At 39.1% G+C, this 72,089-nt stretch overlaps 1 protein-coding gene across 1 annotated transcript; it reads left to right on the plus strand.

Annotated features, from left to right (window-relative positions):
* Positions 1 to 14,440: 14,440 nt before the first annotated feature.
* ajap1 (adherens junctions associated protein 1) lies at positions 14,441 to 26,121 on the plus strand. Its single transcript, XM_085919812.1, has 5 exons — positions 14,441 to 15,218; positions 22,230 to 22,317; positions 22,459 to 22,701; positions 24,385 to 24,517; positions 26,057 to 26,121. Exons 1-4 carry the CDS (start codon positions 14,441 to 14,443, stop codon positions 24,455 to 24,457), a joined length of 1,182 nt encoding a protein of 393 aa, XP_085775938.1. The 3' UTR covers positions 24,458 to 24,517; positions 26,057 to 26,121.
* Positions 26,122 to 72,089: the final 45,968 nt, after the last annotated feature.

Below are 72,089 nucleotides of genomic sequence, written 5' to 3' on the forward strand. Positions count from 1 at the left end.
CGCCGAACATGCAACTGTAGCGCGTCACCGGACCGCTCAACTGCACCGCGCTGGTCGCATTAATGTGAGAAAGCCGTTGCTGAAATTCAGAAAATATCTTAAAAGTCGATGTACTTTCCAAACTTTAAGTGGACCTCAGGAAGTTAAATTATGTCAGATCGCACAACTGCAGTGCACCGCCGAACGTGCAACCGTAGCGCGTCAGCGACTGCGCAACTGCACCGCGCTGGCCGCATTATTGGGACAGAGCCGTCGCTGAAATTTAGAAAATATTTTTAAAGTCCTGATGTACTTTCGAAAATTTAGGTGGAACTCAGTGCGCAGGGAGCTTAATTTGGGCCAATTGCGCAACTGCAGCGCACCGCCGAACACGCAACCGTTGCGCGCCGCCGACCGCACAACTGCACCGCGCTGTTCACATTATTGCGGTCGCTAAATTTTAGAAAATATTTTTAAAGTCCTAATGGACTTTCCAAAATTTAAGTGGACCTCAGTGCACAGGGAGCTTAATTTGATCACTGTCACATTGCTTTAGGAGCATCTTTGTGTTTTAGGATGGCTTTACTGCTCCCTCTTGCTTCGTTTGGAGGCATGATTAGAGTTGATGCAATCCTCAAAGTAACGAGAATGTAATAACGAACGGAGTCAGTTGGCATGCGGGTCCTCTCGGATAATCTCGCGAAGTTCGACAACCGAATTTCGTCCGACATCCGAAGCAAATACCTCGAATTTTTTGTTAGAATACCGAATTGTTCGAGAACCGGAACGTTTGAAAACCGAGGCTACACTGTATTTCTAAAAGTCAATTTAACTTTAAAATGTTTACAAAAGTGTTCAAAAATATAAAAAACGTGAACCTTTCTAAAAGTGTTTCGAAATGAAATAAAAGTTAATAAAATCCTTGTGAGGTATATTCGCTTTTTTTCGGATTTTCACCTATCGCGGGTGGGCGTGGAACCAATTAACCGCGATGAACTGTTCAATGAATGTCTAAAACGAAATGGAAAAAAGTTCAATCAATCAACAAATCAATCAATCAATCAATCAATCAATCAATCAATCAATACAAGCTATAAATTTGAATTCTTCCTTCTCTGGAATCTCCCTCTAAACTGCATGATTGATATCCTGGGGTTGTTTGAAAGATTTATTATATTATTATTATTATATTTATTTATATATTTATTTATTTATTCAATAGTTTGGCGCTACCTTTCTTAGTCAGAATGGAATCAAAGGGCCTTGCCAATATGGAATTTTTTTAAGCCAATGTGGAAAATTACCAATTAATTGGGTGGTTAATTTGAAAAATATAAGGTAAAAACAGTGGGAAAACAGACATATGATTACTTTTCAAAGACAAAGAGACAGCTCTTCCAGCCAGCACTCTGGTCTGCCGCTATGCCCAGCATTGACTTGGTTTTGGGTTTCAACACACTTGATTTCATTATATACCTATGCGTTTACATGCCAAATGAAAGTCTACTTCAACTGCACACAGAAATATTGCGTGCATCGAGCTATTTTCTGCAGGGGCACCGAGAGATGGGAGACATTGGCCAATATCAAAGACAAAAAAAAGACACTACTTTGGACACTGCAATTATAACCTTAATAATGGTGCAGGCTTGTTTACTTAGCAGGCATTTATGACAATTGTTCAATTTGCTTATCCATCTTGCAGGTTCTTTCTTTTTTAGGAGGGGGGTTCATTGTCCTGCTTAATTGGGACCCCCAGGGTTTCAGGAAACGTCCCTCATGTGCCATGTTGACGTGACAGGCTCAGGCACACGACATATTCGGCTTTAAAATGACGTCAGGAAAGCGCGAGCCTCAGCAGGCAGCTCGTTTGTCAGCGGCAGAGAAGACGAGCGGCGGGAGGAGACGGAGCTGCCTTTCTCTCTCTCTCTCTCTCTCTCTCTCTCTCTCTCTCTCTCTCTCTCTCTCTCTCTCTCTCTCTCTCTCTCTCTCTCTCTCTCTCTCTCTCTCTCTCTCTCTCTCTCTCTCTCTCTCTCTCTCTCTCTCTCTCTCTCTCTCTCACTCTCTCTCTCTCTCTCTCTCTCACCCTCTCCCTCCCTCTCTGTCTGTCTCTCTTTCTCTCTCACCCTCCCTCCTACCTCGCTCCATTTCGCCACTGATCGACACGCTCGCATCCTCTTTCTCGCTCCAACTTCACCCAAACTACCGCAACCATCTTCTTCGTCATCCCTCCACAATCTTTCTTTCTTATCTTCTTTTTTTTCTAGTCTTTTTTTCTTTCCATACCTCTCAACCAGTGATATTATCCCAAGCAGAGATGTTACCTCCTCGTTAGAGATGCTGGATCCTCTAACTCGACACGACTTCTCTCCAGCTGTATGTCAACATTTCTGGACGCTGATCAGCCTGACAACGATGTAGGAGAGAGAGCAGAAGAAGATGCCTTCTACAGCTTCTGTTTTTTCTCTCTTAGTCTTGTTCGCCTTGAGAAGAAATGAAAGCAAAGTTTGAGGGTTCCTTTTTTGGCTTCCGGTTCACCTGCCCACCTACACGCGCCCATTAACCCCCTCACATTTTTTTTCATCCCGTCTACTCTGAAGATTATTATTACCAAGTAGAATAAGTTAGAGGTTTTTTTTCCTGGCATCGCAGAAGGAATTATACGTGCGCCACCTCAGTGGATATGGCTTAAATGATGTTGGCGTCACCGTTAGATGGAGAAAAGTCGGTCACTTGAGTGGCATTAAGCACTGTCGACTTTGATTGAACGCGTTCAATCTAAATGGGAGGATACCCGGTGGACTGATTTGGCATTTGAGAAGGAGAACATGTGGATAAAACGAAGTGTCGCACGCAGGTAAGACCAAAAATAGATAGATACTTAAATAAACAAAGTGGACATGTCCGTACTGAATGTTTGGGTTAATGTGGAATATGTGCGCCGTGTTTCACTCCTCTCCTCATTAGGCTTTGTAAACTACGTCACTTCAGAGGAGAGACTGATAACAATTCATTCTTGTTAGCCACAGCTTTTTAAAGATATATCCCGTAACTATTTTCAAATCAAATGTGGCTGTCATTGTCTTAATATTATTATTTTCATCATCATCATCATCATCATCATCATCATCATCATCATCATCATCATCATCATCATCATCATCATCATCATAATCATTATTACTATTTTAATAACATTTTATATTATTATTATTATTATTATTATTATGACACTACTATTTTAACGAGTCTCGTTGAGTGAACAATTGATAACCTGAACGCTGGGGGGCGCCAATGTAACGGCGCAAGCAGCCCTTGATACTCAAGGCTGGGTCTACTCCCCACCTGTGAGAGCACACGCACCCACACCCACACACGCGCAATTATCTGGCTTATTATTGGGTGAAAGCAACAAAACCAATAATGGATGATTTTTGTTGTTGTCTAGAAAAAAAAACATAAGGGAAGCAAATGAAGACCAGACTAGATATTTCCACTTCATGGAGTGTTATGTTCTTTTGGGTAATACAGGTTTAAATGCGATACATGCAACCTAGCAGCGGTTGAGATACTTGCTCTCAGATCAAATAGCTGGTCATTTGCATGCATGACACATACTGAACATCTCAAGGTTGACCTCACGGAGAAATGGTGTTCGCTGGAGATGTAAAAGGGAACGTGCAAATAGGCATACCATAGTTTTGTATGAGCTAGTTAAAGGTGCAGATCTGCCAGTTTTCAGTTCATGAAAATGCTTCGATTATTTTCCTACTTCACAGGATGTACACCTTTCAAACTGAAGCCAGTCATACTAACCCATTTTGTCTTTATCAACATTGGATCCAACTATTTCTTTATTACTTGTCAGACAGTTTTCAACAACATGATGTCCAATAATGAACATATTCAATGAAGCAAGCAAACTACTAGTTCCTTGTTCAGACAGACAAAAAAAAGGTTGTAGCTGTTAGGGTAGTACACCTATTAGCACCCATGGAGATGAAGAAAAGATTACTTCTAAAATATTGTCAATGATGCATTCTATGCCGGATCACCTTCTACCAAACTTTTATTTAGCAATTGGAATTAGATCAAACTCAACTCTATTTAAAGAACACTTTAAACAACCATCGCTGCATAAATAATGCTGTACATGGAGCAATAAGTGACATGACAAAAAGCAGAGGTAAACAATAAAGAAAAATACAATAGCAAAAATAACAAAAGCATGTCTCATACTGATTGAGTCAAAATCAAAAGATTAAGAATCGGCAGCGAGGTTCCTTCCCTAACATTTAGTGGTCATTCCAGATGCATGACCTCCTCTGAGCATTCCCTGACCCCTTGGTACCTCTAATAGCGTCTGGTACACTGACCTAAGGCAGGAATTCAGAGAGGTAAGGTAGGGTGAGGCCATTTCAAGATTGGAAAACAAATAACAGACTCTTAAAAGAATTCTAAAATGAAGGGGCCAATAAAGAATAGGATAGGAGTTAGGTGCTCCCTCTTACGAGTACGAGTCAGGTGGCGAGCAGCAGCCAAAGACAGATCATGTATTTAAAAGGTATCCCGTGAGGTAGGAAGGGAGTCATTCAGGAATCACTATGTGCTGATAGTAAGAAAATCTTCCTCCTTATTGAAAACATGCAAAACAAAAAGACTGGTTGACAAAGAGAGCTCTCAACATGTCAAGTATAGACGTGATGGGGGGGAACCTGTGATCTCGCTTGAATTTTTTACCAGCAAAGCTCATTCCTTAGCATTCATGTTTATTCTGTGGTTAATAATCCCTGCACCAAGCTCTCCTCCCACCAAGCCACTGGAAAGAATATCCAGCATGGTACAATGGCAAAAATATCCCTGGCAGAGACATGAGTTGCCTTTCAAGTGGGCGCTGCTCTTCACATCAAAAGCATAGTTAAATATAGGAAATGGTTTAGGTGTACATAAGAACAAAAGAAAGTTGGTAACCACAAATGAATGATTTGGGTGCTGCTTTAAATGGATGCTCAGCCTCAGGTTTGACAAAAACATGATGGATTTCCAAGCACAATTATGAGGATCGGTCAACACTTTTGCCTCGAAAAGAAAGTGCAGTTTGACTTCTGTTCAGCTATCCAAAAACATGTTTGGCTCAACAGCTTTGAAATTGTTGAAATGATTCACCGGTTTCATTGTTCAATGTGTTTTTAATTCCAACACAAAAAATCAAATACAATAGAATTGATCTAATAGACTACCTCCGATCTAAAGATGTCGTTTCTCAGCAAAACTGTTTCTGCAGTTACTGGTCAGACATGAATTATTTTTGATACGGCTAGTTAAAGTTTTCACAGGCGTGAATGTGGCATATTACTGACATTCCCGTATTCATGTAATTTAGGTGCCACCCTAATAGCTTCTATGAGGGTTATTAGCAAGGCCTCTCTGGAGTATGATTACCCTAATTTGCAGTGAAATAGGCTGTTGCTTTGCTCAGATTCTATCCTCCGGAGAGGTCTGTGTGCCTGTAAGCTCCAGCGTCATAAATACCCGGTGCAGAAAGACCAGGACTGGTCGTCCCTCTGAAAAAAGCATCAACGCAAAACATGCATGCAATTTCCTGCTGGAAACCGCACTGTTGCCAGGCAGTGGAGTGGAGGATGAACAACCTGTACAGAAATGACAAAGCCACTCATCGGTGTTGGATCATTACGTTTTGTACATAAATCCATTTTTCAACAAGCTCATGAATAAATTATAGCCATCTGAAAGGCAGAATTATATTATTGATATAATACAGATTTTTAGTATTGGTGCGAGATTTATTCATTTTGCCTTTGAGACAAAATTCGGCAAAGCAAGACATCGCCATCTGTGTATATGCTTGTTTACAGAGCCATTGTGGCTTCGCACATGAACATAATTAGGTAAACGCGGACTACACTTTGAACCGGCCACTGCTCAGTCTCAGTCTATAGTGACAGACAATCATTCAGATTCAGATTCACACCGTCACTGAGTGGGAAGTGAACCAATAATGCCTGACCCAAAGTCAGGCCAAAGTACCACTGACAGCTTTTCCAGTTATTTCAACTTTATTTTGCCGTTACTTATTGAAACCACAACTTAGTCCTCTAGATAATATAAATAACAGTCTCTCTGAATTTCGCATTGGATGAGCCTTGCAACCTCCACAGCATTTCCATTAAAGAGCAGCTGCGTGAGTGATGCGAGTGAGCAGGACATCAGAGACGGATCATTTCTACTCAGCAAGCACATATGCAGTGCCTCGGGCTCGGGGCTGTGACAACCTGGCATTCATGTTCCGTCATACCCTCACATTCAAATCTCAGCGTCCAGGTTCTCACCAAGTTGCTAGCAGGAGCGAATGAGTATCATTTCACTTTGTTGACTATACATATTGTGTGCGTCTCTCCTACTAAAGCACTTCCATACCACAGAGGAGAGAACCTAACAACACAGAGCCCACCACCCTCAGTTTATATACTGCACTTTCACTGGATCAATACGGACTCTGCAACAGATCAGATTTATTTGTCATGGACCTTGACACTAACTGGGCTTCTCTGGGCATCTCTCAATGCGCCACTTTTCACAGAAACACTTTGTAAATGATAAAAGCATCTTTGAGCCACCACACTGGAATTGAGGTGAATTGAGATTCGGGCTGCAATAAAAATAGATATGACTGTGATGGTCTTAACGTATTGTATCGGTATTCTTTTTCACCCTGTTCCCATGCACTTTGCAGCCTTGCGTAACTTTTTGAGCATGAGGGTCATTCACACTGTAGCGAGGACCTTGCGCACAGAGAGTAATTACAGCGATGCAAAATCCATCGCACCTTAAGCTCTATAATACCGCACATACGCCCAATATGATTGCTTTTGTTTGGCTTCACTCTGAATCATGGTTTAACTTCACAAGTGTAACAAGTATCTTGTTGCGCTGCTAGACCTGCAGCTGCTCAGCCTTATTTATTTATTTTATATGTATTTATTTATTTATTTATTTGTATTTTTGCATATTTTTATTTTTGCCTATATTTTACTTTATACTTTTGACACTTTTATATTTCCTATACAGAGGCCATTCAACTGATAATTATATCCTAAATGCAGGGTATATACTGAGGGTGGAGAAAAGATCAAATATTTTGGAGTTAAATACATTTTGATAGTCATAAAACTCACTGAAAATAGAAGCAGTCACCTGGCACATTATTTCACACCTACATTGAGGCTAACATTCAGGCCAATGTGACCCCCCTCTGTTGTCGGAAGTAGGAAGCAATTTTGGTCATTTGCGATTTGACATTCAAGCTCACCACTGCAAAGACATTTGTGTGCCTGTGTGCGTTTATACATGCTGGGTGCTGTTTTCCCAGGTTGCACAGTCAGAGTTTCCACATAATCAACAGGCTACAAATGTATTGCAGTTCCACATTTAGCAATGATGGTGAAATGAAGCATTGAAGCTTTTCATCCAATTGCTTCACTCATAGACAGAAATGTCACGATGCTTCATTTGCTCTACTGCACCAGCAAGTGGACGATAAATGTACGATGGGGAGTGAATAACGACACAACAGCTTTGCTCATTAACGATTTGACATTCAAGCTCACAACTGCAGAGACATTTGTGTGCCTGAATGTGCGTGTGCATTTATACACACTGGTTTCCCCTATTGCACAGTCAAAGTGATATCTTCAATTTCAACAGCCATTAAGCGTACTAAACGGGGCGGGCGTTGTATCCAAGCTCAACTCTTTAGTGCTGTGTTTCCAAACATTTCTTGAACCAAGTCACACATTGTATTATAGCTCACGACACACCACAGAGCACACATATCTCAACTAGTAGTTACAATATTTTTATTTATTCATCTTAAGTGAAAAGCATGCAAACTGCTTCCATTATTTTAACGTGACTGGTGAAAATTTTTTTTTATAATTCATACATCATCATCCTTTCTGGAGGCGATCCCTCACTCCCTTATTCCACATCCTTTTCCATTTAAAAGGAGGACATAAAGTGAAAAGCCATTTTACAGCAAACTCTGTAAAAATGCTTTCAAATTGCTTAATGGGCTCCTGGTCCCCACAAAAACAACCAGATCGTAAATTCCAAGTGACTTTAGCCGTCAATTAGGTGATGATTATGGATGCCATCGTTAAGTGCACAGTTAGTTCATAGCAATGACTCAAAGTAAAAAACAAAATCAAGCAGCACCCTCAAATACCTTTCACCCTACTGATGTCAAAAAGCTTTTCCACATCTCCCCACTCCTGTGTGTGGTGTGGGGCCCTTTATGAGGATTACGTATGGGGGCCCAGACTCTGGTGCTATGCCCCTGATTGCATCTAAGAATTGATTATTTCCCCCAACCCATGAGAAAGATCAAATTAGTATTTTAATATAATGAAATTCCATCAGTTATATACTTTGTGGCTTTCTTCGAGAACGAGACCATTAATCAAGCCTGAGTATAAGCCAGCGTACACCTCTTGACAAAAGTGATTATTCTGGGTCACGTTCCCTTAGAGCTGCTTTCCCAAACTAATAGCGTTGGCAAGGGCAAAGATTTGCCCTCATTTTGTGAACAGACTGGCTTTCGGCGTGAAAACAAATTCCCACGGCGATTTTATAAAGGTCAGAATAATTTCCACTTGATATCAGTGTATGTTTTCTATACTTAACAGGACAATTAGGGATGTTTTAAGGCCGCAATTAGAGTGATTTTAGAAGTATACATTATTAATCATTACTTATTGTTTGTTATTGTCAATTGTTTGTGGAGTATATACTTTTTGGGATTTTTGAGGCACCAATTAGAGTGATTTTGTAATAATACATTCTTAATCATTACTCATTGTTTGTTATTGTCAATTGTTTGAGGATTATGTACTTTTAGTGAGAGCGATTTACCTCCTATATGCTGGTAATTTGACTATTGACATTATAGCATAAATGAATAAATAGCAATATCCACATGTGTTGTCAGTGGTCTGACAGTTTTCCATTGCCCTGGCAGTGATATCTGGAGTAGAAGGTGTATACATTTCCTGGACAATACAAGTCCAGATATGTGCTTACTTTAGTCACGAAATGTCATTTATTGTCAATGCTCAGCAGTAAATGTCAGGTTGTCAGCATGTCTGCACTGTTTGATGGACCAAACAATAGCACTATCAGAGCCATGTAGTATTTACGGGAATTGAGCTGTCATTTTGGAGTCAGACATGAAGGCCATTGTGATAAACACATAGTGATGGAAACAATCTAGTGCAATTTGACCTGAAATCTAATTATAGTAGTTATACTGACTGTCGAGGATGGGCATGATAATTAATCAGTCAAACGTTAAGTATTGATTTAATTGTAATCATTTGTTGATGACTCGTTTCTTGTAGCAATTAGGGTGAAATGAGTGCAGTTCTCACCCCACCGGGGTCGGACCAAACTGGTTCTTAATTTGCATCACGGGTGTACATGATTCCGAATCGATGATTACTCTTAAATACTCACATAACGTGTCTGCTGGGCACTTGTAACATCTTGGAGCAAAACACTCATTACTAGCAGCTTATTTTTAAGTGTTGTTATGATTTTTTTGGGCCACACAATTGAACGTGCACACATCGCTGAGAAACATTTGTTGCTTTTTGATCACTGAACTCCAGGTCACTACAGGTCATTGCTGTTTTAAAGATAAGTAGTCATCACAGTCATTGAATTTAATCAGTCAGACACCCATCCATACTGAGTCTGTCTATACTGCATATTTCTGTTGGTATGCCCGTATATTTTCAGCATTCACACTCGTGGGGCCATTGTAAGAATTTGATGAAGCAGTCAAATGCAGCTTTCTTAGTCGGTAGAGTCCTATCTGCCCTCACAGTGAGCTGTGAAAGGGGACGTGCCCTTGTTCTCTGGCCTGGATGTTATCAGAGAATTTTCACCCCCCACGAGAGGGGAAAGATTGCTGCCTCGCTCCTTCCACGGTCTCTCTTTTCTTTTTCAATCGGTTGCTCTGTTTGGGTAATATAAATGCATGGTCTCCCTCTCTCCCTCCCTCTATTTTAAGTCTTCTCCCCTGTGTGAACCGGTTGTCCTCGAGGCTGGCAGAATTAGGGGAAGTGGAATGGATGGAACTACAATCTATGAGCTCTCACCAGCATCACTTGATGGTTCCTGTACTTTCTTTATGAACCTTTTGAATTTACTCAATCAAGCAAGACAACTTTCGTAGATACTTAGGCATATGTCCTCGAGTATCAGATTTAAAAGGGAGCCATAATCCGCACGCTCATTCCCCTGAGGCGTTTAAAAAAAACAGTGAGCATTTCAAGGTTTTGCTGAAAAAAAAAAAATCTTGGCTATAAATAAAATACAACACAGTCATTTTCAATTGGAAAAATATCTTACAGCCCAAAGAAAAAGATGATTGTTACATTCTTATAGAATTTCTTTGTAGAAATTAGCCATAAGATTTTTGTTACAAATAAATATGATGCAAACAGAGGATCCTTAAGGGCTGATCGCAATCCAGTCAATATGGTATCACTGTTTCTCCAGACAGTAAGGATATGTTGCTAAATGACAAAACTCTGACCCAATAGCATTACTTTGAAAAGCGGTAATATTGGCTGATGAAACCGTCCAACTGATTTGTCGGGCCCCGATAGAATGTGATCTCACTCACAGTCAGGGTATAAATATTATCGTAATTTACCCCCCCCCCCCCCAAAAAAAAAACGACCTAATTGCTATTTAACAAATGTTTGTAATAAAAAGATGTCTGTTAATTTGTTCAGAAAGTTCCCTTTACACCTGCACTCTCTGCTTGGATCCACCAGGGAAAACCACCCACTGTAGTTTGAAACTTCCTCAACTGAAGCTGCAACTCTTTCTCCTTGTGGCTTTTGTGGACATTTATAGACGTGTGTGTGTGTGTGTGTTTGAGATATTTCACATGTAGATGCATTAACAATTGCTAATGCTCCCATGAATAACAGAGCTTTTCGTTCACTGGAAATTTAGCAAGGGCCTGATTACATATTACACAAACGCGATACGGAAACGTCCCACTGAGAGATAAAACAAGGCAACAATTGAACCATTGATTCAGTCTAAATCCTGTCTAGCAAAGAAAATCTGCTACCACACTTGCCTTTTACAGGATTGGAGTCACCTTCACCAAGGGACCTTTCAATGGCTGTGTGGGTTAGAAAATGATGTGTACTCAGTGGTGAGGCTGTCAAGATCATGCTGATAACATTTCTAGCGACGACAGCCTTGGGATGCAAGACAATATGATGAAAGAAGAGATGCCTTTTTCACCTCCCACAAATGGGAAGACCACCTATTGAAGCATCACTTCTGCAAACTCAAGTTCCAACTAAGACTCGCATGACTCCACACCAGCGATCAGTATAATATTAGACACTAGAAGTCAATATGGAAGTCAATATGGTCCAACTGCACCCACAAATGGATGTTCCTATTTTGGACGGCAACGCCCCGTTTTAAACACCTGAACGTCCCCTAATAGCAGACCAAGGGCTCAAATACAACTTTTTTTTTTTTTATTTGGTTCACAAGGTCAACAGCAGTAAGGTCACTTTATGTAACCAGTTCCTGTTTCAGTATTAAAGTGTCACATTCAAGAGTATGTCCCGATTTGTTTAAGAGTACAAAAGGAGAGCGAATGCAGTGACGTCACTTGACGGTGAGCTTCCGTTCCCAAATCGAAGTGCGCCGCTGAGCAGAAATGAACTGAGAAAAGGATGAATCAGTTCAGGAAGTGATCTGTTCAGTCACTCAGAGGGTGTGTTCTTGGAAACATTCGCAACCGACACTATATTATTGCACCTCGCCCTTTGCCTCAAAGTTAGCTGGGATAGTGTCCAGTTCACAGCAACCTACATTTTAATGCAGTGACGAATGGTGGTAAGACCAGAACATGAGGAAGCTGGTTCACATCAGGTGGTTGTGCAATTAATCTCAGATGTTTTGACAGTTCCAGGCCACAATTCTCTCTCTTCTATCTCTTTGGAAAAATACCACTGTCAGTTTATCATACTGTATCTATATGAAATCCACGTGGAAGTGCTGAAATGAAGCAAAAATAATGTCTGTATAATAAATGTTCTCAAGTGTGTCAGTTCCCATATTTCCAAAGCTCTCAACTTCCATTCTGAAGCATTTTAAATCTCAAGAGAACAGATTAATGCTCACACATTAAAAAAAAGGGTACAAGGACAATCTGTATCCTAAAAGCTGAATAATTAAAGTAAAAACATTCATACTCATCCTTCAGTCTTCATTTTGTTCGGCATTTTGTTGTAAAGCTAACTATGAAGACCATTCTTGCTTCATTTGGCAAAATGGAAAAAAACCCATATCATAATATATATATATATATATATATATATATATATATATATATATATATATATATATATATATATATATATATATATATATATGTTATATATATATATATATATATATATATATATATATACACACACACACACAATATTTGTGTTTCCATTACAAAATTGAAGCTCACATTGTAAAAGAAATGTTTGCCAGAAATGTTTGCAATTGAGCCATTGCTATAGTATTGGATGAAAGTAGTAGGCATATGGCTATTGAAATTTGGAATGGTTACATCAAAGTATTTTAGCACAACATCAAATCAACTTTCTGTGCTAAGGTCAAGCTTTTTTAATCTTCCCATTCTTGCTATTAGCATGAACAGGAATCCTCCCCACTACACCAGAGTTTCTAATCGTTCAATGTTCAGCTCCAAATGTGGCTTTCAAATAAAAATCCATCTGTCTTTTTCTCCATTAAAAAAAGCATAGACTGCCACAATTCTTTGTGACCCACCCAGGGCTCCGAATCAGGGAACACCACAATCTGCACTAAAGGGATTTCCAGACATATTGTTTAAGCTTAACTTTTCACTTAAGTTGATAATGATGCCATGATGGAACATGTGGTCTTAAAAAAGAACCCATTTCCATCAGAAAGCAACCCGGTATGATCACATTGCTATTACAGTTTTTATCTGCCATCTGTGCTGTATACTTGCACATTTTTCACAGAGTAGGATGTAAAAATTTTAGACTTGTTCTTACATTTTCATTCCATGATGGCTGTTGAATTCTTTTTTTTTTTTTTGAGGTGTCAAATTCCAAAGGTATGGACATTTGCCAAATGTTTTATTTAGGCAGATGGCCTGGTCTTGTTTGTTGAAAACAGTGCATCCATCTCTAATCCAAAAGTCTTCTTCAGTTCTTTCAGTGTGGCGTCCCCCTATTTATGTCTTGATGGGTATGTTAAAATATGGGGTGCTGTTGTTTCCCAATCTGGTTGAGTATATGTCCATTAATGCACCATTTTTTTTACACTGCCAATTTGAATTAATGAATAAAGGAATGGGCATTTTAAAAATGTTTGTTTTCATCCCATTCATTGGTTAATTAAATATAAAACACTGCATCATACTTTATTTTCTATGAACAGAGAACCCAGTGCATTTGAATTTAGCAGAAGAAATTCTCTATGCCTCTTTGTTGTAGCCACAGCCACGAGCAACATTGCAAAGGCAAGGAAGGTGCTTAGCAAACATAGCCATAAAAATAAATCCAGGCATTGCAATAATCTAGCCTGGAATCGCCTCCAGTGTGATGATTACCAAGATCTCAGTAGTCATGGCCAAAGTTCTTGAAATAATAACTTCACCCGTCAATAATATTGTACGTCGACCTTGTCACTGCTGTGTCATGACTACATCAGTTAACTTTTATGGCTCAATTAAAATGCCACCCTAAATTATTTCACAGCCAGCATACTTGTGCTTTCCTCTCCACGCTTTATATCCGGAAGCAGGTTTCATGATCTCCTAATATCAGTGAGTCTTACAGAGGCGTTTCATGCAAACATCCCTTATGGTCAAGAGTTCTTTGATATACATGCTGCTCTCGGTCTGCTACAATTCAAGGAGTGCTACCGATCATCACAATGCACTTGCAGTATTTGAATTAGCCTCTGAGGAAAAATATGCTGTTGTGTCTGCAGTAACTAAGGCATGAAATGAAAATTATTTATCGGATATGTGTTGCTTTAATTATTCCAGGGCTCATAGGCATCTGTAAATTCAAGTTCCAAATTCTGAACGTTAAAGGAGAAAGCCATCATCTTTTCATGTTGTACATTCACTTTTGGCTGACCTTTACACTTTTAATTCAAGTGGGTATCAGTGGAACTAATTATTATTGCCGCTTAATTGAGTAGAAATTGTGGAGTAAAACTTGGCCAAGAGTTTAAATGGAGAGTAAATACAGATATTAATTGAAATCATAGCCAGCCCCCTTAGTTATCAAATTTGTATGGTTTGTATAAGTAGTGCACAGGCTGAATCTAAAACGACTTTTCTCTTTGAATGTCTTCTTTTATCTGCAGTCCATCTGCTTTGAGACCAGGCAGCTGTGTGGGGCACCGGGTGTGGATTCTGCTGGCAATGACCCACATGACCTTGGACTTCTCCGACTGCAGCCCTCTCAGTCAAGATTTGGGGCTCAAACTCATGCCTAAGGCGGTGCCTCGCTCAAGACCTTGTCTGCAGCCCGTTTGGAACACGCCGAACAAGATCCACTGGAGAACAGTGAGTCCTCTGGCACGGAGGCTTTTGAGCCCTATCCCTTCGCCACAAGACAATAAATTAGGGATAGGGCCAAAAGTTACGGTGCAAAAGCCTCGAAAGCCCCTGCACAAACGACCGACACCGTGTAAGGAATGCCAGGTGGTGTACTCTGAAAAGGAGATGGGTGATCACATAATAGCGGAATCTTCAGCAGCTTTTTCCAGAAGGAACAGAGGAGACGAAGCAAGGTTGCTACTTAGAGCCAGAAGACAGCTCAAATGGGAGAGCTTTGACAAGTCTCAGGCGGGCCGGACTACTACAGTGGCCGGGTTTATTGACTGGGGACCCACAGGGACAGATAGTGTAGATGAGGATGGTAAACAAGAGCCCAAAGTTAACCTTCCCACTCGGGCCTCAATTACCACAGTGGTCGCAACCACTAGCACTAGTACAAGGCTCTCCCAAAGGACATTTATTATGGTGACTACACCGGACCCCAAGAGGCTAAGCACCACCAAGGCCACAAATAGCTTTGGGGAGACTGCCAAGCCACCAAAGCCATATGGGGATACATCAGGTAAGATATCGACATTGATTTGGTTACCAGTTCATCTATCACTGTGCGGAGAACAAAGATTACAGTTTTGTTTAGTTTGCTTTCACATTTTTTCTCTCCACCAAACAAGATGAGAGGTTGTTTTCGTCCCTCCTGGTTGTTTTTGTGTTATTGAGTTACTGTGTTTGGCTTGAACAAAAATTACACAAATGATCTGCATTAACTTTGTGGATCAATAATGTGCAGCGCAAGCCCATTATATTTTGGTGCATAGCGAAATAAAATTGTAGATATAGACTCCACCCTGCCACAGATGCACATACAGTACTACGGTTTCATTCACAGTATATCTATCACATTATCAACCATGACTTCACTTTGCAAGAAAAAAATATGTTTTCTCAATGTTCATCACTAATTATATAAAATGTGATATTTATTAGCGCTTTTTAAAAGTTCACTCTATGTGCCACTCACCCCTACCTCCAAAGTTAGTAAAGTCTGTTTTTTTGTTTGTTTATAGATTATTTATAGTTTCTTTGCTTTTGGATCAAAAAAAGTATTATATTATTGATTCATCATTAATAACAGATTGACTTTTTGGTGTGTGGCAATGGAAATGAAAAGATTTGTGGTAAAATGCCTTGGCCAGGTATTTTTGTGTTGATATATAGACTAAAACCTTTTCTAACGGTGCTCTTCTACACCATCCTGATTGGCTTTTTAGTGTGTGTGTGTGTGTGTGTGTGTGTGTGTGTGTGTGTGTGTGTGTGTTCCAGTACTTAAAATCTCAAAGTGGGCCAAAAATCTTCTGTTTTGCTCAACTTGTAGACAGTTCCGCTGTGCTTGGGTCATACAAAAATTCTCCTGTAGGGAATATTAAACAGTTCCCTCAAGTCCAAAGGACGACTCAGCATGGAGTAATTATACGTCATGTTGAACAACATTTGAACATGTATGCAGCTGTATGCCGGAAGACAATTGTCTTGTCAGCATTGTTTTGATCTCTCCATTTTGTCATGATTGGGAGGTTAGCAGGGGATTTAAAAGTCTGATTTAATAATAACAAACTGAACAACTGCTAAATGAAAGATAATGAGAGAATAGAAAAGTCAGATTTTTCCAATTGGGTGCGTGTCACTACATCAATGGACAGACTCATTAGAAGACATGAATAGAATCACTTTGCATGTCAAGGCCCAGGTGCCTTACTGTTGCAGAAAACCGTACTTTGACTTCCCAACGCATTAAGACATGTCTGCTCATAGTGGCCCTGAGGTAAGATATAATTACCACACAGCCATTAACCGCACAGGATTGCTGATTAAATACAATGTGGATGGAGACAAAGTTCCACAGGAGAGCTGCATGAGCGCACACACACACACACACACACACACACACGCATGCACACGCGCACACACATGACTTTTTTTCCTCAACCATTTTTTTTCTCTCCTATGGGCTACACACCACAGTCTATCGTATTAATCTAATCATGCTGTTTATGTGAATCATGCACCTCGTTCAAACCACAATGTTATCAGCATCTGCAACAAAAAAAAAGTTGCTCTAATTTTAAACACATTTAGCATCAACAGCAATCCCTGCTGAATGTAACATTGTTGACATTTAAGACATTTTCCCCCAGATTCAGATGGTTCGTTTAATTGAATACATTCAAAGTAAATGTGTACTGTATAACTTTTTTTAAATACTTATTATAACTTTACATAAGGCTTCTGTCACTGCAGATTAGGAAAAACGTACTTATCATAATTAGACAGGCTCTCAGTAACTGTGAGATTACAGTATGTGCACTCACCCTTGCACTAAATAATCTGCATGAGTCAAACTGACTCATGAATAACGTCAGGAGTCAGCACAAATGAAAGCCATTAACGTGCTTTGTTTGAGTGAATAAGCATGCATATAATATGTCCGTTATTATCTCATGTGCATTTGTATTTGTCGGCAATATATTTGGTGTGCGGGTGTTTAGTGCACAGTCCTCTAATGAATTCTGAAAAACACCCCACTGACATTGAAGTAGTTGGTGAGGAGTAGACTTCAGTTGACATTTCTGTGTATCAAGTATTAATACAATAAACTTTGAAACGCAATCTTCTGAGCATGCTTAAAACATCCATCCATCCATTTTCTGAACCGCTTAATCCCCACGGGGTTCGCGGGCGTGCTGGAGCCTATCCCAGCCGTCATCGGGCAGTAGGCGGGGGACACCCTGAACTGGTTGCCAACCAATCGCAGGGCACACAGAGACGAACAACCATTCGCACTCGCACTCACACCTAGGGACAATTTGGACTGCTCAATCGGCCTATTAAGCATGTTTTGGGGATGTGGGAGGAAACCGGAGTGCCCGGAGAAAACCCACGCGGACACGGGGAGAACATGCAAACTCCACACAGGGAGGGCCGGAGGTGGAATCGAACCCGCACCCTCCTAACTGTGAGGCGAACGTGCTACCCACTGCCCCACCGAGCCGCCTGCTTAAAACACTGTCAACATTTTTTGTCTACCAAAATGAAACGTCTTACATTACATCAAATGTTCTTGCTCTTCAGCATACGCACAGGCAATCCTAATTGAACTTGGTATGGACGTTTTGTCTTCTCCTTCCTGTTGATATAGTAATCACTACAAATCGACTTTTTTTTCCCCCTTGCATTGGATAGGCTCCTGGAGGCCCACGACCCTCATGAGGATAAGCGGTTCAGAGAATTGATAATGTAATTCACAGCCTCATGCTCTTTCTTGACACAATAGTGGGAGCATAGCTCCAATGACAACATGACATTCCCTCTGGCCCATTTTGCAGACCATTACCACTCATACTATCTTGCTCAGCCAAAACAGAACATGGAAGGTAACCCATTGCTTAACCAAAGGATTCAATAGTCTTAGTATTTTGCAAATACTAAGATCAATAATGTCAACTCAACAAACCATCAACTCACTCAACACCACACACAGCGTTTTTGTCTCCATTGTATAGGCTATAAGAGATGATTGAAAACACACTCAGGAGAAGCGCTTTCGACAATTTTGCCCTCAACAAATTCCAGTTAAATCCTAATATAAATGCAAATAAAAGCATTAAGGGTTTGTACAAACTGGGACATTTGTGATATATTGTGCTCTCCCCCAACCTAAAGTGTAGAGGTGACTGAGTAACTGGAGGGTTGAGTAAGTAAGTGAGGTCAATGGAAAGAGTCAATAAATGCATTTTGCATTCGCAGGAGCGCAATGCGAGGACATGTAAAATGAATGTTAAGTGTCTCAGGAGTTAAAGTTTAAAGAAGCACATTCACTGAGCATTGAAATGTAGCATTTAAACCTGTGGTATGACCACTAAAGAAGCCCCTTGAACAATGGCATACAGAGAAAAGAAATGGAAATACAGAAACCACTTTTACTATCAGTAAACCTGGCAGTCCAATTCATTTGCCCGCGATCACTAGTGACGATTGAAAGTGGATAAAAGTCAATCTCCTCCTCCTGGGTATTTAATCTAGACTTAAATGCTGATGTCTGCTGACAGGCGAGGCACACCCCCTTTTCCACGATTTACATCCAGCCAGGACATGAAGAGACTAGAATGTGCAGATGCTGTATGTATATGTCTGTCCTTTGCTCAGCAACTTCTTCAGAGCTTCACATATTTACCTGAAGCAAAAGAGGAGCGGATCCTGGCCATTTTTGATCCCACCATTAGAAGGAAGATAGTCATTTGAAATATTTGAGATGGATGACATGCTACTATACGTCTGATCATTTCTTTTGGCTGCATTATACTGCCTGATACAACACTGCTAGAGTTCTCAACACCCAGAGAGAATTCCACCATTGCAATACATTTTTAAATAATTGTTTGTTAAATACCCTCTTATTCCTAACACACATTTGCAGGTTGTGAAATATTCAATAAATGTAATACATGCACAAATCTCTTATAAAAGATGCCACTATCGTAGCAATATGCCCCAGCTTCCTCTTTTTGGCCTCCTTTTGAGAAGTTTCCATCCAGACTAACTAAATTATTCAGGGATGCCTTTGACAATGAGAGCGATGCATTGTAGAGCAATTGTTTCTGATCTCTCCTTCAACCTTTCCCTCATCTCTCTCTGCCCCACACTCCACTCTGCCTCTCTCAGCACTCTGTCCTTCAATAAGTGTTTTAGATTGCCTGGTGGCTCAGTGGAAATCAGTATAGATTGACACTTTGACACTAACGTTAATTGCCAATTCCTGACTATCAGCAGTCCGCCTTTGACGGAAGTCTTCTCCTCACCTGTCCTGTCAAGGTTTCTGGTTGTGGCAGAGGTGAGCTTGGATGAGTTACAAAGGGTTAGGGTGTATCAAATATGTCTTTATGAAGCACAGCAGGTAGTGAGGTAGCCGTATTTCTTTAAGCTCTTTCGTCGTTTAACAGATAAGGGTGTCCCCCACACGATTCAAAGGCGTTATGAGCAAAAACTGCGTGGGTGTTGTCTCCATTAGCTCCAAATGTCTCTTATGCCAATTGCCTGCAGTGCAATTATACACTGATGGGCAGGCAGACACACAAAATGAAAGCTGTTTGACACCTAGAAATTTCACACTCCCTATCTTGTATCTATACATCCCATTAATCAACTGTTATGTCATTTATTTTAGCAGATAAATAGCCTCTGCATCCTCACTCTGGGATAGTTTGAATTCATAGCTGTTTTCACAACAGATTTTCATGTACGGTAACCGATTGCTTAAATTGCCCTTCTACCTGATTTGTATTAGTTCTAGTAACTAGTCACATAATATTCCAAGCATACAAGCATAAACTGTTGTTGGTCGAGCAGATTTGTCATTGCCACGGCACTGTGGCTAAAAATGACAATACGTGACTAAAAATTAAAAAAATAAACACATGCTCACGTTAAGGGGTTAAGGACAAAACCCAGACACAAAGAGAGAGGTTTTTTTTTTTAAATATATAGAGTATATCAAAAAGGCTCTTCTCTTTTCTTCAGTTTGGCCTCCAAATATTACAAGTTAGATGTGACTCGCTGATCATCTGTTAACTTCCATTACTGTGGGCATATTTCTGCATCATCTTGAGAAGTTTACCGCAAGTCCACGAGGAGCCTCAACTGCCTGTCAGACCAACACCGGAATATTTAATTACACTGCTGTTCCCCGTCAACCCTGGCAACTATGGCAAACGCTCACTACTTTGCCGCTAATGTGGAGGGAGTTGACCATTTGGGGGGAATCTTAGGGCATTACAGAAAGCATGATTAGCTGATTTCTTTTTCCATTGAATAAGATTGTTACTAAGTCCCTCAATAAGAAAAAAAAAAATGAAAGTAGTGAAATATAAGGTTTACTGTATTGAGTCTCCGCCCAACCCTTGTTGTAATTTTCCTTCTTTTGCTTGGTTGGTAGTTTTTTATTATTTTATCAACTGTTAAGTTTCTCTTAAATAGATAGTTTCTAGTCATACAACCTGCACTAGTGTATTTTGAGATTACCTTTACATGCACAGTTATTAACAGATCTCGGAATTTTTATATAAAGATCCAGATCTTTTATTAAGTAGCAAGGGGGCATAATCCATTTCACCACTATCCTTTGTCGTGTACATCAAAGCATCAGGAAGGCTTTAGTAGAGACTGCATTGCTTGCTTCCTAGAAGTCTCTTCTATACCCTTCATCTTTATCTACTATACTCTTTATCATCTTCTCTACCTCTTTTACTTGGCAGCAATTTCACCAAACTGAGTATCTTTAAAGCAAGGTGCCTGCCAAAAGTGATTTTTCAGCCTGACTGCCAGCACAATGATTTAATACATATTCAATGCAAATGGTCCTTCTGTTTCCTCCTCCGTTTCTTTGTGTAGCTCTGTAATTGTTTTTTACTACTTTTTTTTCCCTCAGTTTCACTTAACACTTTTATTGTAACATATTTTATTTAAGCATCATTATTTTTTAACTAAGTCACTTCTAGCTGTTTTCAAAGAAGTTTTCCCATATTTAGAGCATTTTGACAGATGTTATTCTATAAATGGACACAACCATGTCGTCAGTCATGGCCAGAGAGCCTACGAAGGAAATGCAAATGACTTGTCAGAAGTTAATCTGTCTTTTCTGTGGTAAAGGGCTCCTGATTGCAACGGGAAGTTAAGGCTTTCCCCTGCCAAGTATAGATAGAATTTATCCAAGGTTGATTTGGACCAGAGAAGTTTATAATCCGAGAGGAGGCCGTCCAGCCGGGCGGCAGGCGGCTTTCCCAAAATAACTGAGCTCCACTTCCTTTTGAGCTTTCCAAAGACAAATTAGCTTGGATCAGTCCCACTAGACAGCTGGTTGATGGAGAGGTGAGATGTATAAGGCCCACTGAGGCCTTTTCATCATGACGACTCTTATCTTACTTCTCGTGAAGGATGTCACCCGCTGCAATATTCATTGTGTCCAGTCAACTTTCATGCACAGTCAACTCACACGAATGGCATGTTAATAATGTGTATAAATATGAAACAATGATCTCATGTAAAAAAACATAATGTCACGGTTTTTGTTGTGGGTTTGGGTAATCGTCGACATTAGTGTGGGGAAAAGAAAGAGGAAAAAGTATCTTGCACAGACTTTGAACTAAAGGTTTGTTATACGTAGAAAGCCCATGTCAAATTTAGCAAGCCGATAAGTAGAACTGTGTGATTAATTTCTGAAAAGAATAGCGAAGTAATTTTAATAAAAAAAATATTGTTTTTAATTTTCTGATGTTAAACAATACAACATTTTATTTATCACTATTATTATCATCATAAGCATTATTATTATTATTATTATTTACATTTCAAAATCTTTCAAAACCTGTGCTTGGTTTTAGGAGAAGTCACTATCAATAAGGCCGTATTGCCCAGCCCTACTAAGAACACTGAGCATTTTTTTAAAAATCTGATTTGGGTTGGGGGGATTTTTTTTCAACTATTAATTTTATTTGTGTCTTCTTGTTTCTTGACTGTATTTTAGGTTTGGCAGTTCACCAGATAATCACTATCACTGTGTCTCTCATTATGGTTATCGCAGCCTTGATCACAACACTCGTCCTTAAAAACTGGTAGGAAAGTCTCCTTCCTTTTTAGTTTGACAAAACAATGTCAAGAGAACTTTACAATTTTCTTCAGATATGTCTGTAGAATTCTCAAGCATAAGGTATGATTTTATTTTGGTTTCTTGTCTTTGGTACGTGTTTTTGTAGCTGTGCACAGTCAGGAAATGGCCGCCACAATAGCCATCAGCGCAAGATCCACCAGCAGGAAGAAAGCTGCCAAAACTTGACAGATTTCACCCCAGCCAGGGTTCCCAGCAAGGTGGATATTTTCACTGCCTACAATGACAGCCTGCACTGCTCTCGTGAGTGTGTTCGAACGGCGGTGCCCATCTACACTGATGAGATGATCCAGCAGACGCCCGTCTACAAGTCTGCTTACAATGGAAACAGGTACACTTGACAAGGACCTAGCACACATTTCACTTAATGTGCTTCATACAGAATGTGTGTACTATTTATTACAATAGAATGCTTGATGTTGTATAAATTGGAATTACATCAAACATTATGGTCTCAAAATCGCAGGTTTTAGCCTCTAAACCACCAGGAAAATTGCTGTATGTTTGTACACTTGTGATAATGATACTGTAAAGTGTTTCATTCTTTCTAATATTTACTATTAAAAATATACTAGACAGCTGTTTGTTTGATACATTTTGAAATGGAGCTCAAGTCTGTGACATGACTCACCATCCATTACTCTTTGTCATGAGTTAACCTTATTTTATTTGTGTCACAATGTTTTTTTTTTTCTTTTGAACCAGAAACACAGATAGCGACAACATTTTTGTGTGACCAAAACAATTTTAACCAAGAATGTATTATTTTCGTTTCCATGGCAAAAACAGTTTTTAAATCGGTCGACCGTAACGCGGGACAGATTATGTTTGACATGAAAGGTTCCTCTGGCTATATTGATTACTCTGGCTATATTGATTATTATTTAACTGTCAGACTTTACGAAGCATACCAACTGCAATTGTGTTTGCAAACTGAAGATTATACTATTGTTTTCCTGTCAACTAATGGAAACACACTCAAATGAAAACCATTGAACCAGTTACTTAAGGCTAAAATGCCCGTTTCTTGTCATAATGAATAAATCCTTTCCTCAGGCGCCACGACTGGTCTGCAATAGTTACATGGTGCACTTTTGAATCCTAATTAACTGATTTAAAGCAAAAGCAAATTTGCTGAGCCACAAATCCAGGACCCTAGAATGCTGGATGTGCAGCATGCCTTGTACGTAAAGTCGCACACGACTGTATGACTGTAATCCACCAGGGGCTATTGCTGCTGCTGTTGTTGTGTATAATGAGTCGGCCAATAGATGTGGTGAAATGGGCTATGAAGGCTCTATGGGGATTTTTCTGCCTGATAGAAATTGCAGACAAGTATATTATTTTTGAAACATCAACTTCTTCTCCCAGAAGGCTCACAATGTAATATTTGACAAGGCAATACGTCCAAGTCAGTTTTAATAAAATAGTCACCACTGCAACTTAACACTTAAATCCATGTTTACATGTTCACCACGGGGAGATCCCTAAACACAAATATTGGTAAAGCATTGATGCATTTCACTCCAATAAAGAGAGCATTTTGCTTTGTGGACGAACATGGCAGGCAGGGGTAACATATACAAATCTCCTTTTGGAGTTGTATACCTTGAACATTGTACGCGTCGCATAATGAGAAGCTTCTTCATTTTAACAGCATTCACTGTCAGAGTGGATAACAGTTTCTGTCATCTGAGCTGCTGGGCAAGCAAAGATGGTCACACTTACTTATTGTATCTAAAGCCCGCAACAGATTTATTATGCTGGCAGTGAGGGAAGAGTAATTCATCTGGTGCAAACAGTCCAAAGTGTCTTTAATATTTGAACAGACTACCTACAAAGTGTTCTGCTGGTGCACATTATTTTTGTAGGGTTGTTGTGGCCCATGACACTAATTCTATTATTATGACCACTGCCGATCAATATAGTTGCCTCTAGACAGTGAACTTCATTATAATATAAACTTTTCATTGTATCATTGGATGAGGTTCTAACATTTATACTTCACTTGCAGGCCTTCACCCTCCGAAAGACAACTGATTCCTGTCGCCTTTGTGTCAGAGAAATGGTTTGAGATCTCTTGTTGACAAGCTGAAGGCCTTGTTCACATCCCTTTGAAGTAAGAGGCTTCCCGAATTCATGCTTTGGTATGTACTGTACTGTATGTTTATGTGCCACTTCCTTTTCTCTCATCCTGTCAATAACATTGAGGTTGACATTATTAGCCATTAAGAATGTTGTCCACGACATAGACTTGATTGTTGATTAAACATGTCTTGATGCCATTAGTATAAAACAGTTGGCACCACTCGAGCAGGGGTGCTATTTGTCGTCGATAGAGAAGCATGACAACCATAGTATACGCCAAATCTTCAACCCTGAAGCAGCCAAATAAAGTCTGAGAAATTAAACAGAACTTTATTGCACAAAGGCAGCAGAGTAATATAACCACAAAGTATGCTAACTGAAAACAACAACCTAAACGCCAACTTGCAAATGAAAGAATCAATGGTGAACAAACTAAAGTAACTAGAGGGAGCCACAACTGTCAGGCATTGGGGAATGAGGACCCAAGTATAGGGAAGCAAGGAAGTGGGAATGGGGTTCAATAAAAAATGGCTTAATTTAAATGAAACAAAAGACAAACAAGGCACTGTTGTTTGTGGAGCTCAAATTAGCAGGCAAAAAAGTATCAAAATAAACACATGACTAGGGGATCATACAATAACCGAGCGTGACATGAACAGCACAACGCACATCACATAGGACCCAACAAAGAGTGACCAGAAAAGAAGGGAGCTAAATACAGACGAACGGAGGCAACTAGGAACACCTAGACGAGACACAAGTGGCTGAGGGAGCTGACTGGAAGGGGCAATGGCTAACAAAAACAGTTGGAAACAATGATCCAATGAGACAAAAGAAAGAAAAAGAACACAAGGAAAACATAACACTGACATAAGGGACCTGAAAAACAAACCAAAGTCCAAATCAAGTAAACTAAAAACATGACAACAGGAGATGTAAGACGCCAAAGTGAAAACAAGAATTGCATCATTACTACACAAGGACCAACTGCATGAAGCACGTACAATGAATGGGAGCATGACTGCACAAGTAAATCTGTAAAACAGACAAACCATACGAAATGGTTCTTTGATTATTTCTAGCACTGAAGAGACGATGTCACAAGACTTGACATTTTTATACATTATACACCATGCTAATAGTCGCCTGAATGGGCAGCATTTGAAATTCAAATAGGGAAAGTTAAACACGTGCTCTGTTCCGGCAGGTCCTCCCGGGGGAAGGTATTAGGTTTGCCTTTGACTCATATTTGAAAATGAATACATTTCCTGCAGGTCATGTAGTAAGAGTAAAGCATCTTCTAGACATACATTAGTCTCAGTTCCCGTTGCTACATTCCTAAAAGTCACTCATTCCTTATAATCTCTGCAACGTCAGAGAGATTACCTTAAATATAATGGAAAGGCAATAGCTAATGCATGATAATGTACTATATGCTTTGGGGGTGCCGGGGCAAGAGATAGAAACTAACTCCAACTAACCGATTTTATATAACAAAAACAAGAGTTTTAATAAGTTGTTGCAGTGATTGGTTTGTTTTGTTCTTTAAACCGGGTTCCTCATCAAGTTTTATTACTTTGTTCTTTGCATCTCTGCAGGATCCAAATGGACGGAGCGGCCTCTTTTGTAATGTAGTGTGATCTCTCTTTGGACACTGGTGAAGATATTTATTTTTCTAGAGATGACATCCAGAGCAGTCACAGTTCATACCCGGCCCACATTTCACCATCAAGACGTAGACTATATACCATATTTGGTACATTCACAGGATATGTGGATGAGACTGTGAACATAAATGATACATCTAATCATTGTATGACATTTGACCAAGGTACCCAAAGGGGCTTCTGTGGGTGGAAGATGAACTCAATTTCTGAACAATGTGCCAATAATGCCACTATGTGCCACAACCTGGATAGAAATAAGTTGTAATGACAACTGATGGACTAAACAAAGAGAGTATCAACATTGTTTTTTTTTGTTTGTTTGTTTTTTTTTTCTTGGTTTTTTTTTCAAGAAATGTCAAATTGCTATATGCTTTGGATATGTAGTTTTACGAAATATTTTGAAAATGGATCATGAAGATATTTATTTAAAACTAATAAACTGGAAATATGGAAGACAAATTATAATATAAAGACCCATTTTAAAAATAGAACTGCTATTTTTTATACAGAAAAGTCTGCCGCACCCCTGAAAACAACGATTCAAAGCCCCTTGGATTTTCCATTCTTATGAAACACTTCTGTTTGAGATTATCTTCCCTGATTTAAATGACAGGGACATTTAATTTTAAATGGGAAAATCTTTCTTTTTTTTTAAGTACATTTGCTTGCTGCGACATATCTCACATCTTCCCATGTATAAATAGATTCAGTAGAGACACCTATATAACAAACTGCTTACAGCTGGACAGGACATTTGTCTGCCTCAGGTCTAATTTATTATTACCCTCAAAAGCAGTTTTGAGATCAGTATTATATTTGTTCCTAATTCAGTGGCCAATCAACAAGCCTCACAAGCGAATAAGTGTTAATATGTCTGTGACTATTCCTATGAATGGGAAAACAAATACAAGATAAAACCCTTGTTGTGACATCTTACCAAGTTTATTCCATTTATGAGATAATAGTTTTATCACCTATGAAGCTGATTAGCATTTATAAAATCAGGAAAAACTAAACCAGTCTAATGAAACACAACATAACCTCGGTTCTCGAACAAATCGGAGTTCGAACCTCGCGAGATGAACAGAGAGGACCCGAGAAAACCCGACCGCGCAGCCCGGATGCCGACTGACTACGTTCGTTGTTACTGTGGGAGCAGTAAAGCCATCCTAAAACACAAAGACGCTCTGAAAGCAATACGGCAGTGAGCGCCCGGCGCGCTGCGGTTGCGTGATCGGACCCAATTAAGCTTTTGAAAATGTTTTAGAAAAGTACATCAGGACTTTTAAACTATTTTCTAAATTTCAGCGACGGTTCTGTCACAATAATGTGACCAGCTCAGTGCAGTTGTGCGGTCGGCGCCGCACTAGGGCTGCGCGTTCGACAGTGCGCTGCAGTTGCGCGATCGGACAAAATTAAACTTCCTGCGCACTGAGGTTAAATTTTGGAAAGTACATAAGGACTTTCTAACTATTTTCTAAATTTCAGCGACGGCTCTGTCACAATAATGCAATCAGCGCGGCGCAGTTGCGCGGTCGGCGGCGCGCTAGAGTTGCGCGTTCGGCGGTGCGCTGCAATTGCATGGTCGGACACAAATGCGCAAATGAAAAAAATGCTTTAAAAAGGCGGGTTGTTGTTGTTGTTGGTGTCTTGAAACAGATTAATTGTTTTTCCATTATTTGTTATGGGAAGGATAGATTCAGAATTCAAACAAAATACTTCTCGAATCGCCTTCTGGAACTGATTGTGGTCGAAAACCGAGGTTTGACTGTACAAACAAAAGAATCACTTTCACGTGTAGACTAATTAATACAAGAAAGGGGTAACTCAGGATCCAGGTCTGCATAGAACCAAAATTTAGACCTAACAAGTCAGTGACTGGGGATCATGCGAAAAATGTTTTTTTTACCCAAGTTAATTGACAGGAACGACAGGAGGGCGGCTTTCATACTTCTCCTTTTCTGGTCCTAAACAGTTGAGTGCTTTGTATATCCCCTCCCTGGCTTGGGGTCTTTTCAGATGGTTAAAAAAAAAAAATCCAAGCAAGTCAACATGAGTCACCCAAAACAAAACCAAAAAGTTACTTCATACTTTTTTTGGTATGTGAGTGTTCACTTAAATGCGCCATTGCAAATAAATTAACTTTCACACGGTGACTTTATACATGAAAAACTGAAAGCTAGTTTGCCAAAGCCCCTATCCCTCTCAGCTGCCAACAATTGCGAGTATTTTCAAAGGCAGCGAATGTTTTATTCTTGTCACGATTCGTTTAATGTCATAAATACTCACCAAACAGAAGCTAGAGCCGTTCACTCCAAAATTTCCAAGCGGCAAGCAAAAACGCTAAAACTGTTGGCAAATATTTGGTTTGGTGAACCTTTGCGACCTTGAATGAAGCCTGACAACGTTAATGCGCAATTTTCAACCTTTGCCAACAGAAATGTTCGCCCACTCAGTGGGATAAGGGTGCAAGTCTTCCTTTTCAGCTATGATTTATTTTTCATTCTCTCACTGTAATATATATAGATTTTTGTCAGCTGCAGTAGATTTGATTTTTCAACACAACACCGTGCCAAGTTTGCTTGGAAGCCATCAGTTGATTTGGTCTCCACCTGGATTTTTGACAAAATAAACCTCACCAAGGGGGGATACAAACACACATTGGATCAAAACGGACCAAAAGGTGCGAGTGTGAAAGCACCCTAGGGCTCTCATGAGATCCTCTGAGCTCCAATAAATTCCCAATGAAACATAATTTTTGAGAGAATGGATTATGTTTGTGCTTTTAGGAAACCACCGATGGGTCGACTTTTTGTATGTACTGTCGGTTTGTACAAAGCACAAATACATTTCTGCAATTATACATGTTTTGGGCTGTAGATAGCACTTGACAGATGTGGACTTAACTGCATTGGTCACCGGAAGTCACCAAGGTGATTATGGTTTTATAGTCATTTCTTTCCGATACATCGCAACAGGTTTCCCCCCCATGAGAACATCATCATAAATGCAAGATATTAAGGAGGGACCCAGATGGCGTGGGAAAAAAAACACTGTGGCGCAAAACTTTTGCCCATTTCTGACATGAAAACCGAACTCTCATGAATGACAGACCAGTTCAGCCTCACACGTGTGTCAGGCTGCTGAGTTGCATCTTTGACATAACATATATTTTTGAATGAAGAGTGTTATCTTAAGGGATAGAAGGTTATGATGAAAAAAAAACAAATGTATATTATACACGTGTAAATGTATTTTATATATATTTGCTTCTATTTGTGTACAGGTGTGTAACGTTTTGGGTTTTTTGTTTTTTTTTGCCCGTTTTCGGGACAATTTAAGCTAGGTCTGAGATAGTGTCTTTGTTTACATGTGTAATTATGGTATTTCTTTCAAAACACAAAACTAACCTTGTGCCAAGCTTCTTACCCGCACTTTCAAGCAGTACATGTATGATATCTTTAGACAACCAGTGTAATACGTCTGTAGACGCTGCAATTAGATCAGAAACTGGAACTTAATTTCCGGGAAAAACCAGTGACGATAAGAAATCTTTGGTTCATCTGTATTCATGTTCGGCTGGGAAACCAATGACTTACTGTCATTTACGTGGTAATTATTATATACCGTGTTTCATCACATGAAAAATAAATGGTACAAACCTTACAGTAGCTGCCAGGAAGCCAACCAATTGTTTTTGTACAAGATAGTGTTACATTCATTTGTCACACTTTTATGTTGGAACATATTTTGCCAAATAAGATATGACATCACAATATTTACAGCAATTATGGCAATAGTTTTGATGTGTTAATGAAACAAATTCAAGCCAACTCCAAAGGCCAAGATTTGAGATGTGCCTGATGCGATATGGAAAATTGTATCAAAGGATACATTTGTTTTATTTCAACTTGGGCCTTATCTTAAACTCCGTGCGTGTCTCTTGAGTTGCAAGTCACAATGATATGATGGTTGGTCTTGTGCGTCTTAAATAATTCATAAAATAACTGAAATATTTAAATATTGGATGGCCTGTCAAAAAACTTCTGCAGAAACAGTCTCAGTCTTTTGATGAAACTCACCACATCAGCTTTTGATCCCCTGATTCACTGCCACCAAGAACTTTTGGTTTGTCACGGAATGCATGTTTTTGCCCTCATAACGTAGTGAAAATGCAAAATCTCAAGTCAACATTTACATGACCATCACGTCTGTGAGCATGTTAAATCTTTTTTATCAATTTTTATGTTTTGTTTTTGTTTTTAAATAGCAAATCAGCTATTTGTCAAAGGGGCTATCTCCACTACATGTTGCATGACTGGTTTGTTCTTAATTTGTTTTTCTGCCTTGCATGTAGGCCTCTTGTCATTCAGTGAGCAAGTAAAATTGGAGCATGTTGTCACCATATGTGTATTAGGAATAAAAAATTTTACCCATAGGCATAACACCAAAACGGTTAAATTGTAACTGTCACACAATAACACCTTCAAATTAAAATCGTGAATGAACTGAAAAATATCTATGATGGCTACATGAAATCCCTATTGCAAAGCTTATGATTTTGCCCTCCTGCCAATGAAAACAAAACTGATGAAATGATAATTATGTTCCTTGTGGAGATACAAATTACTTGTTTACAATTCCATGCAGTGAGTGGTGGCTACTTGTACTAAGATTACTGTTGATGTTATGCTGGGAAACAATGAATCACAAACATAAAACCCAAATTGCACTAATCCCAAATCATCACACAAAAAAACACATGTTGTGATCATATGCACTCAGAGCCACATAGACTAATGTTCACCATGTTTAGGCTCCCAGAAAGACTGTGAAGATGTTTTAATTGTTTCTGACTTACTTTCACTGTATCTGGCAACTGTGAACCCTCTACAATTAGTGGTGAAAATTGATACCACTTTAATCATGCCAGAAAGTTGGAAACCTGAGCAAATCTAATCTGAAATAGTTTTCATTAAGACTAGAATTTCTGGAACTCAATCTGGCATTCCAGAATGACATTTAGTTGGGTAATAAAAAAAAATCATAACTGATATATAAGAGAAATGACTTGTGCTTTGTTGCCTTTTTCTTTATATCTTGTAGTTGTTGCCTATTAGATTGGTGTATTCTAGTAACGATCTCAAAAAAAGAAAAAACTGTGCAGACAGGCAAGTAGTGAAAAGTCTTAACGAGACACCAAAGACTAGACATGCGGACAACAAGCGGATATTTTCAGACTATTGTTTCCATTTTCTTATCTCCCCATTCAGTTGAGCTCATCTCAGCAAAATAAATTCTACAGCAAGAAATCCGGTCAAGATGGGGACACTGCATTGCCATATCGCACTCATTGTGTTAATTAATGTTGGCAATTATCTATACCCTAAACAAAACTACACTTTGGTAGGTGCTGCATTTTTCAACAGCAGAACTCAAAAGATCTAAGACATTCAATGTATATAAAATACCTATTTCTCTTGAAACAATCTTATGATGACAAATAGATGATGAACCACTCCCACAGAATGAGACCGATTTGTCAACAATATGGAGAGAAAGAGGATTTTGAGTACAAGGCAGATGGTGGGGCAAATTCAGTGTATGAATTCTCTTTAATTACCACCATTGTGTTCTCGCTTGCGGTGAGATGGAATTGATTTTACAGTCAACACCAAAGAATTACGTGGCGAAGAAATGATTCATTTGACATCTAAAATGTTTGAGTCAGGGAAATAAGGAGACATGTTTATCTTGGTTTGCTAACATGTGAACAAAGAGCATTTTGTCTCCATTTTAGTTAATTTTGCTTTGATTTTTCCTCCCAAAATTTAAGGTCAGCAGTTATCCATCCTATCAACAATTTTTCATCTCAAAACTGCCATCTAAGTCTGTTGGCTATCCTGTGTGAAAGCCATCAAGGGTTGAATTTGACTTGTGAATTTGCCAGCTTCCATTCAACTAAAGTTGAGTAACACCTCACAAACCCGCTGCTCATGGCTTTTTGTGTTGGAAGCAATTGTCACCATCACAGTCACTGGCTTAGCCGTGTATCTAATTATCTAAATGTGCAAACATGCAGCCCCTGTATAAACACAAGATCCAGCTTTGACAAATTCTGTCCCACAATTACAGGTGAACAAATGTGGGCTCTGCAGTCATGCCTCTGATGCGGCAATTTGCAGTATTAAACTGGCTCTTGAAGGAGACTGTGATGCAAACATGACTTTTCCACCCTTGCCCAAAAAAGAAAAAAACAGATGGCGCTGCCAATAGGTATCTTACTTTTTAATACAACCACATTTTTAGGCAGTGTCAGACACAATGCCCTGATTTAATTAGCAGTTCCCCCACAGACTGGACCTCACTATTGGATTAAACTAAAGAGGGGAAAAGATGAAAAACGTGACACATTAAGGTGCTATAGTATAATCTCATCACATAGTATCCCAAAGTAGCACACAAAACCAGAGCGCTGCTTAAAAACCAACCTACCCTGGGTGTGTTTTTCTGGATAGATTGTTTCATGGTATAATCCATATATGAGACAAAATACACAATAGAATTGTCAAACAGCCTGCAGCAAGTGAAGAGTTGGATTGATGCTACTTAACGCCAGGTCTGCTTTCACAGAGCCTTTCAAACGAATTCTGCCTCGAAATACACAACATGATGAAAAGGAACAAAGAATAGAAAGACACACAGAATCGGTCAATCCAGCCATCAAGATAGCAACCAACCCAATTAACAGCTCAGTTCCAAACTACAGATATCAAATCAGGAATGCATTGACAAATGTTCCGATCCACAGACAAATCCTGAAATCAGATTGGAAGAGGGCTGCAGAATAATGATTTAATATATTAAATATTTAACTATATATAATTAAATATATTTTGAAGACTGAAGTCGAATAGGCACATTTTCTTTGGTTGAGAGGGACACACTGTTCTAAAGTACAATCACAATGCATAGCTATCATGAGAAACTTGACTCAAGTTGTGTTGTTGCCATAAAAATGAGGTTTGTACTTTGTATCGAAACGTTTTTATATTTGTGTTTAATATATACATGAGTACCTCTGTGAACTTTTGTACAAGACCTATGACTTTATGACTTGTATTTACAAACACGTACAAACAAGACAACTCACAAAGAAGTCTTTCTCCGCGACGGCTAATTGTTGTATAACTTTAATTTGTTTGTTTTGTCTTGAGAAACTGCACCTCTTCTTTTTGTAGGTATCGGTACACATTACAATTTCCAAGTGACTTTGATTTGGTTACTCTTGTACTACTAAGCTCTGTATTTGCAAGCACTGTAAATGCGATTCTCATTGGATTCTTCCTCTGTACATTTAGTACTCTGATGTTGCTCCTAATAAAATGTAAAACAACATGAGCTTGTTCAATGATAAATTTGTTGATATGAATCCCAGTGAGAAGTGTTCAGGACAAACTGCACAAAATAAAATACTTAAATATCCATTTAAGTTTTATTCTTTATGCATTTGTCTTTCCTCTTTTGCAGCTATATAAGCAAATTCCTTTGTTCAGATGATAAAAAAAATGAAGTTGTTACCTGCTGACAGTTTCGACTGATTCTCCAGTATTTCCTCAGAGCCGTCATCCGACGTGTCATTTATCCATTGGCCGGCTTGGCAGACCTGTCATAGTCCGTCGAGCCGCCCCCCCCTGCCTTTGGTGGTCTTTGGAAAAGGGAATCCCAGGTGTGATAGGGTATATGGCCTCTTGTCTCTGCTGATGGTCCCGCTTGCTTGCTTCCTTATCTCTATGGCATCCTTGATCCACCGCTTTAGTTAGATTCTGTTGTGAATTTTTTTCCCCGTCCCAGTTCATGATGTGGTTGTTTCTTCTGCAGTGGTCTGTGATACTTCTTTTACAGCTGCATCATATGGTAAGGCATGCCTTGCTGATCCACTGTATCAGAATTGTGCTGTCAACAAATTAAACCAGCATTAGATTTTTAAATTAAGGTAACACACACATTCATGCTGTGCAGAAAAAGCTATGTTTTGGATGCCACAATGCATGCTGGGATGCATCAATGCGAGGAGGGGAGGACAGTCTGTTTAAAAGAGCATGAGGAGTGGTGCATCATGGGTTTGGCTCCTTGACAAAGCAGAGTGAATTGCCCAACACTTTATCAAGGTGAATCTGCCATTTCATTTGGGGGTATTGAATGACATGCAGGATGGTCATCGTATACAATCAAAATCGATGACTGAGGTTATTTAAAAGAAAAAAAAACACAAAAACGACTTGAACCCAGATGAACAATACAGGTTAAATTATTTTGTGTTGCAGTGTTTGCAATTGTTGTCTCAGCAACTGCACAAAGCTAATTGCACCATCACCAAAAATTAAAACTACAATTAGACTTCAAGGACTGAGCTATCATCTCAACTGTGACACATTTCAGTGGGGATTCCATTGCTTTGCATTAGGCTTTATTTTTCTCTTCATTTTTCAACATGCTCTCCTGACTCTGTCATTAGCTCTGCACCTCTCCATTCAATTCACCTAATCAGCTCCTTGCCTGCCCTTGTCCTCAACCAACTGTGTCTCACACGGCTGATTAACCTGAGCCTGTTGAATTCATTGGTTTGTGTTCCTGTCTTGCGTAAGTCATGGTGCTGTGTCAGATGTTTTTTTTTGTTTTTGTTTTTTTGGGTGTTGCAGCGATTTTGTTAGTTTTTCTGTGTGTTGCATTGTTTGTATGTTGTTGTACATGTCATAAATTGCAAATGCTGAAAAGACACTTTTTAAATGTATTCACTGCCTGTGCTTATCACGTTAACTTTACATCTGGTATTATTACAAAATGTGCCATTGCTGCTGCCATTGTAATTATGGTATGAATGCTCTCTGCCGGCCCCAACTCATCATGCTTTACAAAATTGTTCGGTTGACAGTACACTATAATTTATCAGGATAACATTTTCTACCTGATTAAGGTGTGAAATGTCTCCAAGCTCTGTTGGCTTTTCTTATCTTGTGCAGTCAGTCAGTAATAATAGGTATGATTAAAGTTTTCTGAGCTCAGACCCTATTTGTTTAGTATTAACTTTGTGATGATGGAACATATGAGACAAAAAATGTCACACAAGGCAACCAGCACTCTTGATTACATTTCCAAACTCGTTGGCTTTTTTTCCAAACATGTTTCTTGTGCTTTTTGTGGGGTCTTCAAATCAACATGATCCCTTGGGATGCTTGATTTTGTTGAATAAGAAATGTCATGAGTTACCTTGATGGGTGTCAAGGAAAATAAAAATGATCTCAGTATTATTGCTAGCATGGTTGTGCTATGTCAGTGGTGTTTGATAGTTAAAAATCTGTGTTGGCTAAAAAGTTAACCTGGCCAGCGTATGAGGTCTTTTGGCACATCAGTACAGCGGATCGGCCGGTTATGGCTGTCACAGTGACTTAAAAACATGCAGTATGATATTTCACCTTCACGGGGTTCTGGTGCACACAGGAGAAAAGGTACATAAATCTTTATTTAATGTGCATTTCCATTAAAACGTTTCTGACTTAGCTGCCGGGAGAATACAGCTCTAGTCATTTTGAGAATTCAGACTTGAATGTTTATGCAGTGGGAAATAGACAAGCTCATATCGAATAGTTACGGTAAATACGATTAGAAAGTTGACTCGTTGCCACGAGAGAGTGATGCGCTCTGAATTTTGTTTATATTAACTACCGTAATTTCTGGACTGTAAGCCCCACCTGAATATGCGACCCACCAGCAAAATCAGGGGAAAATCCTGTTTTGTTCATATATAAGCCACACTGGACTAAAAGACGCAGGTTTTTAATGCTTTAATTTTAAGTACGTCACAGGGTTTAAAGCTGGTGCAAAAAGTAGGAGCTTATTGTCTGGAAAATACGGCACTTAATTTGACAGATCCACAGCACTATGTTTTTGTTCCTCATAAACCTTGCCACAAACTATAATTAAGACATTTTAGTCACAACCATTAGCCACAACATGCTCCTTATGATCAAAGATAATATACTTGGGTGTGCATGCCTGTCAACCAGCGTAACTTGATTTTTTTTTTTTAAACTCGTGCTGTCTAGGTGTTTTAAGGAATAGTGTTCTGTTTGACAGATTTGCACGGGCAGAATGAGTACTCCCTGAAGCTGGGCCCTGTCCATGTAGACCGATTGCTTGGCGGCATTAGAATGAAGCCAGATGGATACGTCCACACTGACTTTGACAAGCCTACAGCACCCCCTTGTTCCTCATACATTAAGTAGAATTATGCAGCCCTTCCCACACAGGCAGTTCGGATCAATGGGGTGGACAGCACATGCCAACAGCTGCCAGGGAGATACTTTAGTGTGGTGTGATCAATCCTGCCTGCAAACCTGCACCTGCCAAAGACACTGACACCCCTCAAGGGCTTGGACAGTACAGTTGACTAGTCCAATGTTTCCAAGTATAGAGGAGAGGGCACAGGCCACTTCTCACTGGCAAGTATGCGAGGGCCAGGCAAGACTGCCACTATCATATTCTTCAGTTTTGGATGGCCACCCGGCCCCCACTCACTCCACACATACTTTAAGAATTGGCAACACACTTTTCACTCTCCTTCTTAGAGACAAGACCATTGTTGAGGCGGGGATGGCGAATCCAATTTAGTGTTTATTCAGATCCCTCTTACGACAATTTCCCTCCAAAAAACATCCGGCAAATTACTGTACAGAATACAATCGAAACCAATTACTGTCATTGGATGGTGCAGACTTGGTACATCATTTTTTCAGACTGAAACCGGAATTAGCTCTGCTGTGGCCATGCTTGTGTACGTATGTCCCATCACAGTGTGAAAAGTCAGCAAATCTAGTTATCTACCCAGTGGTTCTCAAAACATTGTGCCAGTATGTGGATCATTTGTTATCCTATTGCAGAGAGAAACTGAACAAAACATTGCTCATTGAACACCAGTCTGAAAAAAAAAAAAAAGGAATTTGATGAGTCAGGTATGTCCGCCTGTGCCTTTGTAGTCTGTATACATTTCAAACTGCCAGTCTCGGTCTCATGATACCATGTATACAAGAAAGAAATAAGGCATGCCCACAAGATAGCAAAAATTAATAAATAAAAAAACCCACAATGTCAAGAAGTGTCAGTTGATGAGATAAACTTAGTTCTTACAATTTTCAAGAAATGTACTACATTTAAGAGCCAATTTCAACACTCCTGCTTAGTATGTGGATTTATAGCGATAGGTATTTCTCCCCCACCAAGGCTGCTCTACACAATAACTGGTGAAAGGCTTGTTGGTGAGGGAATGTACCTCAATTTCCAACACATTTTATGTAAAATTACAGCATAGCCAGGAGCTAAATAAAGCTGTTATATATACCCTCAGCTATGCTCTCAGAATTGTGTCGTATAGTAATGTCAGTCTGTTTCAAATAGTGGTGCAATGCCACTGGGGGTGCTGGTAAGACCAGTGAACATCTTGTTTTTCCACACTAGAAAGACGTATACAGGTAATTGCACATTCACAACAGTAGGTGGCAAATGTGCTCTCATTGTCTCATTTTTTCATTTTCTAAGGATATAATGTAATGATGAGATATCCTTGGCACCATTTTATAGACAATTGATACTATTTATAGTTGGGGTGGGGTGAAATATTTTTCTCTTCCTACAGGGGTGTTACTGAAAATAAATTGAGAAGCACTTATACAAATAAACTTGACTTGACTTTAATGTAAAACTGGTCCATGGCAAAACAAAAAAGCTTGAGGACCAGTAATTCATAAGACTACATAAATGTATAATACAGAAGAAGCATTAAGAACTCTTTAATTATTAAATATGGGAGGGTTCGGCATGAACAATGAATCACCAATGCCTGACAGAGAATGGCTATAGTTGCCTTCATTTGCTTTGATTTTAATCCTATGAGATCATAATTCATATAGCCCTAAAGTGCTAAAATTGGACAAGGCTGTCCAACATAAAGGCCATACTGAAAAAACACACACTTATCCTAATCACCCCCCCGGTAACGTAGAAATGAGTCTGTAAAATGTAGAAGATGGTTGGGCGATGAACTCGATAGTGCTTACAGTTAAAAGGGCTAAAATCAAATTCATCTCATCTTTGACAGACACATTTGAAAATACATTCAGTCGTATAGCCTGGAGTGGCCAGAGGTGATTGGTGGTGATGTCATTCAGCTAAAATAGCTCCTCATTAGCACCTCTGAAGCGGGCTGTATGATTAATCATCATGGAAGATTTACAATCCAATTAGAGAATGTCTGAGGGTGGAACAAATGATTCACCTTTTTGAGGGAAGCACATCAATGAGAGGACTCGAATGGGCTTTGGGGACAAGTATTGTGCCTCAGGCTGATTGATGCCAAAGAAGATTGGTGCGGTCCCCAGGACAGCGGATGTTTGTCACATTTGGAAGACATCACTCATCCTGCCGTATCATCAAAAAATGGCGAGCCAGTAGATTTACAGTTTATTCTTGACATCAAACAATTTTCTAAAGCGGTTTGACATTAAAATTTGACAGAAAACCGCAACCAAACAAAATAAGAAAAAGAGAAAACTGGGTCTCACTAATGTAAGCCCGCATGCACGCATTTGCCTGTGAATGCATTTCTCTGAGAATGACTAATTTAGCAGCGTGCGCCATCCCGCTCTCCAGCATAGCCTGAAGTTTTAATCCTCACATTTGCATGGCTAAACATAGATCAGCCTCACAGCATCCACAACGGATATTGACTCAAGAAATACAGACGCTTGTTTTAACTGCAGGTCAGAAACTTTGCTGAAACATTCATGATCTCCATCGTCTCTCGCCATGTTTTCTGCGGCATTACTTGTGCAGGACACGAGACATTCATGCAAAAACGTCAGTGTATCCCTTTCTTTTTGGGACCACGCCATTCTACATTCCATAAAGTGAATCAAGCACTTGCAAAAAGGCCTTCCCAAGAGCTGCTTTGCCAGGGTTTTAAGCAGCGAGTTCACGGATGCGGAACATATGCAATAACCTCCAACTCACTGGCTGATAGAATAGCTTTATCATAGACCACTTACTTGCACAGTGGAGCTCGGGTTTTCTATCATGCTGTATACAAACAGGTCTACACATGCACAACATAAAAAAAGCCGTTCTACATGATGATTATTAATGGCTTTGTAACAAAGTGTTTTAAATCTACATTTTAATTTTCTGCCTTACAGCGTGGATTACAACATACATTTGTTGTGGCATCATTTTAAAATAACTTTCCTTTAGCTTGTAGAATACCATTGTTTTTTGAACCAGTTTCTTGGTGTCAATAATAAAAATAATTGATGATGATAATGATAGGGTGTAATGGTTTGCACGTTCGTCTCACAGTTTGGAGGTTGTTCGTTTCTGTGTGCCGTGCGATTGGCTGGCAACCAGCTCAGTGTTTACTGCTGGGATAGGCTCCAGTACGCCCGTGACCCCTATGGAGACAAGTGGTACAGATAATGGATGGATAATAATAATTAATAATACTACTAATAATAATAATATGATGTATTGGTGAACAAAAATAAGGTAGAACACTATGTTGTTGGAAAGTGGTCTCGCTGCTTAATGGAATGATTTCCTAAATAATTGATTTGTTTTTACTTGACTGTTCGGTGTTCAGTTACACTATGACACAATGGATGAGACCACAGCATTCATCAAGCTCTTGTGAACAAAGGAGTGAGTGAACTATATTTATTCAGGGCATACAACAGTAAGATTTGATTTAAAGCATATATTATGTTGACCTGGTTTTGAGCAAGTATATTATTTGGCTCTCAAGTCACACTTCTGGACCACACTTCTCGAGAATCAGCCACATCTCGTTTAAATTGATGATGATGTATATTTTTGGGGGGAGGACACCCAGAACGGTGAAAGTTCCCTGTTGAAACCTCAAGCTGATCTCACTGAGCATCAACACAATAGATACACAGAGAATTCACCCGCTGTAGCTATCGATTTCCTCCCCGTGAATGTTAAATGTTGGTGAGCTGCCGCCCGAAGGTTTTATCATCTCCTCTCACAAAGGAAGCTTCCACCCACCAAAACCCTGCTGCCCTCCACCTGCTCTTGTCTCCCTTTGAAGCAAACACATTGACTTTTATGACAGTCTAGATTTGCCTCCCCACGTCTCTCTTGTGCAGCCTGGTCTACTCTCATCGTCACAATGATGCTCTTCTCCCGTCCACACATAACTTTGATTACTTTCTCTCAGAATGGCTGGTCGAGGGGATCAAAAGTCCAGTGATAAAAGGACCGAGTTAAAGGAGGGTGAGCTGCTGCGAGCTTCAATCTGTCATCTCAGGCTTAAGTTCTCTCTCTCCAACTGTAGTGTCTTTCCACCAGATGAGAGAGGATAGTTTCATTTGATTTTGTGTACGATCTAGCGATAACCAGGATAACAGAAAAGAAAAAAAAAATAGTCTGACAATAATGTGTGATAAGCTATCAACACGAGAGATGCAAGAAGTACTGTATTTAAGAAATGTTCTGTTAGACATTGAGCAGGATTAATAGACTGATTTTTATTTTGAACTCTCCAGTTCTTTCCCAGTATTGTATCACCCACAAATCCAAAATGAACTTCCTATATTTCCACATTTGAACACAAACACTGATGACCCCACTTTCAACTTGCAAGACTAAAGCAGAGGAGAAAAAATTCACATCTGCTTTGAGCCCAAAAAAAACTCTTATTTAATCCTGTTCAGCATTTGCTTCAGACAAGAAACACAGCAAGTGGGAATACTAGAAATATACACTCAACTCATGCACTTTAAATGTAGCGGTCAAGTAGAAGAAATAGTGCACATGTTTTTGTTTGTCATTAAGCATTCCATCTCACTGCCTGGTGATCTATAAACTTACTTTCTATAAATCGAACTGGGAAATCTATGGCTGAGTCTTGCATACTGTTAACAGAGCATGATGCACGCACTGTTTTCCTTTTTTCTTTTTTTGTCGACGACACCTGTCCTTTGTGAAATTAATTCTAGTTGTCTTGACATATTCCTTCTAGATGTTAATTGCCAGCAGGCAACAGAGGAGCTCACATTCTGTCGTTAATATCACAGAGGTTTAAGATTTTCCTATTTCGCAGATGGTGTTCCCGCCGCCTTGACCTTTCGGTTGTTTTCACGGTACTGCCGTGTTTGTGATCAATACAGGCCCTGCTGAGGATTGAGCCCTGCACTCAAAATCTGTGATTACCTCAACAGCCTCTCTGTTCTGTTAAAATCGTCATTGCAGCATTTCTACATGTAACCTCAACTCGCTGTCACATTTTCAGCATGTCTGATGACATGTGACTAATGGCAGCCCCGGACGGTATTCGGCGGTTCACTTGAAAGGACACCATGTTATGTTATATGCAAGCCGTAAATTGAAATGACAGAGGAGAGATATATAATATATATATTTTTATATATTAGGTGACATAGACAATATAGTCCAGAGCGTACCTTTTGGGCCTCTTGTCCAAAGTCAACTGGGTTAGAATCCAGCTCAAATGATCTCCAGTAATTGTATGAAAAAAATACGGCTTCATTCTCGCGGGAAAACATAATTATTCCTATAAAAAATTGATTGAAGTGTGGGAGTCTATGAGCCCAAGGAAGACAGCTTACAATGAACCACTTGGAAGTCGTTCAGTTCTTATGCAAAGTCACTTCCTCCAGTGGCAGTTGGTGAAAAAGTTAATTACCAATCATACACTTAATACCATCCATTGCCTTTCCCAGTTTACATTGATCGACTGTTGTTTAGTTATCACCCAACTATAGCGACTCAATGAACTATTGAATAACAATGATTTAGGAGTTTCAATGCCAGATTTTTTGGTTTCATCGAAGCTGAGGTTTGAGAGAGCTCCCGTTCCCAAATTACATTGCTGGGGTATGCCTTACGCACTTGTGCTCTCAACACAAAAAAGACTATTTACATTTAATCATTGTGCCTTTAAATCCACCATAGCATGCCATTGCTGTCTTCCCCCAAATTTTCACAGAGATGGAATTATTTTATGTCACCTCTCAACCCGCTGTTTCAGCAGTTAACGCAAAACTCCCACCTGCAGTTTGAACTTGAAGCGTTTAAAAGGCAAGCTAATAGTTGTGCCTTACTAAAAACAATTGTAGTAAGTTGATGCCCCAAGAGATCCACAATCCACCCAGTGGCCATCAACTTTCATCTCAGAAACTCTCCCAGCTTTCATCTTTTTTTTCTCCTTAATCAGCTTGGAACCTGGAGAGTTGACACTGCTGTGGACTAGACCATCAGACTCGACCGCCCACATCACTCCTTCTTTTTGAGAATGCAAATTCATGGATTTATAATACGTCATTAAAATATCACTTTGATCTTTGCCAGCAGTGAAACAGAAATTAGAATGTGCAGCTATATTAAAGAGACATCATTTTCATTTGTTTTAACCTACTAATCAACAAATTATGATTAATGGCATTGATTCTGGTCATTTTTCAATATAATTCAGTATTCTTGTGATCTAAATTGGAACCTCTGGAGATTAATTCCCTTGAAGTTCTCTGTTCTGAATCCATCCGTTTTATTTTAATTGAGGGGGGGTCATGCTTCCAAACCTGCACAAAGACCTTTTTAAAGGTGTTTAAATGCAAACATTTGATTGCTGAGTCATATATACAGTAGACAATATATACTGGTTTTCAGAAATGGTTTTCATATAAAAATGTTCTCATATAAGTTACTAGTTCATATTTCCAAATATATTTTATTTCCCTGATACAGACGAACTTTAATTCTGGGAATTCCCAGTTTATGGATAATTTCCATCTAAAGTTTCCAAGTTTGAACATTCGGCAGTTTTTGGAGCTTATGCCTGAAGATGTTAATTCATTCATATGGAGTGGAAGAGTGTGAATGCATTATCCGTCTCGATTCATGCTTGACAGGTGGTGAGTGCAGTGTGAACCCCACCTCTCGCCACAGGACTGTATATATTCATTCGGGACAAGGACAGCTGAATTAGTTCAATCAAATCTAAGTACTCTCAAAGGAGCCCCGCATTGTTGATTTATGGAGATGGATTGAAACATATGTGGTTACTACTTTGCTGGTGGGATTGGAGGTATTTAACAATAATTACCATTATTTAGTTTAATTCTAGTTAATTATTTGAGGTGATATGGACATTTCAATGCAGCACTATTTGATACATTGACGTAACATTTAATTGCACTTTCAATTGCAGTATATAGGGCCATATTTTGTATAGTATCTGATTTTTATTATGTGCAATCCGGTGTCTTAAAAGTGGAAGCAGTACAATTAAATTGAAGACATCACTCAGGGAGGCAGGGCATTCTTTGCTCGGCATGATTGGACCTCACTGTAGAACAGGGGTCACCAACCTTTTTGAAAGTGAGAGCTGCTTCTTGGGGACAGATTCATCCCAAGGGCTACAGGCTTTGTACACACTGTGCACTGAAATAAAATATGTTGAAACTACCTTGAATTATACACTATGTATAATTTTAATGTATACTTTTAAAGAAATAATTTCCTAACACTTAGATTGTATTACAGACTTGTGGTTCTACATACACGGTTTTATACTTTGTGTATTTTGTTTATCTCTTACCAGGCTGCATTTTTGCATCAGTCTGTAAAGGCACTTGGGGAGCACTGTCCATGAAAGTGCTCTATAAATAAATATTACTTATATTGATGATACGGCATCAAGAGCAACTGGTTGGGTTCAGTGGTGCATTTTTAAAGGATACTTGGAAATAGCTGAAATGCTGTGATACAGTGTGCAACACAAGGTAACAACATTTACAGGCAACCATGTTAATGATGATACTGAAAACACCAAAACGCCTAAGATCTGTGCTTATGTTGCTTGACAGACAGACTTGAAACCTCTTCAAATCCAGCAATACAGTGGTCTAAGGTTGACATACAAATGTAATTTGTTACAGTACCTTAACCCAACTCAAAACACTTTTTTTCTTTTTCTTTTTAATATAGCATTGTATATTGTACTTTCTGAAATTACACACCAATGTCATACTGTAAATAATTGGAATGTTAATAATTAAACAGATTTTTTTTACACATTTGCACACAAAATGTGTATATATTACACATTTTTACACATATTACACAAAATGTGTATATATTACACACAAATGTATATATATATATATATATATATATACATTATATATATAGCTCTGTGGACAGAGATCTCTGATTTAAGGCAGAAGCATGCACAGCAGCAACAAGTCATCAATATATAATATATATTTATATATATATATATTCATTTACATCATTGGCCGGCAATAACCGAGTTAGAAGACTCATAACAGGAGGTGAAGAGCTGATCTTGTGATGTGCTGCAGACCACAACAGTCCTGCCTGTCCTCCAGCGCAACATCGGTCAACCCTTGAGCAAGGCACTAAACTCACAACTAGATAGCATGTGCCAGTACTTGTGCACTCTTGTCTTTTATTGCATGGATCAAGTTTGTATTTGTATTCTCGTTTCTGACATTGTGCTACTAAACATCAGCAGCATAAAGTTAGATTTTTTTCTTCAAGGGATTTATAAAAGTTTCAACCCAGCTGTTTGCTAAGCTTGGTTTAACTTTGTTGTCGTCACTTGCCTTTCCATGCAAAGGCACTGTCTTTTGGAAGCCATCCAAATATGTTTGTCCTTTCTGTTCCTTAAGTCCACAAAGACAAATGTGAGTCATCTATCCTCAGCCGCCTCCTTGATGCTCTGGCACAGTTTGATCATCCGTCCCTTCACACCAAACTCAGAGAGGAGCTATCGCATTTTTCCTCGTCATGCCTCAGTGTGACCATCCATCTTCAGTGGTTTACAACAACACATTAGCATCATTGGGCTATTCATCTTGGGTTTGCAAGACGATGCTTTCAGAAGTTTTTGAAGAAGGGATAATATATTTCACGTACCTGATAACTTTATATTTGCTCCACGTAGTAAGAAACATATAAAATACTGTGGTACCATGACTTATGATTGCCTCAACTTTCGAGTTTTTCAGGAGGCCAGTTATCTGCTTTGAGTCATGAGCCAAAATTTGGATTAACAGCAAGCTTCAGATGTGGTGCCACTGCGATAGAGCACAGTTATCATAGTTTTAGGATATTGTTTTCTTTTTCAAAATTAGCTTTTGGTAGTTGTTATTTTTGTTAACTAAATCTTACAATGGATTTAAAAAAATGTGACAGTCAAGTAAAAAAATGAAAATACTTGCACAACCTACCATTAGATAGTCAACTGACGCATATGGAGCAACTGTCAATCACGATCATGCCCCCTCATTCAACACAGTGCGTATGTGAGAGTCATCTTTATTACACCTACATAGTTAAAACAAGTTTATTTTTTCTTTTATTTTACAATATAGTGTTATTTGCCTCCATTAAAAACTGGCACAAATCTCCAAACACTTGCTTTCATCATTGAATTGTCACATTTCTCATGTATAAAATAGTCGGCAACTAATATTGCATTCAGCTGCACGCAAATGGAAGATGCTGCTCGCACAATTTACTCTATGCAAATGGAATATGCTGCTCGCAGAAGTAAAATTAGCCACAAATGTAAAAGCTTTTGAATGTGGTTTAAACGTTGCTTCCCCCCTCATACCCAGGATCAAGGTCCTTCACCATTTTTCAAAATGATTTTCCAAAATGATCTTGTGCTCTTTCCTCTCTCGGTATCTCTTTTGTTCATAAAAAGCTGAACCAAACAGGGACTTGTACTGTAACCATGACAACGCAAAACCTCACTTAAAGAACTCATCTGCCTACCAGCGCTCATTTCTGAGTATACTGACCCTGAAACGATGGCTGATGCTGGGTGGACATATTGAGAATTAGAGCTGGCTTACATTTCTACAGGGGCCGTGTACACTTTATATGCACTGCCTTTACAAATGCAAACTTGCAGCTGCAGCTGTGTCATCTCACTCTCCTCTCTAATAACATAATTTGCATGTGCACAGCAACAAAGGGCCTTGCCGATTAATTCACAGACACTTGACTGTAGCTATGATAGGCTGCACAAGAACTATTGGACTTGGTATCATCCATCAGTGTGTTATTATTCCGGTATTTTTCCTTTGCTTCAGTGATTAGGGAAAAATCATTTCAAAGAGAACATGTCACGGGTTAATGTACATTGTCGTCTAACAACACCTTACATGAGGCAAGAACCTGTACACTATTATATTTAATTCAGAATTCAACCTACATTTTGGCACATCATACAAGACATCAGTTAATATCTATTAGTGACCATGAAAAGGGTGAACTGATGGTGAACAGGTGAACATCAACATTCTACACTAGTGAAGGTTTTCCAGCCATTAAGGATGTTGGTTTGACACTGGCACGGATTATTTCCATTCTTTCTGATTGGGTTTAAAAAAACAAACACTAATAATGAAAAGCTGAATCATGACGGCTGGTATAGGCTCCAGCACACCCGTGACCTCCGTGGGGATAAAGCGGTTCAGAAAATGGATGGATGGATGGATGGATGGATGGATGGATGGATGGATGGATGGATGGATGGATGGATGGATGGATGGATGGATGGATGAATCAATGTGCCTTAATCATATTGGCAAGTCTGAAAGTTCTCAATGTGCACGAGTCACAAAAGATTATTTCTGATATTTGACATCTGGGTTTAATTTCAGCATGAACTTAAAATACACTATAACCTTTAAAGGTTAACTTAAAGTGACTTTCTATAAGCCTTTGAATGTGCATATCTAACTGTTTCAGTATTTTTTGTACAACTTTACATACAACACAATCACAACCTATCTCTAGGACCTGGTAGCCAGGTGTGACTAGTTGGTACTATTTTGATTGAGGTCCAACAATTCTGAGGACTGACGTATTTGGGTTTGGGGAAAAGAAAAAAAAGGACCAGACAGCTTGATTATGAACACTATGAGTTAAATAACCACCGGGTGAATTTGCTGAGAACTTATCCTATGGTGCTGTTTACTAACTTGCGGAACAAAAGGAAAAAGCAAACTATATGCAGGTCTTGCAAGTGAACAAAGGGCTTAGGGGAAGGAAAACAAATTCATCTTCTCCCTAGATTGTTGAAATAGTCTCCTTTTGAGTAGGCTCATTCTTAGGTTTTATGTTGTCTTTATTTCGCACTGAGAGTTCCATTTGCTATATGAGAGCAGACAAGCTGCATTGCCTTCGAGTGACAAAATCAAATGATTTTAAATTGGCACCTGGGACCTTGTGTGCATTAATGTTTGGGCTTACCAAAGCAGCATTCTCTGCCCAACCTTCCCTAAGGATGCCCCAGTACTTTCTGTGTATGCCACCTCTTCTCATCCCCAGACTGGGAGCATTGTCATTATCGTAATACACCAAGCAAGAGAATTGAATACCTTGTTTTCAGCAGGTGTGTGTGTGTTGAGTTTTTTGCTAATTAGCTCCCAAAGGAGTTACATACTGCTGTCATGCAGAAAGAAGATGCTTGGGGGGGGGTGAGATGGAAGTAGGGGTAATCATTTAGGCAATGGTTTACAGGGGGAGACAAAAGGTTGGGAGGGATAGGAAGGCTGCTATTCAGCGAGAGTCGAGATGACGTGTAATCTTCCATTTAGGCCGGCTCCACTACAGTATGTTGACTGTCACTTCAACTCGGTAGAATGCCTGACGCTGAGTCAGCGTTAAAAAAATGCATGAACCCACCACCATCCTGCACCTAATACTTGAGCTAATTATTTACAACATGAATATAGACTAATTGTTTCTCAGCATAGTTCACAGCTGACATTCGTGTGATACCATTCACCAAGCTGATGCCGGCCGTACTACATTTGACGCAAGTGAATTGGTGAAAGGCTGCGTCCTTCGAGAGGTGGATAGCTTTTGAAGGGGGCCCTTTCACATCAGATTTCCTGCAAGAAAGCACCATAAATTGCCCTTCATTTTCAATGATTCTCATGAGTTAAGTCTCCATCATTGTGCGACCTGGATGACTGCAATAGAAGTGCATTTTGGGAGTTTCTGCTTTAAAGCTGAACTGTAAAAAAACCCCACAGATGAAACCAAGACAATATATCATAATTTAGGTTACTTTAAAAGGACGCCTGTGGATTGTATTCCAAAGTGAAGATGGACCTAATCCACACGCAATCCTTAAATCCTCCATTCAAAGATTTTAAAAAAGGCGACATTGTTGTCCAATTGTGTGGAACTAGCAAAGAAAGAAAAATAACTCAAGTCAATTCTTCATTTTGTAGTGTAGCTAAGGTAAACTCGCTTCTGACTGAACTATCTGTAAGAAAGGGTCACTTGTGGGTGCTGAGATTCACGAGCCTTTATTGCAGAAACTCCTACTGACTTCCTCTTTTATTTCTTAGTTTCTTTGCAAATCATTATGTTCTGTTATTATTTCCATTTTTGCATCCAAACGTTCTTGTAATCAGGATTTGTAAATGGGGACATTGAAATGGAAATTTACAGTGACAGCGGTGGATGATTACGACTCACGATCTGAGAGTAACCCGGTTATTCTTTGACCCATTCAACAAAACTAGGTTACTAGAGTAACGAGATCAAGAATGTAGCCCCATTGTAATTGTAATCAGTCTAATAAAGAAGACACTTGAGATTATAGGTGGAAAGCTGCAATGGGACTTTAAACTGTGCTCTCAGTGATCTGTATAAAGCCGTTTGCACCGTATAGTATTTAGTAGTGAAGTTGTCAAATAAACACAGTTAAAAACAACAACAGTGAAGAGAAAATCCAATATAATGACAGTTGATTTTCTCTGAAGAAAAAAAGCATCTGACACTAAATCAGAAACATTTTATTGTACTGTATTGGCCTCAAGATAAATATTTCACCTTCCTTGCCTAGCTTTTGCATTCAAGTTATCTTTGCCTCTTCAATGAGCCCCGCTAGAATCAAAACATGGGCGTGGGAGTGTATGTGAAGATTGTTTTCTTGTTATCTCCCATCTCAAGTGGGTAAAAGGAAAATGTAAAGACCACTCTCAAATGGCGTCTTGATACAAGTACCGAGATGTGTTCACTGAATTTAAACAAAATATTACATAAGAACAAAAATATATTTTCAAGAACATGGCTATATCATCCAAATAATATAGCTAATGTATTTAGGTTTATGTATTTGGCAAAATTACACAAGGACTTTCAATTCAAATAGCAGTCTCCAATTATCTATACTTTTTAAATTGGTCTAAAAATGTTTGGTAAATTGTAGGCTAAAGAATGTTTACATTAGGCGTCATTTTACTTATTTGACCTGGACACCTTTTTTGGTGGATAAGTAAATTATCATCGGAGAGAATTGATCAGGATTGATTTTTCTTTCTACTTTAACAGTGCATTATCACCACACTCAGTCAATTATCCTAATGGACTGTGTGTTTATTGATTAGAAAAATGTCAATGACATCTACAGTACCTGACTTTGCCAATACATTAGTGCTTCACACGACAGCCTATTGACTGACTGATTGATTATTCGACTGCTTCAGAGAACAGTTCGGACAAAGCAAGAAAATTAAATCTATGTAATCCATCCATTTTCTATACCGCTTGTCCCCACGGGGGTCGCGGTCATGCTGGAGCCTATCCCAGCAGTAATCGGGCAGTAGGCGGGTGACACCCTGAACTGGTTGTCAGCCAATCACATTGGCACACGGACGAACAACCATCCGCATATATATATATATATATATATATATATATATATATATATATATATATATATATATATATATATATATATATATATATATATATATATATATATATATATATATATACTCACACACACACACACCTGGGCCTCCATAGCTCCATAGCAATCCACAGCTCCTTTCTCATCGCAATTCGTGTCTAAGAAGTTTAAGTTAATCATTGTAATATACGTAAAATGCACTCATTTGTCAGTGCCACAATGTGGATGTCTGTAAAGTAATAAGATCCAGTCTCCAGTCTGAAACATGAAGCTTGCGTGTTGTAATCCAAGGTGTAGAACTCCCCATTGTGAATGTTCTCTTGCACATGAATTGTGTCTTGTCTGGTCTCTTAGCAAGAAGTATTGTTAATTAATATTGCAAGCATGGCACATTATCTCAGTGGCATATTATTTTCTACTCTTCCGTGCCCTCTCCCCTCGACAGGCGGCGCTGGCAAATGTGCGCTGACAGCAGAGGTTACCTTGAGCAGGCCGCTGGACCTCGGGGCTGTATATCTTCATTTAGCCCGGTATCTGCAGATGCCAGGGAAAAGGGAAAGTTATTTTCTGTGTCTGACCCACGGGAAAAAGTGAGGGTAACGATGTTGGCCATGTTGATTGTTACATTGGTCCTAGAATAGCACTATACTTTTAGGAGCCAGCACCATGTGATGTAAGCAGGACAGATGAGAAGGTATCAGTGTGTCTAGTCTCTAGTGTATGTGTGAGGAAAGGGAGTGGCGTTCGGGGTGTTTGGGTCACAAGCCGGGCACTCATCCACACACAGCAGGGGGGGCTTTGAGCCCAGACGGTGTCATCTGGGTGGTGTGATTAGACTGATCTTTCCCGTGTCCTCCTATTAATCATCTAGTCTGTTTGAGAAGGAATATTTACGTTGACCTTCACCATATCATGCCGTATCCATTGAAAATACTGCTTCCGGCCCACTATGTAAATTGTGAGATAAATATTGGCTGCATACTAGCCAAAAATATAAAATTGTGATTTTGTTTTAATTACAGTGAATGAAAAACCATAAGAGACATTTGAAAGCAAAAGTTATTTTTGAGTACATCCTGCACTCCTTGCCTTCCTGCTAAAACCATCAACACATACCACCCAACTTACGAGTTTTCAAAAATGTCTTCATCAACAATATTTATTATGTGAGGGAGACCAGACAAGACACAATGCTGCTCACATGATAATAACGCTAACTAATCAGTGTGTAACTGTTGACATATAAAAATGAGACTAAATGTGGTCTACAGAAAAAAAGAATGCTAAAATATTATTTCATTTTCATCACAAAATGTCATCTTAATTCCTGACGTCTTTTCGCAGTACTGAAATCAGAAGAAAAAAGGGGGAGAGGGGTGTTGGTGTGTATGTGTGTTGCAAACAACCACCATGATTATTTAATGAACTAATCTACAAACGGCATTTTATGTTTACTGGGTTATTTTTTACGGCACTGTAGGTGCCACCTTCTAGGTGGATATGCACGTTTACTGATGAAGAATGACGCTGTTCACTATTTGAGTGGAGCCCTGTCTTCAATCCATATGTTTTACTCTAATTGAAAAAGTGGGCATATGGTTGATTGACAGCTAGTGTCTGCGTGATAGTGACAAAATGGAGGGTTATTATGTTTGAATATAGACTGAAACTGTCTAATAAGCGCCCGGGGTGCCATTATGGGGGAATATGATGGGCACATTAGTCATCAATGCTGAATTCACTCTTTACTCTTCAAACTAAATGCACCCATTTCCAAAATGGAGTACTGACAATTGTGTCACACTTTTTGTTTCAAAGGGGACATTATGGAAATCTTCTATCATAATGTGAAATTAAACAACCCTGTAAATCTTTTGCCATTTTCCTTTCTCTGAAAATGTGACAGTCAGTGAGCCGTTCTACAGGGCTGTTGGACTAATTATTCATCTTTAGTCTCTGCTGCAAGCACCTCATACTGGTAGTGTTTGTTTTTTTTTTGCCTCAAGTAGCCACCACCTCATTGTTAAAACACTGGGGTGCATGGGTTTTGTCTGGAAACTCCAGCTTCCTCCACCATTACAAAGACATCTATGTAATGTGTTCATGAAATTCTTTTACATATGTGCCCTGAGGTTCATTGGTATCCAATTGAGGGTATATTGCCTGTTACCAAAAGTCAGCTGGGATAGGCTTCAGCTCGCCCATAACCTTAAAAAAGACACGTGAAAAAGAAAATGGATGATTGATGATGATGGCTGAAAAAAAATCTCAGCAGCAATGACGTGTATCATTAAGCTTTTCTCACACGCGTAGTTGTGTACATCATTGCCACCTACGGAAATGGAGGGGCACATTATCCATAGCTATTTACCAACTTTCCCCAAATAAATCTTTATTTTTAAACTTTAATCAACATCACTTTCTGCGATTTATTTTCCCTCCTTACCATATGAACTGTTATAATAATCTGCAATAATCTACCACTTTATGGCATTATTGTTTTGGCAAAGGTAGGGGTCTGCACCCTGCTCTGTGCTGTTATATTCACGTGGCCTGGTACCAAATGATCCTTGTCACCATAATTGGAAATTGTACCTGAAGTGCCCACTGTATCACTTGAAACAATTTTGTGAAATAACTGAAATGCATTGTTTCTCTACTCATGCATCTGTATTAGTAGTCCTTTATTCAGTAGCATATTGTCTGAATGACTGTCCACTGGCTTTAATAGCTGTCTCGGAAGTCATAGGACAAGCCTATTAAACGGCAAGGGCGGTCACACATGAAGTTCCTCTCCATCCACAATGACTCCACCATTCAGCAATTCTCCTTTCCTCTATATGGCTCCCCGTCTGGTTCTCCACGGGTTTAATTGGTCGTGGCAGGTGCACTTTGGGAGGCTATGGAGAGTCTTTGCCACGCAAGAGACTCAATGAAGCCTTTATGAACTGACTGCGTCTCAATGAGCCCCATGTTCCTCACTGTGCCATCATAAGGAAACAGACCATCATCACCGTTATGATATACATTCTTGCCATAAGGGCGGCAAACCTACCTCCATGGAATATTGAAATATTTTACAGTTCATACTTTGCAATTTGAACACCCCAAAAGTTGTAAAATGTGTAGTTCTACCAACATTTGGATAACAAATAGAAGTGACACTTTTACATCATATGACCTTAATTTCAGGAAACTCCAAAACATTAACCAGCCAATATGCGTTCACTCAACCGGAAAGACCCAGGCCACAAGTTGTTATTGTAGCAAAAGTCAAATTCTCCATTGGCCCACTAGTATGAAGGGCTGAATGAGGGCATGAGATCAGGCTGCCCCCTAAAACAAGCTGATTTCACGGAACGCAACGGGAGTAACTTTGATGCTACTATTGCGTATGATTCAGCCATCAAACCACAATAGCTACCGGTACACCCATCTCTATACTCATCATGGAGACAAAAATATGGCAGCCTTAAGACAGTTGCAAAGAAGACAGACACTTGAATCTGACACACCAGCTTGCAGGGGATTTAATGCAGAATTAAGCTGGTGAACTGAGAGGGGAGGTAAGATGAGTCAGCACAGGCTGTCACAGTTGCAAGGAAAGCCTAACAGTCGGGCTGCTGTAAAGCCACAGATGCCTGTTAAAGCTTAAAAAAAGTGCAACATTTAGATCCAAACAAACATGTTATGCAACATGACCCATTGCAATACAACAGTACAATTTTCAGCTTATACACTTGGTCCTCTTAAGGCTCAGTGATGGGGGTTTAACTGACAGGGTGTCATCTAGTGCAGTTTGCCTGAAATGTGTGCGTGATGTACTGCAAATTCAGGAAAACAGAACACACAAAAAAAAACACTGTTTGTTTGTGTGCCATTTTCATCATTTCTCATAAGAAATAATTGAAATGAAAATAATCTCTTCATTTCTTGAGCCTGTTCTTTACCTTCGTGCTACTTATCAAGCACTTTTTATGTTTTGATTTGGACCTTCTGTGACTGTTGTTAAGTGTGTGGGTTAATCAAATTGTGCTCTTTAAGAAGAAGGTAAACTGAGTGTAGATGTAGATTGCTACATTAGCTTCTACAGAGTCATCAACCGACTGGTTAACTGCCACGTTCTACTTGCTTGCGATTTAAAGGCAGAAAGAGGTTATCACTTTACAGTAGTGCTTAACTTTCACAACTTACACATACTATCAGTACAGTTATAAATGTTTTGGACTAAGAAACATATACAGTATTCCAAATCTAATTGATCTCAATAGCACTTCTAGATTTGATCTTTAGTAACGAATATCAGTCACCCAGTCACAACGATGAAAAGGTTTCTTTATCATACGGTTCAGTGACATTGTCCTCTACCACGTTTTACCATCAAGCCAGTTGGCGTTAAAACCAACACTTGAGCTCAGCTGCCTCAATAGATACCCTAAATGTACTGATCCTGCCAAACCCTTCATTGTTTTTATTAAAGTGCATTCACGGATGCAGCCAGGACCATGAGAGCACGAGTGCAGCCTTTGAAGGGGGAGGCGGAATGAGGCGTAGGTGACAAGAGAATTCATTACACTACTTGTGTTGATGGTATTTTAAAATAGTGAGGGAGAAGCTGCTCAAAGGTCATCTGTTTTGTCGCTGGAGAAGCGTCAAAGTGAGTGACGCAGCTGGTGGCGATGTTGCGACCCTACGCTGGCATCTGTCACATAGACTGATTTTTCTTTTTTTTTTCCTGAAATCTTGTGCAGCAGAGACAAGCACCATAATGGTATTGTCTCATGTTGACATTACTGTAGGGCTGGCAGGGCAGTTGTCATTTTTTCTAGATCCAAGCAACCAAAAAAGGTAACAGCTCAGTTATTCAAAATGTATTTTAGGCTCTTTAGTGATGGAAAATAAATATCCTATATTTTATAATCTTTTTCAGAAAATTTCGCACACAATAAATAAATAACTTGCAAGTAATACTATAACTGACTTTGTAATTGTTAGTCTTGCGCGCCTCTAGTTTTATTTGTCTTTTCTATGGTGTGCTTCTTTATGTGATTTTCAAGTAGGCCAATGTGCTGTCAACTTGATGATGTAACTAACGTACCCTCTGGCTCCACATCCTAATTTGTTTCACGGTTATATACTTTTACAATGTTGTGCAGATATGGATTAATGAGCGTAGTCTCTAATTTTTGGTTCACTTTAGTTAACAGCCGGGGAGAGGGCTTCACTACTCACATTTTTTGGAAGTGCTTCAGTTACTTTAGTCCATGGGAGGTCCCCCACCTTGCTAGTAAGGTGTAAAATACTTTTTTGTAAGTGTAATAAAATTATACAATTTTCTTCTATTCTCTTGATGTGCTCTGCAATTAAATAAATGCAAATGTAACTGGAAGTTGAAACTTTAGGCCCCAGAGTGGCTAATTTCACCTGAAACTAATACAGTTGATCCACCAAAGAGAAACAATGTGATAAACAAATAGGACAAATTACTCCCATTTGATAAACCCCATTGCTTCGTGATGGTGAAACAGAGGACCTTAGAACATGCAATTAAAAAATTGCTACTGCCTCTAAACCATTCATTACAAAATAAACAAAATTGTTGGCATTCTGAAAACACAGCAAGAAACATTCAACCAAGGGGACTCATTAGCCATGTCAAGATACTTAATTGATCCCAGAGTCATAGAAACGATTGTATTTTTTAAAAGAGGATCTGCTTTTGGCTCCTTGTGTATAAAGTGCAAGCGGAGCAAAATACAGTAATTGCCAAGTAGCTGAAATGCAATAAATGCTAAGTTGCTTTTAATTGGTGTGTTTGCCTTGTTACACATGCCATTATGCACAACAGTGCGCGATTTGGCCAGAAGCCCTGCGAGTTGAGCAGAGCAGCAAGGCTGCTATTATGGCTTGAACTCTATTCTCATGGTATAATTAATCAACCTTTGCTCTGTCGGGGTCAAAGTTCTTCAGATATATTGACACAAGTCCAAAGATGAAAGGTGAATAAATTACCTTTTGAAGTTTATCTTTCTATACCCTTTGAAAGACTATGGTTGAACCTTTCTATAAAGAAGCTCATTTTAAAAATTAATTGGCCCCATATAGAACTGGTTAATAAAGGCACTAATCCATTGTGCTTTGCAGGTGGTGACGAGCTAATCTTAAAAGTACATATAATCTGCTATTTTATGCCTTCAAACTGTGAATGTTAACAATGCACATAAGATGTCATATTTGTTGGTACATGTGTCTCTGCCAGACACGTTTGTCATTGTTTATGCTGAGAATAATGATGCATGCTCTCCCTGAGTGGATTGCAAGGTGGACATACACTCATGTGACCATATGGATTGCATATAAATAGGCAACCAGTGAAATGCAACACACTCCATCACGCTGTCAGAGCTGATATTAGATGCAGTAACTTTATGAAAGATAGTAGCTAATTCAATACAGGAAATTCAATCTGATTTCAAAGAAAGATACAGGGAGAAAACACATATGCTCGTTTTCTACAGTGTAAAATGGCTGTTAGTGTACGGTGTAAAATTGACTTTTAATTTGGTTAGCATGATACAAGTTTTGCCCTGATTGACATTGCAACTGAGTACTTAATCTCCTTGAAACAAGTGATGACTTATAGGCAATTCATTTTAATAGAGTCGAGAGTGACTCCCTTCATTTAAAAGTATGCTTGCAAGCTGTCTTGGTTGATGACACAGAAAATGTCTAATCAGCTTGCCAAATCTTCTTTGAGTGTAAGCTCATCATCACAGGATGTAACAGATTCAATTTCCTTGTTGGGTTTGATCTGCCTCTGTCTACTGGTAAGACTCAATGAAATATAGAGGTGTTACAAATGCAAACTTTCCTTGGAACCCAGTTCATACAGTTGATACTTGTAAATATTAAATGGCTTTCATTCATTTTAAAATAGAGCTACTTATGTCACTACAATGCGGTATCCATAATCTTAAAATGTCATACATGTTGGCTCCTCCTTAATGTCATCAGCCTCACTCCTCAAAGTCTGGTACCTGTGCCCTTGACACATGGCCAGTGGTGTATCATGTATGAAATGTCCGAGAATACACTGCAATAAGCTGGTGCATTGCTAAAAAAACATTGTTTTCCCTCTCAGTTCTCATATGTAGAATATGCGCTCCGCCCGGGAAGGCTGCTTGAGAGACTGTTCACGATCGGTTTAAGTCTTCAAAGTTTTGAAGGATACCAGTGTTAATTTCATTTGTTACTTTTTCAAGATAGCTGTGGCAACATGGCTCATTGCCTTAAAATGGACTTTGTGTTTGTCAATGATGCTGCTGTGGTTCACTTGCCTCACTTCTGTGCACTCAGAATGGGTTCAGTTCCCACTTGGTGACCAAGAATATTGAGTGTGGATAACTGTCTGGCTGTGTTTCAGCTGGGACAGATTCCATCTCCCACTAGTAATACTACCATAGGAAAGCATGTCTATCATGATTTCATGAAGTATTTTTTCAAACCTTTCTATGAACATACAGAAAATTGTGTACCAATAGCCATTCCATTACCTCCAAAACTGAAATGTTACCGTCGGTGCAATCATGCTGTTATGAGGTCTTACCAAAAAGATTATTTCATATCTGGGTTTTTGGTCTTGCCCTCGGACTGACATTTTGGGTTGCTACTGCTCCAAAGGGGGTTTTGACAGCTTTGCGAGGTGACATGACGTCATTGCTAATGATTTTTCTGCTCAAGTGACGAAAATATCTTCTGAGGGGCCAAAAAAGACAAAAGTGTGACCTTCTCTCGGTGATTGCTCAGGGGAGAAGTGAGGTAAAAGTTTTGTAAGATGCTTACTTTGGAAAGGGCAAGTGTCAAAAGATCCAAGATCATTTTAAGTGGTCGAAATTAAAGTGATTACTACATGTTTTATCTGATAAAGATGACAATAATTATTTGAGTATATATTTCTGGTCTGCATTTTGTATTTCATACCCACCAGGCTTAATTTTCAGGACGTTTATAAGTTATGTTTTTCAGGTGACTGACCTCCAGAAAAAAAGCCAAGAGTGTGAATTAGCCCTAGCTAATGTAACACTGTGCCGTCACTTGACATAACATTTTAAGTGACTCAGCCTTTATGCAAACTTTATGCTTACTAAAAGAATTACTGTGCACCGGTGGCAATATTTATGGTGCCATCCTTCAAACTAAAGATGATCAGCGGCTTCAGAGGAGAAAAAATGTTTGCATGCAGATAGTGGAATGGTCTGGTCTGTTTTTAAACAGCGTGGGCTCAGAATGGCGTAATTTTAGATTTTTTTTGTTTTTTGAGGGGGGGTGAAGATGCACAATGTAATTATGTTTTGGTGCAAATGTGGCCTGCTGGGATGGTGAGACACGTACGTGGGTGGAATATCTGGGCTTTGCTGCTAGGTCGATCTGGTTCAGCGCTCTCGGCTCCAGGAGCTCTCAGTGCCAGGTCCACTGGATCCACACATTGACACAGTTTAAAGTGCATCGATATTGAGAGCCAAAGGTGAGGTTTTCTTATTTCCCGGGACATCTGACTGTCTAACAGCTGTGAGTCAAGCTTGGACTTCAGCCTACAGTCGCACTAGAGCGATTTTCACAAAGGTGGAGGAAAAGTGTTACGTGACAGAAGAGGTTCCGCTAGGATGGAGGGGAAAGTAGTGATTAAGCCAACCATGATGTGTGGATCGGAGATAGTGGCTCAGAAGACACAACCGTAAGCAGAGCTGGTGGAAATGAAGATGTGGAAGTTTTTCTTTAGATATCACCAAGATGGATAGGATCAAAAATGAGTTTATCAGTGGGACAGCCAAAGTTAAGTGTTTTGGGTCAAAGGTTAGAGAGCTGACTTAGATGCGTTGGATACTTCCACAAGCGAGATAGTGAGTATATCAGGAGTAGGGTGATGGGGATGGAGCCTGGGCCCAGGGATTGGCGTGGGCTCCTTTCCCTCAGCTGCATTCTCACAAATTGTGGAAAACCCTGGTGGATCGGTCCGAGTTAGTGAGCTCTTAACCACTTCTAATTGGAAACTGTTCCCTACTCACATACATACACACTAGGCAAGTTGTCACTGTGTGGTGGTTTGTTTATGTGCATGCTTCCTTTTTACAATATCTTTGTGGATGGTGTTGCTTGTGATTTTTTTAATATCTCTGGTCTGGCTTTGATGGCATCGAAATTTTTTATTCCTACTGTACCGTATGGTGCAATACTATAGAGACTAGAACACGAGTACAGTCTATAAAACATGCAGTTCATTCATCAAAGATGATGGATTTTTAAAAAAAAACGTGTAGAAGAGGTCCTTTGGGGTGAGAGTTCTAGATTCTGTTTTGGGGACAAGAACCAACAGTTGACAAGAAGAGAAGCCCACTGCATTGAGGGCAATGAGACTTCCAAGAGTGATTTAGACTTGATTTGACTTTTTGGTCATGTTTGCTGAGCTGGCAAATCTATGATAATAACTCAACACCGAGTAGAACTGAGCTTGCCTGACAGGGATCACGCCCTCGAGTGCAGAGAGTCGAAATTAGGGTGCCACAGAAGATAGAAATCATGGAGTAGAAGCACAGACTTACAAACAAATCTGGAAAAGAAATTTGGAGATATCACTGCTTGGCTGTGAAGCTGGTCAATGCACTCTCAAGAAGACTTAATTGATGAAGTTGAGATGTCCTTCTTCATTAGTGTCACTGGGGGCACAGGAATGCTCAATGTGGATCTATGAGCTCAGAACCCGTCCAGCTGAAAAACATTTCACAAGTGTGGTTGACGTGCTGCACAAGAAAAAAAAACATGTCCCCAACTTGTCAACATTTTTCACTTCCATTACAAGGAAGAAAGACGATTCCAAGAGTGTTTGTATCAACAAGTCCAATGTGATGGTAATGAAAACACCTTAAAAACACCCAAAGGACAGATTATTCTCTGAATATTTTCTCAAGTGTAGTCCCAAACTTTGTTTAGATTTGTTAAATTCTGAAAATAAAAACATGCTTCTTTCTGATATTGAATTTGAAATTGAGGTTCCACACAAATAAACAAACACAAATAAATAAATGTATTGCATGCAAACGTTTCTTAGAAAAACAATTTTACTTTGAGGCAAGTCGCTGATAGAGTAGGGCTACACGTTCCTGACTTGTGTGCAAGCATCGTGAGCTCAATTCACACTCAGTGGCGGTGTGTATGTGCATGTGGCTGTGTCTGATTGTTCGTCTCTATATGTGACCTGTGACCCTGACCAGGAAAAGCAGTGCTGAAAATGGAAGGTAAGGTGATGAGCAGAAGCACTTTGACACTGAAAGTGAGACTCAAAGGGGACATACTGTATATTACTTTGAAAAACGGACTTGTAAATGGTTCTTGGAGTTGCCTCCTCTCCCATAAAGTTATAATTGTTTTCGCAAATATGATAAACTGATTTTCTTTTCTAGTGAGAAATGAGAGCAAGGAAGGACATTGTGGCGACACTGACACAAAATACATAATGTGGTGAATATTTTCTTTTCCCGTCAGTAATTTTATGCATTTAAACACTTTAAACTTTTGCTAAAACCAATTTAGCAGCCCTAAAAACATAAATCTTAAAACAACAAAAGAAAGAAAAAAATAAACTACACCGCATATTGCTGAGGTGTGTTCACTTGCTCTCTCGAAGGATTGTCGTGTTGAGGGATAAAAATATGACAGCAGAATTGTCAACAAATTGATGTGCTCCTAATCTGCATACTGATTATGAACTTCATCAGGCATCCCTAATGAGTGCTCCAAAAATATTACGAGGATTAGATTGGTTTTGATAACAAAACTGCTTTCTAAAATCCAGATCCACTCACATTTAAAAATAAAAATAATTCTAATGATTTTTAATATTTACCAGAGGTATTGTTGCTTTCAGATGCTTGCAAAATAAATGCGGGATGCTTGAGTTTAATAAAAATATGTTGGTGTTTTTATTTAGCAGTTACTAAATCTCAAAGTTTTTAGGTTCATTTACAATCAATGAATACTTCAGTACCTTTTTTCTGAGTCATTCATCTCACATTCCATAAGGAGGAATTTAAGCTCTTCTACTGTATATGTGTGAATGTGAAAGCTTGTTTGCTAATACAGTACGTAGGTTGCGAGTGACTGCTGACCATATTAAGGGGTTCCCTGCCTCTCACGCGTGACCCTAATGAGGAAGCCATACCATAGAAGAAGGATTGGACAGATGTTTGCAGTGATCCTTCAGTTTATGAGTTGGGAGGAAGATGAATTACCAGGTAAAACAGAATAGTGCTATCAGTGTATTGTATTTTGTAGTAGTTGTCACAAGCTGTGAAGCGCAACTGCCAAGAGAGTCCCCAAAGCAAAGATGCGACCATTTCATTCGAAAGAGTAAAGTGTAAAAAGGCGAGTAAAGAACAACACAATTAATTACTTTCTTGATATCGCTGACATTCCATAGCCTCATGGTAAATTATGAAGAAAGGTCAAGGATTTCTACTTTATAGTCTCCAAGGCTTTCCCTGTTCAAAATGTCAAGAAAACCCATGAATTTGCATATCAGTCAGGGAGTGAACAAGCCCGCTAACACAGCTTTAAGGTGAAACAAAAATACCTCATATCATAAGTCCGTAGACCAAAATAAAGACTGACTAAGTAATCTTTTCACTGTGGGGTATTCTATGAGAGATAATTTACATTTTTGGACAACTAGACATTTTTGTGTGCGTCTGGGTGTCCTCATTGGATTGAGCCAAAAAGAGACAAGAATGTCCCCCCAGATGTCAAACCAATTAAGGAATGGTCTGGAGTTCCATTCGGACTAGACTGTCAGATGGAATTCTTGCATAGCAAATCTAAAAATAAATCAGTGAAGAAGGAACCAGAAGCCTTTCCCAGTTTTGTGAAAGAGAGGGTTCAGCCTGGACAGATCACTTGTTAAAGCCAGACAAAAAGTACATGCATTGGAGTTGATTGGAGGACATTGTAGATATACTAGGTTTCATCTACTCCACCAGGACAATTATTTCTGTGCAAAACCTTTGCACAGCCAAGTTATTCACAAAAACATTTAATCATGATAAAAAATATATTCTGTCAATTGTTCCCAAAGCATGTACATGTTTGGAAATAAATGAAATTTATTTTTAGACCTCAAAACAACAACAACAAAAACACATGAACAGACTCGTCAAATGTTGATTGAGGTCACAGTTGTTCCAAACCAAAAGTGGCGAGTACTACAGAAAGTAGCGAGTACTACCAAAAGTATCTGTACTAGGATTTTAGGAACATTCACGTGAAAAAGGTGATTATTTGGGGAGAAAAAGGTAAAATTGTGAGAAAACAGGCATAGTATTTTAATAATTAAAAGCATAATGTTACGAGAATAACAATTGTAAGACCTGCAGACAGTTTGTTTCCCCTTATCTTTCATTTTATTGATTTGATAGCTTTTTATTAAATGAACTTTGTCTTCAAAGTCAGCCCTCTGCTGCCCTGCATGTTCCTCAATGAAACTGGCTCATTGGCTTTTAATTAAATGTCAAGCGTCATTTTATTGTCCACTATAAATACAATCTACAGAACAGTGATAGTAGAAGAGTCTGTTCATTGTGAGTCTTTATTTGTGAATAAAAAACACTCTCCTACTGAAGTCATAATCTTTAAAAAAGCATCAGACATAATGACTGCTTTCATACATTATGATCTCCCATTCTGATAACTCTCTTACGCATCCTGCATGCTGTGCCACATAAAATACTGCCCTATAACTCACAATGAAGGTGTGGTCTATTTTTTTTTTTTTTTTTGGACCATTAGACGTAGCGGATTATGATGTGTAATATCAATACATGGGTCTATATTCTAGTTTCATACATATGGTATTGTATGTCAAATAGTTTTGAAAAAGTGCAAGTATCGGTGGTTGTGTTATTAATTGAATCAATTAACTAGTAGAATGGAATTTATTTTTCTTCTCTGTGTTATCTGTTTTATGGCTTGCAGTTTTTTAGTATGTTTCTGGTCACCATTATTTTCCAGGTAGCAATTGGGAATGAATCACAGTGTCCTGGGTCACTTTTAAACAATCGCAATATTGACTCCCCCTCCCTCAAGCTTAGTGGATGGATCACTAGAGGTCAAGTGCAGCAAGTGACCTGAACCTGAACATTACTCTCAACTTAGAGAAGGAACCCTGGGAAATGAGACAGAGCCAAGAATGGCTAAGTGCCACAGCTTTGTGTGTCTGTGTCTGTGCGTATGCGTGCAATCGTGCATGTACTGTAAAGAGGTGCCCTGAGTTTAATTTTTGTGATGTACCCGCTCAAAACACTGGTATTTTAAATTAACTTTACTCATTGAAATGAATGTCATTCATCTGTCACAGCCTCTAAACAAAAGCACAAAAAATATGTAATGTGTTTAAAAATGTACAAACCATGTATAAAACCATACACTAAAGAAATGATTAAATAGAATGTAGAAAATAGAAAGAGTTTATGCCACATTTTTTGGTTCAGTTCATTGGACATTTTTCTGATTCTTAGATGTGTGTGTGCCCTGGCCACCTCAGGGCAGTATAATACTGACATACAGCTGAGTCAGTAAGCTGCTGTAATATTTGTCATTTTTTAGAAAGACCAAAGAATAGATATAGTGTGTTCAAATCTCCATTACTTAAGGTGTTATGTCACCACGACTCTGATGCTATTTATTAGCTTGCACAATTTTGATGCAAAATGACACATGAAATGTAGAAGAATCCAGCCTATGAGAATCCTCTCGACACGTAGTCCCACAAGTTAAATAAAACAAGCCAAACATTGTCCAACCATACATTATTTGAACAGATTATCCTCGCGAGGGTCGAAGGCATGCTGACTTGCAGCAGTAGGCGGGGGACAGCCTGAACTGGTTGCCAGGCATCCACAGGGCACACATACACAAACAAACATTCACACTCACAATCACACCTAAGGACAATTTAGAGCGCTCAATGAACCAACCAAGCATATTTTTGGAATTTGGGAGGAAATCACAGCACCCTGATGAACCCACCCAGGAATGAAGAAAACTTTGAAACTCCACACAGGAACACCAGAGCCGGAATCGAACCCCACACCTCTGAATTCTTAGGCGAGGTAACCAGTGCCCCACCGTGCCACCCATTTTCAATCAGTATATCAAGAAACAAGTATTTTAACTAGTCAAGTCAAGTCAAGTTTATTTGTATAGCCCTAAATCACAAGCAGTCTCAAAGGGCTTCACATAGACAATCAATTGACAATTATTCTCAAAGCGTCCCCTGATCTTGGGCTCCCAAAAGGGCAAGGAAAAACTCAAAAAAACCCTACCAGGGGAAAAATGAGAAACCTTGAGAAACTAATCTGTAGTTATGGGGCTGCAATCTGTTCCAAAGAGTCAAGAAGCAAATGTTCAATAGACAAGAAAAGCGTAAGATCAGGAGGCAGGGATAAAAAGAAAAGTGAACGAGCGCATCCATTCACCTATCATCGGTACCGCTGATCCTCATTTCCTCAATCGCATCCTTTGTTGCAAGAATGCCGTCATTGAAATATAGCCATGAGGGTCTTTTTTATTGACCCTGGCCAAGGAAGAAAAATGAAAGCATCTCCTGCAGTAATTCATCTTCAGGCCTTGTTACTCTGGATTATTTATTACCTAAACAAACCTAGGAAGCAACGCAACAAGCTGCTAAACACCCACCACAGACTCATTTGCTCTTGACTTCATAATTCTTGTATGACGATGTGGCCATCAAAATGCTGGCAGTAATCATGGCCACCAAAATGCATAAGCCATTAAGGGAAATGCTCTAAATGCCCACGTTGACTTTCTCATACAACAAAATGCTTTTATACATTGACAGAGCAGTATGCACAAGTTCTCTTTGTTGCACTACTAATGGACCAGCCTACATTAAAGCAATTTAAAAAATCTGCATATGGTGAATATGGATCAAGGAGGTAATAGGAAGGCGTGAACACTGCCTGAATGCAGCATCTGTCTCCTCTTTGTTTCCGATGAGTGGGCCGATTCCTGAAGCCCGGGAACCAGAGCAGCAACACGGGCAGATTTCCAGCAATTTTTTGTGCAACCCAAATTCATTACACTATTCAGAATAATCGTTAATAATCTGCTACACAAATCAGTGAATAATTATTCTTGAGAGGGTGAAAACAGAGGATTTGGATAATTTTCAGTTCTTGATTATTAAAATTGTTGATTTATTTGATAATTGATTAGATGTCGATTCATTGGTTAATTATGACACCTCTACATTGCAACAATGTGTCTCCTCATTTGGAAAAATCTAAATATGGGTAGCCTATTTTTCTTACAGTCCAAGCAATATGACTTCAGTAATGAGAGGATAAACCTTAAGTTAAAAACAATAATGTAGATGGGAGTAAGGCAATTGTACATGTGGCCACATTTACACAAATAGTATTGTCCAACATGTCGATCATTGAAACGACTCATCCACTGAAGTCGCGCCTCAGAGTCGCTTCAAATGATCAATGAAAATGCAATGACTTTTGCACTCCTTTGTATTGATTCCAAGTTGTCCGTGGGTGCAGTCAATAACCTCGAGATGTAACTGGAGACTCAGGGTCACACAATAAGCCACCACAATTCACTTCCCACACAAGCTGATCATTAAGAGAAAATTGCAAGGCTTGCGAGACACTTCATAATGAATTTGAAATGGCAGCCGTAAAGATAAGTGTTACTTTGTAGAATGGAATGAAACCTTATAATACTGAATGCCAATTGAATAAAATATATGAAACAAAGACTATGAAGTTAAATGATGCGCTAAATGACAAACATATAAAAACAAGCATTTATTGCTACATCACAAAAGAAAAGAATGTCAATAAAGTAATAATTTATGATGATCTTACCGTTGCTACATGCCATCCCCCCTTGAGTTGTCTGTATTGTTGGAGCAACGAATTGAGAGCTAAACAACAGCTACTCACCAGAGGCAATTACAAAGCTTGTTCTCATTTCTCAGTTTGGATTTTTAATGTTGAATTATTGATTTTTTTAAATGACTGATGACTGTTTGCCTGTGGACCTAAATTCCAACAAATACATACAAATTATTTATACATTTTTTAAAACAGACATGGTATAGATGTACTCTTAGTTCTTCTGTTTTTTTGTTTTTTTGGTGATAATTCTCATTCAGTTTGTTTTTGTCTATTTACCAGCATGAGTCTTGAATTCATGGTGAGTACTTCAGCTTGATTCATAATGTATGTATAGCAAATGCATGGGTCCTTGCTCCCATGCTGTGTTGAGTTTGCAGGCAGTCCAACTCTTCTCCAACAGCAGCCAGTCTTTTGTCTTTTTTACTAATGGAAAAATTGTGTACAAGGAACTCAGAGAAAAGATGCTGACAGCAAATTACAGTAAAGTAAGTGAGCAAAGTTAAAAAAATAAGAAGTTTACTTTGTGTGTTTTTTAAAAGAGAGAAAACTAAATACATGGAAAAAGAAAAAAAACATTGAAAAAATTGTATAAAGCAGAGATTCTGAGTGTTAACTAAATTGTGTTTTTGGAAAACAGAGATCTTGATACATGGAAAAAGAAAATAAGTTGTAGAAAGCAACGATTCTGAGTGTACCAATGCCCTCCATGGTGTTAAATGAGGGAATTTCATGTATGAAATGCAATGTTAAACTGAAAAGAGTGATTAAACATGAGGCTTTTATTGGGCTTTTTTAAAAACAAAATTTTTTTTTTTTTTTATACACTGTACTGCCTAATGATTGCTGGGATAGGCTCCAGCATGCCCGCGATCCCTATGGAGACAAGCAGTATAGAAAATGAACGGATTGAGGGTACTGTGTCGGTGAGAGAGTGCACCATCTCTGCTGGGAAATTGAAGGCAATGCATGACTGGAAAATTCAAGGTAATCCCAGTGACCCGCAATGATGCACTAATCACGTTATGCAAAAAATTACTTTCATTTTAAAGACCTATCATTGTGATTTGATCATATTAGTACAAAAGGTTGTATTTGTTCACAGTAATGTCCACTTTGTATACAGCGCAGGCATTTTTAGTGCTTCCATTTTTTGTTTTCACATATCACATTGTGCATGGTTGTAAAAGGAGGACCTCCCCTGAGTAGAAGTAGAAAATAACCTTTGACTTACCTCACCAGTGGAAGCCCCATTTACATAACCCCATCCATCTTCACAGCAAACCTGTGGGAATATGTGAGGTCTGCCTGTTGATTCTGGACGAAAGTGAGTGTCAATGATAGCCAGCCTGCAGGTTAATGCACCGATGAATCATTGAGTCATTTCAGAGTTGTTTCTGGATCCCAGATGACCGCTCAAAGCCTTTAAATCTACTGGAATGCCAATCAATACGCAATTGTCCTTCTGTGATGATTGTGCAGTATGAATGTGAATCTAAAAATAATCCATTGGAACATTCGCATGTATTGAATAAATGCAATCACTGAATTTTTTGTATTTCATTTGTTTATTTCCACAAATAATGTAATACAGGCAAACCTTTGTTTTCGAACGTCCCAGTTCGAGAACAAACCGAAGTTCGAACGAAAAATTCAAGACTTTTTGCTTCCAATGTCGACCAAGAATTCGGAGGTCGAAGCTCGTGAGATGAGCCAAGAGGACCCAAGAAAACCCACCGCGCGGCCCGGATGCCGACTGACTCCGTTGGTTGTTATTGTATTTTCTTTACTTTGAGGATTGTATTAACTGCTAATCATGCCTCCTAAGAAAGCAAGTGGGAGCAGTAAAGGCATCCTAAAACACAAAGACGCTCTTAAAGCAATGCGACTGTGAGCGTCTGGCCAGCGCGCTGCGGTTGCGCGATCGGACAAAATTAAGCTCCCTGCGCACTGAGGTCCACTTAAATTTTGGAAAGTACATCAAGACTTTAAAAATATTTTCTAAATTTCAGCGACGGCTCTGTCACAATAAGCGACCAGTTCGACGGTGCGCTGCAGTAGCGCGATCGGACAAAAATGCCCAAATGAAAAAATACTTAAAAAAAAAAAAAGGCGTTTTTTTTTAAATCTTGGAACGGATTAAAATGTGGTGGAAAACCAAGGTTTCACTATATTGTTTGTGACATACTGGATTTAGCCACTTATTTCTGTATATGGACTTATCTTTTGTTTACTGAAGCCTTAAAAAAGATGAAAGGCCCCTTTCATTTATTGCTTCATATACAATTAATCACTTTAATAACATTCTTTAAAGGCACCGAATGTGGTTGATAGCTCCATTAATTAATTTTATGAAATTTTATTTTTTTATTTTTTTTTAAACAAAACGATTTGTGAAAAACACAGTATGCTCATTTTCCTGCTCTCATATTGCATTCTATAAGGTAAAATGTTATCTCCTCAGTAGCTACAAGTATATGATCATCGACATATTTTGGAATGAAACAGCCTAACGTCAAAAGAAACCAATATACAATTCACTACTTTATTTTTCCAATAGATTTTCTTTTACCGATTCAATATTTGTATGATGATTCTTGTTTACAAGGTTGCACCTGTCACATTTGTTCTACATTTTATATTTCAGCATGCCATCTTGCATTAGGTACAATTGGGCCCCTGTGGTGCGAGGTTTTCAACCACAGTCTAGGATATCCTACCCAGTAAATAAAGGTTAATAAAAACTCTAAATCACTGAAAGCTATAAGGATTTTATGAACTCTACGCTCGGTGCATTGCCCAATGCACAGCACCATTGGTTTTCTATAAGGAACATAAACCCCACTTTAATGAGTGCATTTGTTACAAAGATGACTTTTTCCACTTGGTCCACAACCACACAGGTGTTTGACAAGCAGACTCGAACCTAATGTAGGGATCTATTGGTAACATCTTGCAGAGTGTTTTCTATCAGAAGGTGTTTCAACTCCCACCTCTGAGAGAAGGCTGAATCTGACCCTAAGGTGGTCGTTCCCAGCCGTGGTGGCAATCACCTAACACGTTGGTGGACACCAGTGATAAAGGATGCAATCAAGCTGAAGGAGTCCTATCAAGCCTTTTTGGCCTGTTGGATGCTCCATAGTAGTAACCCGGCTGGCCAAGTGGAACACAGCTTTGGGTGTTACCAAGCCAAAAATAAGGCTTGGGAGGTGTTTCATAAGTAAAGTCTGGTCCAATAAACGGCAACTTGGCAGGGCTGCTGACCTTGACTCGGGACGTTGTGAATAGGTGGGTAGAATAAGTTTGGGCTGCTTGAGCTGCTGGCTCCACAACCTGACCCCGGATAAAGAGAAAAAAGCGAATGGATGGAGGGAGGGAGGCAGGGATGAATGGACGGATGGATCAATGGACTGTGGGAAATAGTGCTAAAAATGGCTGACAAGCACCATTGCACACAGAAGCGCACATTCACATTGGTACTGACTCATGGTGCACATCTCTTCAATAAAATAAGCTTTGATACATAATTTGATACATGGACAATGATATGATTTAAGGACGCTGGAATGATTCCATTTGGTTAGATTCAATGGCAATGGGATATGGCTCAGTTCGATAGGGTGCCGCAATGAGTCTGTCATTTCAAATGAATAAATGAATGAACTTGTCGATAGAGTATTGTAAATGTGACATTATATAGCTCGCAGATAAAAGATGATTCAACACATATGTTCCTCTATTTTAAAGTACAACGATTTGATTCAGTTAGACTCGATGCACACATTTTGTAAATCCAAATCGGTGCAATTTATGCCGTTTTTTTTTTCTTACAAAATACAGTTAATCCCTTGGAAATTCCCTAAAATTTGGTCCATTGAGGTCCTTTTTTTTTGCCAATAGGGTACACAATAAAAGTATGCAATTGTGCCAATAAAAGAGAATTTGCTATTCGCTCAATATATGCCAATATCCATTGTCTGAACCGCTTTGTCCCCACGGGGGTCGCGGGCATGCTGGAGCCTATCCCAGCCGTCATCGGGCACCAGGCGGGGGACACCCTGAACCGGTTGCCAGCCAATCGCAGGGCACACAGAGACGAACAACCATCCGCACTCGCACTCATACCTAGGGACAATTTAGGGTCTTCAATCGGCCTACCAAGCATGTTTTTGTGATGTGGAAGAAAACCGGAGTGCCCGGAGGAAACACACGTGGGCACGGGGAGAACATGCAAACTCCATACAGGGAGGGTCGGAGGTGGAATCGAACCCGTACTCTCTGAACTGTGAGACACACGTGCTAAACCAGTGCCTTCTCTATTTTATCATTACTTCATTGATTAATTTTCAGATTATTTGGTAAATGCTCAGTACAAAATCAGAATTGGAAACTATGAAATGTTTCAGGGCTGACTTTCATGTCAAACATGACATTGTTAAAACCGTAGACTGATGCTCCCAACAGTGACAGTTCCTATTCTTGCATGTTATGCAGACCCATCACCAGACCTCAGTCTTAAGGGTAGCCCAGTAAATGCATGTGGGGTGTCTAATTACTATTATTATCCTACAGACAGTATGTGTTTACCTCTGTGTTTTCGATGATCCTATACTATACTGCAAGGGTGTCCAAACTTGATCCTCTTCTACCGATTTTCCATATCTCCCCGCTGCAACACACCTACTCAAATGATGAGGACAGTTCTCAAAATTATTCAGTGCTTGTTGATGAGTTGATTGTTTGAATCAGAGAGACATGGGAAACATGCAGGTCAGTGGTCCTTGAGAACCGGAGCTTGACATCCCTGTTGTACACAATCACTAGTATTGGATAGTGTTCTTTGTGGCATTGCCAGTAAGTATTAGTGGAAACAACATTAATGGTGCATAATGTATAAACCCTGTCTTAAGCGCCCGAGCAAAGTGAAGGGTTCTGAGAAGATGCTGCATTCTTTTGCTCTATGAAGGTGTATCATGAAGCCAAGACTCATGGCATTAATACTGAACCATTACTTGTGATTATATTATATCATTCTAACACCATTGTACAAATACAATTTGTCAAATTGATGTTGGACATAATGGCCACATCCACTGTGATGGACACGTTTATGTAAGGCACGAAAAGGACCACTTTAAAATATTCATCATGTAAGTTTGCTGACCTAACATTACTCTCAGCAAAGCCGTTTCAGATTAGACTGAGCGTCAATCAAACAAAAATCACAACATTGTTGCTTTATATTTAATGTCAAACTCAACATTAGGAGTTTTAAAAAATGTTTTACTTTTAGAGATCTCTGACTCAAGTGGCATCTTGATGAGTGGGCACTGCCTCCCATGTTCCGGCTATGGCAACGGGTGTGGTAACAGCTATAGCAATTTTTGTAAGTTTATAAAATAAATAATGCATATTTCTTGTATGAAGTAAAAAATAATGTGTAGATTTTACTTTTCTAATTTAGTTTCCAGTTGTTCTAAGAACTACAAACTAAGAATAAAAACACACTACTTAATCTGCATGTAAATTGTACATTCATTGCTTCCAACCTTGGTTTTTATGTCAACAAAATTCTTCAGTACCATCCTTTCACAATGCCTTAAAAACAAAATCAATGACACTACTACAGTGAGTAAAATATAGCTTTTTCCTTGTTTATTCATTCCTGAATGATTCTAGAGGTTTTAGTCAATAGCTTAATTACTTTTGCCTTGTCCACTTTGCTTCAGATTCATTAAACTCTAGTTCTCCATTACAATGGGATGTTATATTGGAAATTAATTCCCTAAAAAAAAAAACTAACAATAATAATAAAAAAGGCAGTCAAGTCAACATAGGAATCAGAGCACTAAAACGTAATTACTGCCATTGTACCACTGATTAACATGCTAATGTCAAAATCGATCGGCCAAACATTAACCCGAATCATACAGCACATAAAAATATTAGATAGTACATACAGTACTGTATATCATATTCCAGGCATGTGAGTATATCAGTTATGGAAGGGTGTCACTTTCCAACAATAGTGGGGCTGAGATGTGTCACTGATAGATGAAGTAGCTGGATCATATGTGGCGTAAAAATGGATTGAACCCCGGAATAGAGGCCTTTCATCTGTTCTGATAAGACAGTCCTGATTACATCTAAATGT

The sequence above is a fragment of the Syngnathus leptorhynchus genome, chromosome 1, assembly GCF_054491065.1.
Source record: "Syngnathus leptorhynchus isolate UIUO chromosome 1, UIUO_Slep, whole genome shotgun sequence".
NCBI lineage: Eukaryota > Metazoa > Chordata > Actinopteri > Syngnathiformes > Syngnathidae > Syngnathus > Syngnathus leptorhynchus.

What these genes read in the sequence shown, in the direction of transcription:
- ajap1 (XM_085919812.1), top strand. Translation starts at nt 14,441, where the DNA reads ATGTCTTCTTTTATCTGCAGTCCATCTGCTTTGAGACCAGGCAGCTGT. An exon ending in ACACTCGTCCTTAAAAACTG is followed by an intron (nt 22,318 to 22,458) that starts GTAGGAAAGTCT and finishes GTGTTTTTGTAG; the next exon opens with CTGTGCACAGTCAGGAAATG. An exon ending in TCTGCTTACAATGGAAACAG is followed by an intron (nt 22,702 to 24,384) that starts GTACACTTGACA and finishes CTTCACTTGCAG; the next exon opens with GCCTTCACCCTCCGAAAGAC.